This window comes from Porites lutea, chromosome 6 (genome assembly GCF_958299795.1).
Source record: "Porites lutea chromosome 6, jaPorLute2.1, whole genome shotgun sequence".
In the NCBI taxonomy this organism is placed as follows: domain Eukaryota; kingdom Metazoa; phylum Cnidaria; class Anthozoa; order Scleractinia; family Poritidae; genus Porites; species Porites lutea.
The window spans coordinates 33,322,315-33,393,989 of NC_133206.1; the positions used below are offsets into that span (position 1 = coordinate 33,322,315).

General features: G+C 38.6%; 4 protein-coding genes across 6 annotated transcripts in view; 3 read left to right on the forward strand and 1 right to left on the reverse strand.

Annotated features, from left to right (window-relative positions):
- Positions 1-1,722: 1,722 nt before the first annotated feature.
- LOC140941563 (leucine-rich repeat-containing protein 56-like) lies at positions 1,723-15,293 on the reverse strand. The gene is made up of 16 exons (XM_073390587.1): positions 15,117-15,293; positions 13,406-13,586; positions 12,750-12,837; positions 12,596-12,656; positions 11,971-12,067; positions 10,232-10,314; positions 9,538-9,655; positions 8,393-8,621; positions 7,543-7,686; positions 6,924-6,986; positions 6,768-6,823; positions 4,944-5,098; positions 4,213-4,272; positions 3,179-3,385; positions 2,743-2,937; positions 1,723-2,110 (listed from the first exon to the last, which is right to left on the reverse strand). Exons 1-16 carry the CDS (start codon positions 15,155-15,157, stop codon positions 1,993-1,995), a joined length of 1,896 nt encoding a protein of 631 aa, XP_073246688.1. The 5' UTR covers positions 15,158-15,293; the 3' UTR covers positions 1,723-1,992.
- Positions 15,294-19,493: 4,200 nt separating this feature from the next.
- On the forward strand, positions 19,494-20,642 carry LOC140942201 (uncharacterized). Its single transcript, XM_073391167.1, has one exon. The coding sequence runs from the start codon at positions 19,494-19,496 to the stop codon at positions 20,640-20,642; it is 1,149 nt and encodes a 382-aa protein (XP_073247268.1).
- Positions 20,643-24,570: 3,928 nt separating this feature from the next.
- LOC140940562 (sugar phosphate exchanger 3-like) lies at positions 24,571-46,419 on the forward strand. 2 transcript variants are annotated; one of them, XM_073389552.1, is made up of 25 exons: positions 24,571-24,607; positions 26,401-26,500; positions 29,340-29,372; positions 30,333-30,392; positions 30,663-30,694; positions 31,832-31,883; positions 32,594-32,672; positions 33,291-33,357; positions 34,115-34,181; positions 35,088-35,117; positions 35,640-35,724; positions 36,348-36,398; positions 36,788-36,861; positions 37,380-37,469; positions 38,274-38,349; positions 39,423-39,488; positions 39,804-39,829; positions 40,904-40,979; positions 41,311-41,358; positions 42,194-42,258; positions 42,508-42,594; positions 43,814-43,879; positions 44,589-44,641; positions 45,448-45,548; positions 46,303-46,419. In XM_073389552.1, exons 2-24 carry the CDS (start codon positions 26,453-26,455, stop codon positions 45,503-45,505), a joined length of 1,389 nt encoding a protein of 462 aa, XP_073245653.1. In that variant the 5' UTR covers positions 24,571-24,607; positions 26,401-26,452; the 3' UTR covers positions 45,506-45,548; positions 46,303-46,419. The 2 variants fall into 2 exon arrangements, with proteins under 2 accessions (XP_073245653.1, XP_073245652.1); XM_073389551.1 differs by lacking the exon at positions 24,571-24,607 and adding an exon at positions 25,082-25,209.
- Positions 46,420-55,430: 9,011 nt separating this feature from the next.
- The window catches only part of LOC140940271 (follicle-stimulating hormone receptor-like), a 28,074-nt gene continuing 11,829 nt past the window's right edge, over positions 55,431-71,675 (forward strand). Inside the window, exons 1-5 of one of the 2 annotated variants that reach the window (XM_073389194.1) lie at positions 55,431-55,701; positions 56,882-56,953; positions 70,182-70,250; positions 71,343-71,405; positions 71,479-71,550. In XM_073389194.1, coding sequence (XP_073245295.1) covers positions 55,499-55,701; positions 56,882-56,953; positions 70,182-70,250; positions 71,343-71,405; positions 71,479-71,550 — 479 coding nt within the window. In that variant the 5' untranslated portion in view covers positions 55,431-55,498. The remainder of the gene's footprint in view (positions 55,702-56,881; positions 56,954-70,181; positions 70,251-71,342; positions 71,406-71,478; positions 71,551-71,675) is intronic. The other variant, XM_073389193.1, reaches the window with a different exon arrangement.

Genomic DNA, 71,675 nt, shown 5'->3' on the forward strand with positions numbered 1-71,675 from the left:
GCTATGGAACTCCACATACACCACCCTAGAAAGGGTCAAATACTTGGTAGGGTGTCGATTTCTTGTTGGGTACCGACCAGGTTTTATGACCTTTTATGAGCCCGTGAGACTGAGCACCCGACCAAAACCCTTCAAAACCGCTGGACGTAGCCTCCCCGCAGACGTCCTTTGGGGTTCGTTTGTCACGCATTCATTTCTCCCAGAAATGAATGCGTGACAAACGAACCCCAAAGGACGTCTGCTGGGAGGCTACGCTGGACGCCAACCGGGTTGAGGTGATTAGTGACCTTAAGATACAACGTTTCAGCCTACGGGTACGGGTAAGCGAAAATGTTCTATAGTTCTATAGTTCTATAAAAGGCAACCATTATTTATCAGATGTCATAATGCCGTAACCATTCTACCTAGTAGCCTGCCCGTTTCCCCCGGGTAAGAGGCAATTTACCCGTATTTACGGCTACGTGTACGGCTAATTTACCCGTACCCGTACCCGTACCCGCACACGCAAACGGTGTATCTTAAGGTCTCTATTGTTATCTAAGGTCTTCCCCCAAATATGGCATTTGTTTCAAGAGCAAAACTTGGTATACCATTCGGGAGGTAAAACCAACTTGTTACTGAATCTTGGCCTTATACTTTATTGGTGAAGGTTGATTTTTTTCTTAAGTTCACGGATACTTTTACAAACCGACTAATGCTCAAAAATTAATTAGTTATGTAGGAACAATCATTTACGCATATGGCAGGGCCACGTATAATGGTACAAGAAGAGCAATTAGGCAACAACTTGCCATGCGCATGCCATCAAACAAGCTTTGATTTTTCCCTTTTCCTTTTTGGTGTCGTCAATCGCATTCCTGTTTAAGGCAATCGAAAGGCGAAGAAGCGTTTATCTCCTTTCCGTCAAGTTGAGAACTTCCAACTTCCTTCCGCTTTTTAGATTTTCGTGCAAATTTCTGGAGAAGATAACGAGTCTCCTTATCATGAGGCACTTGGCACACATTACGATATAGCTAATCCTCTGTGGCTTTCAAGTTGGCGTTCTATTTACAGTTTGAAGCCAGATTATTCAGTATTGGGAATTGGATACTGGATTTAGCGATACGATTGAGATAATGAGGAAGATGAGGTTAATTTCGGTCCCGCTACCACTGTCTTCCCTGTTCAGAGCTAACATAGAGTCTTGTGTGAAAGAACTGTTGTAGTTGTTTTTTGTCGTCAAAGTGGTGCTGTGTACAAGTATGAATATAGGCCTCATATAAAGTCTAAGCGTATTATTTCAGCTCTTCTATTTTCCAATACTGCTACAGTTTTAATTGCGCAGTGCCTGGAGATTGTATTTTTCTATGACGATATATAGATAAGACATTCTCGTGCTAGAAAATCTATCATCATATTTCTGATATATCTTAGCCGGAAACGATAAGTACCTTTATCTAAGAGGACAGCTATAGCATGCTGATTATAAAAACCTACTAGAAAGATGGGCAGGTTGTTTACCTTATGACTGGCAAGGCCCGGCAGCGCTAAAGTTGAACCGAAGAATCTCGAAGATGATCCGAAGTATTTCAAAGATTTCAAACTGACCCGGAGGTTTCCAAAATTCTTAAGACGTTTCTGCTTTCAAAAAAGTCAGTTAACTATTATCACTCGAGGTAGTTAGATTTCCTCATTACAAACAGGGTCGCTGAAGACAAATTCCACAGTACAAAATTCCATACATAAAGTTATAAATAGAGTTTTATTTACACTTTACATAACACGTGCACAGAAAACTTATATTTATACACATTCAACCAGCAGAAATCACGTTCCACTTGTTTTAACATTCCTCCATTTTGCAGTCACTCTTATTAAATACCACCAAATCGAGCTACTACGCAAACCTTAATGACAGGCCGAGAGCATCACTCTGCGCACCAAACACATAGTAGGCAACAGCGTCACGTAGGCTCTACATGTGTCTATGTACATGTATCTCGGATGTCAAGTCTACGGCCTCAGTTTTCTTTTTTGTAGGGCAGCGGCTGCTGTACCTGGTCTCTGTGCCAGTAACGCTGGGTCGGGGAGTTTGTGAGGGGGCCTGGTGCCATCTTTTGTGGGCGTTTCCCTGTAAAGCAACGATTACTAAACTGTTCAAAAATACGCCATTTCCGAGTTCCTCCGGGCCTCAGTACCAAAACGAGGTTAAGTGCTCAGCCTTTGATATGGAAATGTTTTTTAATTCTCACTCCCCTTTTGACGCCTTCCACGAAGGCTAATATCAACGACGATATAGTCATGTCAAATCAAGTTTGTTTTTGATTCCAAAATCCAGGTACCAAAAAATAATACAGCTACAATTAAAAAAGAAACTAAGACTGGCTCACCCAAAAAGAAAGAGCTAACAAACACATAAAAATACTAGAAAAAACATTTCAGAGAGAAATGTCAAAACTGCAAGTTGACAATCCCAGAAATAAAGGAGATGCTGGTTTGACGAATAGTTAACAAAAGGCCATGAGGGCGAGAGGAATAATTGTTTTAGCAAAATCCAACTAGTTGGTCCAAAATATCGAGAATGAAAAAATTTACCTAGTTAAAGCTAGACTTTAATCCTTTTTTGCCACCAAAAAGCCCGCGCTTTTCGCTACTAGTGGGCTATAACATATAGCCTAGTAGTTGCTCAACCAATGGGAACGCAGCATTGATAATAGACCACTAGTTGGATTTCACTAATATGTTTTATCTACTTCAACTGACCTCGTTTGTCGGCCTAGTCGCACGGGCGCGGAGGAAGAGCGAGGTTCCGAGTCCTCTTCGACCGATAAAGCGGGAGAAGGTCTGGAATCCAGACAAGGCGTGGACGTATTTTTGTCTACGTCATAACTCTCATCTGCACGCATAGCTCGAAGCTTTAACTGATTCACACTGGTCTCGCCAGAAAGTTGACGGAATCTATAACACAAATATTCCTGTTAACATGTTTATTGTACTTGAAGGTTAATTCAGGGTTCTCCAGAAAATTTGTCTACTCAAAACAAACAAATAAAACGTCTCAGAATAAAGATAAGACATTCTAGAGAATTAATGGATTACTGTAGCTTGTTCCATTTATAAAAGGATTACATAGAGTCTCTGTCTGTTTGAAAAATGGAGAAAAAAAACACAACACTGCGACGCACATGTAACTACTAACCTTCGCATCCTAAAGTCCGCAGCGGTATTGGGTCTGGTCATTACCTCTCTACCCACTAGTGGAGGGGTAGGGAGTGAGCGACGCACTGCTGAAGGACTTCCTGGACGACGAGAGGTTTTCGAAGGAGGGGACGGTGAGTAGGCGGGTGGCGTGGGTGAAAGTCGCGGGGCTCCCGTATCTTGTTCGGGGGTGGATGGTGGTAATTCACTGCAAGAGGATGTTCAGTTTAAGGTTTTACACAGGTTTTACCCAGTATACACCCTAATAAAGCCACTAAGGACCTGTTTACATGGAGGTGAGGTAACCCCGGCGCTTAGGTAGGGTAACCAGTCTCTCCATATAATCGGCTCTCATTTTAATTAAATCACGTTTACATGATAGGTGGGGTGACCACATGAGAGATTATATGAACAGGCGGGTCACCTCACTTACCTTGGGTCCCCCACCTACATGTAAACAGGCCCTAAAACTGTTTATACACAAACTGTAATGCGCGTACGTCACCTGCACGTCATAGAAGGTTCAGGTACATTCCGTTCATGGGCAAGAACATTTTCTTTTCTCAAGGTTATCCAGATATATAATAACTCAACTATTATCAGAGGTATCTAGGTAATAACGGTTCTAAAGAAATTCCAAAATATTAGAGAGATATAGAGTTACGTTTACTGCAAACTTGTACCACTTGACCAAGTTTTCCCATTGTTTGTCGTTTACTGTTCATTGTAACTACATGAAAATCAGTAGATTCACACCAGTTTTATCCATAATGATAGTTTTGGGATGTTTTTGTTTGATCATTTTCTATATTGAGAAATTCAAAACGTGAATCTCACGTTTGTAGTTTGCCCTATGCGTCACTCTAAATCTCTTTATTAAGTAGCTTGACCATACTTGCTTTTTTTCATTTTTCTGGTTGCCGTCATCTGAAGAGAAGAGGGCGTCTTATTCAGTTGAACTGAAGTGCACCCTTTTTGCAATTTCAGTCACCTAGTGTGAAATAGAAACAAGCAACAACAACAAAATCACCTTACCTGGATTTGTCACCATTCTCATCAGTATTAGTTGTTGTACTCCTTTCATTACTTAATATCCTGAAATTATAATAAGCAAATTAACGGAAAATATAAAGTATCGTAATGGGGGAGTAACAGTCGGTGATCCAGACCTTCAGGGTAGTGGGACGGGGCGGTCATCCAGACCCATGAGATAAGGCGGGGGCTCGGTCTCCCAAAACATTTTTTCCCGCCCTTTGGGGCTCAGTTTCGTCTAAAAATATTCACAAAAAATAAAACTTAAAATGAGAAGTATGACGCAAGGTGTCAATTAAAATCGATAAACTTATATTTAGGCTTGAGGGAGAAGTAACAATCCCAGGTAAGTAAACAATGTCGATTATTGCAGAGTTATTATATGGTGGCGAGTAGACTTCTTGGTGGCGATTTCGTTGGTGGCGAGATGACCGTAAACCCTATTGGTTTTTACTTATTTCTAATTTTACTGCAATACCGAGCAGGAGCCTGAGCGGAGAAGAGATATCAAGGAGGAATACTGAGGAGTTGCGTTCCTTTAAGGGCCTGTTTACATGAAGGTGGGGGACCCCAGGTAGGTGAGGTAACCCGCTTAGGTGGGGTAACCTGCCTGTCCATATAATCTCTCATTTTAATTTGACCACGTTAACATAAGTGGAGTGACCCGCCCCATGTTAGCTCACCTATCTGGGGTCCCCTACCTCCATGTAAACATGCCCTAAGTTGAACCTTACTTTGAATATTCCTTTCTCCAAGCTTTCAGTTCTTCGAGAATATCACTGGCACTCGCTGATGTTTCTGTTTCTTCCTCGAAGCTTTTTTCAGGTATAAACAGACGGGGACTCTCAAGGCGGAAAGTCACCACTGGCATCTTAGGTTGTTTTAAAGCCTAAGAACGAGAACACGGTCACAGGACAGCCCATAACAGGGAGTTTAAGATACCACGACGACGACAGCCACGAAAACGTCGCTTACAAAGTGAATTTGCGCTCTTTCAATCTCTATCGCAATTACTCACCTAAGTCATTTATTTTTTTCAATGCAAGCGAACTCTCTTTGAGCCAAATTCCTAAGACTCACATTCAAGTTCAGAAAGAGAAAGAAAATTTAGCCGTCGCTTGTTTACGTCCTCCAAAAAACGTGAAATTAGGCATTTTCCCGTCGTAGTCGTGCAGTGACGGCAAAGAAATGTACAAAAAAGCGTGATGCACGTGCAGAGTTGTTGTTTTGCCTATTCAACCTACTGCTTTTTTGACGTTCTCGTTGTCGTCGCCGTCGTGGCATCTTAAAGTCCCGAACGATTCAAGATTTTCAACCACTAGAGTTTAACACTACAGCGCTAGTAGGGACAAGAACTGATCTAATTTATCCTTTTGATTACTACTGATGCATACGACAAAATGATCATGAGGAAAAACAGTCACCAACTCCTGTCTTAATTTTTCAACAAATTCTTCTAATTAAGGTCAATTAAGTCCCATAAGAAACGTATGGACGACAGTGCTGGGATTATGCTTGCTGATATTATGGTTCAGAACTACATGTGTGCTTGATGGAGCCCCCGGGGTGTACCCCCTTGTATGGCCAGGGCCGTAGCATGGGGAGGGGCCAGGGGGGCGTGCCACCCTCAGTTTTTTGCCGCCAAAAAGTCAAAACATGCACGCATAAAAGTTGAAAATAAAAATTCATCTCCAAGAGTATTGAAACAATGATGTCTCTGCAGCTAGGTAAAACATTTTCTGGTTTTAAGATACAGAGACCAGTCTAATGGGACGTCCGGACTGAAAACCCTCTGCTTTTCAACTACAATGAGCTAACTAAAATCTCTGTGCCCCCAAGTTTCTAAAGGCTTGCTACGGCCCTGCATTGGCCTATACGAAGATGTGCCGGTATGGTTTTTGAGCCTTTCTGTCCTAAGCAACGGAGGTGGAGCAATATGAGAGTATTCTCACAATCCCCTCTGCATGGGATGCTAGTAGCTTAGAAACAAACACAGTTTCCATGAAATAATAATATAGTTACAGAAGTCATGATAAAGTTTATTGTTTGGGGTCCTAGTATTTTCCATTTTTATTTTTTTAACGTATGCAACATAGTTTTAAACACCAAAAGAAATTCCTACTGTAAAAATCAAATCTGCAAAAATCAACTCCACTATCAAAATAATAAATTACATACTTTCACAAACATGGGTTTTTTAAAATGTCTGGGGCTAGTTGCATCACTGGAAAAGAGAGTGACTCTGGAGATGGGGAAAAATACTAACTAACCACACGATACAACATAGTACAATAATTATTATTGTACTTCCTTACAATGACAACAGCAATTCATTTTTAGACGATGCCTTGTCTGTATTTTTGCTCAAATAAAAGCTAGTGCATTTGCTAAAGAAAGCAAAAATTAATTCCCAGTCAGGAAGACCAGACTGAACCTATCAAAACATGGAAATAAAGTGCCAGATGCTAGAGTAGTGCTTCAAAGAGGAGCAAACAAGAAAATCCAAATAGAGAACACTGGAAGATGAATTTGTTCAGAAGATAAGAATTTGACCAAACCTTCTGCCTTGACTTCAAAGCTCTTGATATATTGCCACAGATGACTTGGCTGGAACCTGATTAAAGCAAGAGGATATCAAGGAACTGTAACTAAACAGCTGTACTCTAAAATAACTCAAAACTTTGTAAGGAACTAGATCATAAAATGAAGCTTACCATGAGTGAGATCACTACTGTCATCTTGTTGAAAAACTCCAGGTCCAACAGGTTCAGGGTTCCCTGAGGTACAACATTAAAAGATAAATAACCATATAACTACAAGGAAACAGGAATCTTAAGTTTACTTAAGGAATCACAGATGTACAAGTAAATGTACCAATGTATGTTTCACAATAGGATATGTTTTCTATTTTACATATTTCAATGCTGCCTTAAAAAAGACACTGTGCACCTCATTGTTTTTCTCCACCCAGGAGTCGGTTTAAATGGACTCCTGGACAAAAAACCCTAACGAAAACAACAGTTCATCCCACTGTATACATAACACCAAGTCATTGTGGAAAGCCATTGAAGTCTCAACACTCCCAAAGTCATGAATAGCGATCCTCCAACCCCTGTTTTAACCAGAATAAGATGTTAATCTGTTTTATCAATCCCTAATTTTATTTTCTGAAATACTGAAAATTGATTAATACCTTTGTAAAGGACTGTAAAAGACATGCACATGTCAAACTCATTAGTTATACCTTTAACATAAACATAATAATCATGGTATTATAATTATTGATTATAGGAATTAAACGGTTGAGAGCAAAAGTTGTAGAATGACACCTACCTCCAGCAGAGCCAGGACGTTGTCCCCTAGCACTTGAAGGTCTTTTCCCCGATGCTGTTACAGGTCGCTGCCTTTTTGACATGGCACTGGAAGGTCTTTCTTGTCTCGATACAGAGGAAGCTGAGCCTGGTCTCACTACATCAACTGTTCAAGCACAACCAGTTTAAAGTAGTCAAAGAGAGAATCGAAGATAAATTTTTTTCAAAGGTTAAAAATGTAGAAATAAACCCATGATCATAGAACTAATCAGAAAGATTAAAAAACGAACGCAAACATTTTTTGATATTGCTTGAGTTGTGGCTTAATTCACTAAAACTGAACAAAGAAATAATTATTTGTAACTATCCAAAATATTGGGTTGTAGAGTGTATGGCTAAGCAGCAAACAGGAGGTCAAAACAGCATTACAAAATACCGAAAAATTCTGGAAATAAGCCCCTCCACGTATAAGCCCCTCCAAATATAAGCCCCTAACGGGTAATGCAAAAAATCCTCCGCTAAATTGCCCCTCCAAATATAAGCCCCCCAGGGGCTTGTACTTGGAAAATTGCCCACAAATACAAAGTAAAACAAAGCAAAAACGGTAAATTTACTTCCAACTATAAGGCTAGCCCAATCGATTTTGAAACGCAAATTTCCCTCCGTAAATAAGCCCCTCCGAATATAAGCCCCTCCAAAAATAAGCCCCTCAAAAAGGGTCTTTGAAAAATATAAGTCCCGGGGTTTATTTTCAGAATTTTACAGTATGTCCTGTGTAGTGGTAGTAACTTGGCCAAAACACATATAATAATTTTAATGTCCCAGGCAACTGGGCACACTATGGCATAAATACTGTCCAAAAAGACACCTACATGCACTGTCTTCCTGTTCATCAATGTTAATTGCCTTGATCCCTTCACTGACAAGTTGCCAGTCAGTCCTGAGATGATCTGGCACCTTCTTAGCTCTGTGTGATTCTGGGGGATCTCGAATCACCAACTGGCCACCTACTTTTTCCACCAAAAAGGCTTCATCATCCAGTATTCTAACATTTGGAACAGCCTTATGGATTGCAGCACGATAATGATACTGTCTTATTTCCTGCAAAGTGGAAACAGGCCATTAACCCTTTAGGTCCCAAGAGTGACCAACATCAATTTTCTCCTGACAACATCAGCAGATCATCAAGAGTAAAGGATATGGGAATTACTAAATTGATAACCAAAGGGAGAATGCTTTGATCTTAAACCAAATTCTCTCAGCCATTCTTAAAACAACTGTATGGAGATCTGTCTGGAGAATTTGTATGTGGATCTTGGGGCTTAAATTAAGGGTTAAGCAAAAGAGAGCCACTAAAGGATTCCTATTAACTTTTATCTTACTTATACTTTTTTCACAGTGTGATGTAGCTTCACTGATCTTATAAGAGTTTTTAGTGAATAGGAGATAGGTCATGAGTCTACTATGAACTTTGTATGACATACATACTAAACCTGTAAAAAAGTGCCGTAACCTAAAACAGCTGTTACAGCTGAGCTCACTTTATGTCATGGGTGATCAAAGTGGACAGCTAAAGATGCATGACACCATCAATTTTTTGTGAGATGTTATGGATGAACAGTCATTCACTATGGCTGCTTCAAACTTAACTACAGCCCCGCATACACAATAAAAAAATCATCTTAGGGCGGTGCATGGCTAGGAATTTTCCAGAACTACACACGGGTTTCCAAATCCAGCATGCACAAGTTACTGGTATAACCGTACATCTCTGAATCATTCCAGTGGAGAATGTTGACTATGACCCTTGGACTTGTGAAATTTTTTTAGGCACAGCTTATCAATATATATGTTGTAGTTAATTTTTTATCTCAGTTAATTTTTATTTTTCCTTTGTTTTTGGGTTTGGTAATGTATGCTAATTAAGTTGAAACAAAGGAAAAATAAAAATCACCTGAGATATAAAATTAACTACAACATATACTCTTTCCACAGTGCGCTGAGAAAATAAGCTCACCTCCTGTGAAGCCTCTGGGTGTGGAGCTGAACAAATTGGATTACCCTCTAATGTCAGCATATTCAGTGATGAACACAGGCACAAGAACTCCACCTGTGCTATGTCACTCACATTATTCCTACATAGGGCAGAATTATTTTGATATTAATTTTAGTTGGTGATAGGGTTAACTGGAGAAAGTACTTGGTCTTCTCATCAAAGAGGTCAAGGTTAGAATCTTTACTAGACCTAAAAGTTTTTAAGTCTGAGGTAAGCTAATTAAAAAATCATAACTTAAAGGAGGAAATTCTTCTAATCAACAGCCTTTCATATCAGAGTTAGGGTTTGGGAGATTTTACAAAAGGAGACTAGTTAGGATGAAGTATCGATATAATTAGAGAACTCTACAATTTATACTTTGTAACAATATTATACAGTACATTGTACATTTACTGGTTGCGGCCTTTACAATGTAACTATGATAATGCATAAATTTATTCTGTCTTAAGAATACTACATGCTGCAGTTGCGGGCAAACAGAGAAGCCCAAGATCCCAATCTCTAGATTACTATTATTATGCACACATGGCATGTATGCAGCCAGCATTTTGTTTGGACTTTGACTAGGAATTAATGGGATGCAAAGATCCTTCAACCTCGCCTACCCTCCCTAACCTTTGCCTACTACTAATATTAGTATAAGTATTTTTCTTACCCTTCTAAGTCTAAAATCTCCAGCTGATCCAGCATGCTAAGGGGGCTGACATCTTCTATGTCGTTAAAGGCCAAATACAACTCCTACAAAATGGAATGTAGAGTTGGTACCAATTTAAACTGAGCAAGGGATTAGATCCAACTTCCAACTTTATTTAAATTTGCAACTAAACTACTATCCTAAAATTAATTTAATGTACAAATTTCAAAACTCAGAGCCAAATTTATTAACAAAATTGAATATTTCATGCGAATCACTCCAACTCCATCAGCAATTGTAACAGAAAGGTCGTTACGTATTCCCAGGAGAGGACTGTACGGCTGGGAGGGAATACCTAACTTCCTTTCTCTTACGTACCTGACATTTGACATTGCTGATCAAGTTCAAGAGTTTCGGCAAAATATTTGATTTTTTTTTAAATTTAGCTCAGAAGTTTGAAATTTATCAACTTAAATAATGTATTTGCCAGAGAAAATAAAAGACCTTTTTGGTAATTATCATACATGTATTTTACAGGGCTGGGAAAAGTCCAGTGCAATGATCAGGACAAGTAGATTTTCTTGCTGGGTAACTAACTTTTTAAGGTGATTCCCAAGTTTTGCACTGCGCATCTCTTACTGCGTATAACAAGATGGCCACCGTAAAAAAGAGCATGTGAAGTAATATTATTAAAATGAAGTTGACTGAAGAGAAACGCTATTGGAATTTTTGCTTGCTGTTGTTTCTTGCCGAGGTGAGACTCAATGTGTTGGGAATGTGCATAACGTAAGCAGTACGCGTGTTGCTGAGTTCGACCTCCTCTCAGAGAATCTCGATAGTGGATGTTTAACTTGTGCTTACTCACTTTGATTTTCATTTAAACACTTTCTTTATCACATTGTGTCCTAAATGTGATATCTCGATGTAAATTCTGTAAAAACGGATTTTCTAATACTTTCTTCCCCCTTTCACATACATTCTATTTTGAAACTCGCCCCAGTTCTCTCTCAAAAATCGGAGAAAATGCGTTTGGTGCACACTTTCTGCAGCTCTACTACAAAAACGAGTATGGTGACCCCCATTTTTTATTTCATGATTTTAATAAGGACAGTGCTTCTTTTCGATGAGAAAAAAATTGGCACAAATCTATGTTCAGTTTTTTGGTAATTTTACTAAATTGTACGGATTGAGCAACACGGGTCGAAAAGCGAGCGTCCAATTTAATTCTACTTTGGAGTGTAAAGTAAAAACAAGGGCATTAAAAGGCATTTTTCTGGTACGTAAGTGGATAAACAATACATTAAAGTCAAGTTCTGTGTGATGTCACATGCATCATCGAAAAAATCTCTCCTTTTTGTCTAGTTTTGCGCTGCCCGCGGTTTTTGTAAAAGGGTCCTAAATAGCCGTATTTGTCAGCATTGTGACGTCAAAACGAGCACGGTGACCCCCACTTTTTATTACTTTTTTTATCATCTTCTTGACCTGTTACATCAGTGTACCAAGTTTTAGCTAAAATCTATGTTAGGTTCTTTTACTATGGAATCACCTTAAGCTCACTTTCCCAACAGGGATTAGGGTCCAGGACCCAGTTGTTCAAAAGGTAGATAATACTATCCACAGGACAAATCTCTATCCAGTGGATATGCAATTGGTTTCCCTAATACTTATCTGCTGAATAGTTATTTATCCATTGGATAGCGTTATCTGATGTTTGAACAACCGGGGCCCGGCAAGTACCTGAGTGATATTCATGTATTTACCTTCAATGAGGAGACTGAACTGATACCATCCAATTCAATCAGACCACACCTGGACATCCAAAGAGTCCTTAGACTTGTCAAAGAGGTACCAAGGTCTCTAATTAATCAAATAAACCAGCATGTAAGTAACTCTCTTGATGCTGAATTGTTTGGCCTTAAAAGGTATTATTATACAACAGCAGGGCACAATAAGCAGTTCTCAATGTACATGACACCATAAAAACTGTACGCATAATACAGTGTACCTAAAAACTTTTACACAATTTCTATTCAAATTCCATAAATCATTATTAAATTTGTCTAAATAATAGCATGATTTGTAGTGATATTTAGCATTAATACTACCAGCAATATTTTGAAATTGTTATACGTAATTTCACGAGCCATTAGGCAAGTGAAATTTGAGACAATTTTGAAATATCACGAGTGGTATTCATGTCAAATATCACGTACAAATCATGCTATTATTTGTTTATACTGCTACTTGCAAAAGGTTTGTTTCTTTCACATGTAGGTATTTCAAATTAAGCTGAAATACCACTGCTCTGAGCCAATCAAATTGCAGAAATTTCTCAATATTCAGCTTGGTTCCACTAAATCTAATGCACGTTAGATATAGACTTACCTTATAGTAGCTATAATGCTGTTGGTCAACTTAAGCTCAACCAAGTTTGGCAGCAAAGCACCTGCAGGAAACAAGTCAAGAAGGTAAAAGATTATTTTGCACAACCTGGGCACAAAGTTCCGTTGCATAAACCACAGAAATTAGTAATTCTTACCAAAATTTCCAAGACTGTTATCTCTTGTATCAACTTTCATTTCAAGATATTTAACCTCATCTAGATTCTTCATGCCGGTCAGAAATCTCTTTAAAAGATGAAAAGTACAAATAACAAAACAATAATAAAATAACCATATTAGTCAACAGTGCAGTTTGTAAATGTTACTCACCTTATGGTGATACAAGACCAGTTTATACCTGTAAGCGATTTTAATTGGCAAAATGTTTCTTATAACTGAACAGATGGTAGAAATCAGCAAAATTACCAAAAAAGGTAAAGCAACCATATTTTACGTCTGCTCGATATATAACTTGTGGTGGTAGTTGAGGCCTTTTAGGGTAAAATTCCGACAGGTGATATGGCCTTGAAACAGTGACATAAGACAGATGAAATGGCAACAAGCGACATGAAGATAAGGTTGACACTGCAACAGTAACAGGGAAAATCACAAAAAGTAGTAAAATACTGAAAGGGACATGGTTCCCTCCTCAATATGCGAAACAACTGCTTTTGAAATTCAGACTATGGACATACCTACCCTCTCTAAGGCCTCATAATATGTGATAAACAAATTACTGATGGAGTTTTAAAAAAAAATTTTAAAAAACCAGTCCAGTTCTTAAAACTTCTGCGGTTATTCATCACACACTTACCAGTTTTGCTGGCGAGAGAAATTCTTCCAGCAAATGATCTGCCTCGTCATCCTGTGCAATTGGCTCAGGGTTAGCAGTACTTTCATCAAATTCCCGAATTCTTACTGATGATAATTCCCTAGGGATTGTAGGAATGTGTTCAACCTGTTCAAGGGTCAGTGGAGTCTCTTCCATACCTAGACTTAAAGAGACAAGTACAGATAGAGTTAAATGGGTTAACAAAGTTCTCTGTATTTTTGTTCATTTGCATAATGCTTTTGTTAAAGTTACATGGCTGTTGTAGCTTTAAATTGGCAAAGTATGGGTTAAACCTGCAAAAGAGACCAAACTGGACATGGTACAAGCTTCATTTGACCCCAAAAAGATATAATGGATAAATAATCCAAACAGCCATGGCCTTTGGAGCACTTATTTCCCCCCAATGGGAAGGGGGCATTGAACATATTTGGTCCCAAATAAGGAGAAAAAAGAAAACGGTAATCTACCTGCCTACTCTTAAGTATAGCCCTCTGCTGTGGCCTTGAGCCACCCCCAGTTGATCGGGTATAAATTTCCCCTACGGGGACTGTGCTCAATGGCCGACAAATATCACCTTCAATTCTGGCACCTCTTCCCCTGGGAGGTTGATTAAGTTTGCTCGGAAACCGGTCATTTCAATACAAAGTCGTTTTGATACGACCTCAAACAACGAGATTACCCAAGAATTTGGACCACTTTGACATGTATAGTTTGTGCCTCAGCTAGAAAAACATTTGGAGTGATTATTCTTTGTTCTTCAAGCTGTCTCGACTCATTTTACAGACCAGTGTACTGTTTTTTATTGCGAATTGAAGAAGGACTCTTATTTTAAGGAACTTGATTTTAGCGCACAGTCGGTCCAGCCACTACCCAGGCACTGCCAAGATTTTGAATGTTTTTAACTATTTTATGTTTTAAATGCTGTAGTCAATTTACTTAGACATAACTAATGTAAATTCATTTTAACCTTGTATTTTTCTTTTGTTAGAATCTTACTGTACATTTTTAGAGTTTTATTGTAGTTGTATTTTGTAAGTAATGTTATTCTTATTTTTTATATAGTTTTAACCATTTGTAATTACTTTTAACACGACCCCACAAGCTTCGAGCTTTAAATCATATCGTGTTTAAATAAAGGATATGTACGTAAGTATTTGAAACTATTTACACCTTGACTGAATTAACTTGTATCACAACAGCTTTGAATTGAAATGTCTGGTAACCAGTTTGCTTTTACTCCCCATATGCTAAGGCTTCAGTAGCCCTTTGTTTGAGACTAAAAGCAAATCCCTGGGGTTGTACTAGGGTCTAGCCCCGCAAAATGACAATGATAAGTCCATAAATATAATAATATTGACAATCACAAGATTTTGGCTTGGAGTATTGATTATGTTGATTTAAAGTGACCTGTGGAAACACAACGTATTAGATACTTTAGACCTAAATCAAACAAGCTAAATAATAGAAGTCGAACTACAGCAGTTTTACGGTCGATGAAGCTGCATAGGACTTCTAAATCTATCAACCACAGGTTTACTGTTGCCATAAGTAAAAAGAAATAGGTCATAAATTGCTACCAAAAACACAAAACAACCTCTTTTGTTTGCTGTTCAAAACAAATTTAACAATAAAGATTAAAAATCAGCTTAACTACAGCGTTTGTCTGCGTTGCCATCGTTTCATCAAGCACTACCTCTTTCTTGGATACGCAAACTTATCCTCCATCAAAGCCATCGAAAAAATATTTTCTGAAGTCGTCTGTCTCCTGGTTGCTGTAAAAATCTTTTAAAATAATATGTCATGGCAGAAATGATGGTAAAAATCCCACATAAGTCATGTTCTCCTTCTTTAACACAAGCCCGCCATTTTGTCCATGCGATGAAGAAGTGCACTATGGGATTTGTGTTGATATGGTGATGAGTGGGGAGGGGAGGGTTAGGGGCGTGGCGCTAGGGACCTGCCCTTTGTTTACTTTAGCCTTGGTAACGAGCCTGCAAGATTGGCCTTAATTCAGTCAGTGAAAACTTGTAATTTGCATTTCTTCTAACAGTACGAACTTGTGGAAAGTTTGGCATGGGTTGCACATATGGAGGGGGGTGGGGGAACAACTCCCTTATTTAAGCTATAAGGGTATGTTCAACATTAAAAGGGTTATGGTTTTTGTCCCCCTTTGGTCTAAAGTTGGGAAAAGAAGTGCAAGTAATGCACCCCACCCCCACCTCATTTCTATAATCCTAGAGGTTGCTAACCCTCAGTGTTCTTTTAAGTTTCTTTTGTACCTGATGTTACTGTGTAGCACAACAGAAAAAGATTCCGTCATCACTGGTTTCTTTTTAATGTCAGAGACGGATAATTCTCTTTTGTAATGACTAAATTTAAAACACTGGACTTCCTGCAAGAGTTATTGATCGCATCTGAGCCACAAGGAATGTATTTGGGAAATCATTATTGACACAGTGATTGTATTTTTATGATTTATATAATTCTTAATGTTGTATAGTGCTTAATTCTTACCTCAAATATTTCTGTAAATTACGTACATAGTTTTAAAGCTGAATAAAAGTATTTTTTTGTTATCACCAAGAGCCGATTAGGTAATTGGCTCCTGTTATCATGTAGGGTATTTAATTTTTAAAAACACCCACCACTCTGGAATTTCAGTTCAGAGTTAGCCTCACTTCCCATATACAGCTATTCCGAGAAAGGTAGTCGGAAAAAATGTGCACACAACAATCCCGAAAGGTAATATGGGATGTAATCAATACACCCTGTTCCTGACACTGTAGCTGTCGAACCTAATTTTGTTGCTTTCTTTTAGCACTTGCAAACATACGTTCATGGCCTCTCGTGTCATTCTTTCAAACTTCTTTGAAGAACGGTGAACTCAAAACCACCCACAATACCTTTCAGGATAGTTGTGTGCACTTTTTCCGACTATCTTTCTTGAAATAGCTCTATACATTAGCTTAAGATGAACCCCTTGGGACAATCTCCTAAAACGTTGCTGAAAGCCAATAGGGTTATTCCTGAAACTCAGTGAACTCAGCACTTGTCATTTTACAAACATTAAGATGGGATCCATCAGGAAATTGAGTAATTTTAATTTTCAGTGGACAAAAACCTTGTACCAGAATAATAAAAATTAATTAAACATATTGCAAATAGGCTTTAATAATAATAATAATTATCAGATATTTATTCAGGATAACCCTTATCAACAGAATCCTGCTGACTAAGAATTTAAAAACTAATAAACAAGAATTACAAAAAATTAACATATAGAATAAAATACATATTAGAAAGCAAACATGCAGTAAATTACAAACAGTTTTAAACGAAAATAGAAATTACAAGTAAAAAAAGTCCAAGGCTTTCCTAAAAAACCTCTAAAATTAATGTTTCCTAAACTTAAAGGCAATAAATTAAAAGAAAATCAAGGCTCCTAAAAAAATAAGAACTATGGTGTACAAAATCCACTTTGACCTTTGCCCTTTAATGAAAACAGATATTGTGTAACATTTGTGATCACGGGATAAAACATTAAGACAGAATCCATCAGGAAATTGAGTAATGTCAATTTGCAGTGGACAGAAACCTTGTATCAGAATAATTTAATCAATATCGCATTCTTTTTTACATTTTTCAAGGGCTATAAATATAATTAGTTATCTGTAATAACACCAAGGACTATTTCCCATGGGAGCCCGAGAAAATAAATATCAAATTTCACAAGAATTGTGAAAACACAAGTAAAATTCTGCAAATTCCATGTGTAAGATGTCATTTTGTGAAATTTGACATTTTTATTTTATTTTCTTGCACTCTCATAAGAAATTTTCTTTGGTGTTATTACAGATAACTAATTACACCGATAGCCCTTGAAAAGTATAAAAATGCTGCTATTCTGTCAACTCAGTGGTTATCAAAGTATAGTATTCACTAGACTTTGAAGAAGGGAGGTACTGTTATTGTGAGGTTTATTGATCAGTATCAATAAAAACTTTATAGGTTATTCTTAAGTCTCTTCAGAATGTCAAATGACATAAAAAGTGCTCTTAACCAATGCAGCAGAAGTTCAAGTTTATAAGTCTTGCATGGTTATCTAAGGACAGTTAATAATTTTGCTTGCAACAACATAACTGTAAATTTTAAAAGCATTACCTTCTGAGCATTTTTACTATTAAGTACATCAAAGAAGAAGCACCATCAGCTTTTTTCACTTTCAGACCTGACTTGCACATTGCTGGTTCCAGTAGTATTACGTAGAAGTAGTTTAATAATAATAAGTTATTGGTAAATTATTATTGACTACATCCCACACATGAGTAAAGTTAAGTACTAAATAAATACAACATTATTTAGAGCTCAGAGAAAGTATAAAGTAACTTGTGTCAAATTCAAAAATCCATGGTTTGCTAGTCATCATCTTCAGGTGAAAAAATATCATTTTCCTCCAGCCAGGCTGCTCCCTCACGGGAGATAATACCACCAACATACAAGAACGGAATTACAATCAAAGTTACTTTTGTTAAACCAAAACGTGTCTTCTCGGGCTTAGAGAGAACTGCACCAGTTGAACATGTGGATGAATGCCTCAGAAAGGAATGTCTAGAGTGAAGAAGTGGTTGGGCTGGACGAATGCACATCCTCAACAATGAAGCAGACATCTTTTTGTTCTACGTACTTCACTTCGTTCCCTGTTGATGTCAATAATGTCTCTGAAATAAGAGAAAGGAGCAATTCAGAATACCCAGCCATATAGAAGCTGTTCTACTACCTTAACACTGTGGTCCTTTACGCCCAGTTCAAATGTTGGACTTCACCTGCACTGAACTTAACACAGTAGAAGCTCTCCTAACGAACACTCTCATATAAGCTTACAGCTCTACTTACTGCCACCTTCACAAAACCCTGTTTTTCTCAACTCCCTACAAACTCTGTTTTTTTAAATTCCCGTAAGCAGCCAGCTCCAGTTACAGACTCCTTTTTTGCATCCCAAGAGTGTCCACTGATGAGGGCATCCACTGTAGCTATTTGGTTTGACCCAAATGATAAAAGTACGATGGTTGATTCAGATGCTGAAGTAAATTACTCAGATAATTTTTACGATGTACATGGTCTACAATGTTTAACAGTGAAAATAAATTAGTACAGTAGTTAATAAACTAGGATCGCCCAAAATAAACTAGGGCACTGAAAGCATAGCTTATCATGACTGACGCTGACTTGCTGGGATGAAAGTCTAGTCCTGATTTTGTCTTTCATGCTCCCTGGATTGGATGAAGTACGAAGGTCAAACAGTAGCTCTCTTTCTCCTTGCTGTTCCTTTAGAATTAAATCTCCTTCTCTTACTGATGTATAAAAAGGTTAACACTTATAGAGCTCATCTTTATTCCAGGTTCAAAAAACCTGACAAAGTCCACCACAAAGTGGAAGGGCAAAAACATAATGGTGATGCTTGTTAGTACGGTAGTTATAATTAACGCTGTGGCTAAATGGCCGGTAACCAGTCAAGGTTTTCAAAACACTAAATCACCGGCAGTCTAGTATTTTCAATAAATTTGACTTACACTGTATCTAAGAATCCCAACCACCCCAAACTATCATATGTCGATTAAGAAAAGTCAAGCGATCCTGAAATGCTTTATAGATCTCAAGTTTAGCGTTTGGTTTACACTGAGCTCAGAAAATGAAATCATGTTTCGTGACACTTAGAGAACTTTTTTCAGCTTCCTCTTTCCTTGTTCCACTTTCCTCTTTCCTCTTTCTCCTTTCTGGACTTATCTAGGAAAGATCGAAGCGACTCTGCTAGCAGGGTAGACTGCCAGTCATTTAGTGTTTTGACAATCTTGACCGGCAGTCAACCTGGAAGAAGTTCTTAGTGTCATAAAACATGGTTTCGTTTTCTGAGCGCAGCGTTAACCAAACGTTAAACTTGAGATCTACAAAGTGTGGTGTTTTTGGCCAGCGGCCAATACACTTTGAGCATGCGCACTTATGCGCCATTCCGGAACGTAGTCCGTTCGAATCAAAGACATGACAGTGGCGACGAGGTAAAATTCAAGTAATTATGACCACTATTGGGAAGATAGAGAGTTTTGATGACACAAAAGAGAACTGGGAAACCTATGTGGAACGAGTAGAACAGTTTTTCTTGGCGAACGACATTGATGATGACCATAAAGTGCCAACTTTGTTGAGCTTGATCGGCGGGAAAACCTACACTCTGCTGAGGGATCTTCTTGCACCGGAGAAGCCAGCTACAAAGTCCTTTCAACAGATAGTTACCACTCTACAGGAGCATTTGAACCCAAAGCCCTTGGAAATTGCGGAAAGATTTCGTTTCTACAAGAGAAACCAACATGAAGGAGAAAGCATTTTGTCTTACGTGGCCGAACTAAGGAAGCTTGCGACACACTGCAATTTTGGCGGGAATCTGAACGAAGCGCTACGAGATAGACTGGTCTGTGGACTTCGAAATATGCAGATCCAAAGGCGATTACTGTCAGAAGCCAAACTGAAGTATTCCAAAGCTGTGGAGATTGCTGTAGCAATGGAAACTGCCATCCGCGATGCTTCAGAATTACAAAGTGAGCTCAACCCCAACCCAGTTCCTCACGTTGACAAGTTGACTGAACACAACAAACCAACCCCAGCGAAACCGGCGACCACCCCCCCTTGCTACCGCTGTGGTGGGAACACACATTTGACACACAACTGTTTTTACAAGGACCAGATCTGCCACCACTGTGGAAAACAGGGCCATATCCAGCGAGTTTGTCGTTCCAAACAGCAAGGCAAGCCTAAGCCAGCAACCAAAACCCCAGAGGTACATGCTGTTGAGGTTGATGTTAATGTTGATGCATATGAAGACATATTAGCCACCTTCGAGGTACACAATGTGCGGAAACAGAGCAATGATATTATCTGGGTTGATTTGGATGTTGATGGTAAACCACTTAAGATGGAACTGGACACAGGTTCGGCTGTGTCTATCATCTCATTTGACCTCTACCAGCAGAAATTTAACAGGCTTCCCCTGCACAAAACTGGACTGTCCTTGAAAACCTACACCGGGGAAAACATTATGCCAGTAGGAGTGCTCAAGGTACCCGTGGATTACCAAAACCAAAAAGAGGTGCTGGACCTGTATGTCGTCAAGAATAAGGGTCCTGTTCTAATGGGACGAGATTGGCTACGTACCATACACCTTGACTGATGTTCTATCAAGTCGCTGCAGGCTTCCCTAGCTACCTCAAGTCCTAAAGAGCGTTTGGACGTTATGCTAGACAAGTTCTCTGATGTTTTTGAAAATAAACTGGGCACCTTTACATCAGCCAAAGCGAAGTTAACTCTTAAAGACGACAGCCAAGCACGCTTTCTCAAGGCCAGACCGATGCCATATGCATTAAAGCCGAAGGTGGAGGAGGAACTGCGGAGACTCCAGAATGAAGGCATTCTCACTAAAGTGGAGTGGAGTGAATGGGCCACACCGATTGTGCCTGTCCCCAAGAAAGATGGTTCCGTCAGACTTTGTGGTGATTACAAGATCACAGTGAATCCAGAACTACAAGCAGAGCAGTACCCTCTTCCTCGCATTGAAGACATCTTTGCAAACCTTGCTGGTGGGCAGAAATTCTCAAAGATCGACCTCCGCCAAGCATATCACCAAATAGAGATGGAAGACGATTCAAAGAAATACCTCACAATTAACACCCATATGGGACTGTTCCAGTACAACCGACTAGTGTTTGGTATCACCTCTGCACCTGCTATCTGGCAGCGCACCATTGATCAAGTGTTAGAAGGGACGTCTGGAACAAGCTGTATCCTTGATGATATGATCATCACTGGAAAGAATGATGATGAGCACCTTGCTAACCTAGAAGAAGTTTTACGTCGCTTACAGGCTCATGGTTTAAGAGCAAACAAGACAAAGTGCGAGTTTTTCAAAGAGAAGATAACCTTCTGTGGACATGATATTGACAGTCATGGTCTCCACAAGTCACCAGAGAAAGTGGAAGCAGTTTTGAAAGCGCCTCGCCCAAGCAATGTAGCTGAACTGAGGTCGTTCCTGGGGTTAGTTAATTACTACAACAGATTCTTACCCAATCTGTCCACAGTGGTACACCCTTTGAACCAGTTGTTAGAGAACAACCATCAATGGAAATGGACGGAACAATGCGAAACCGCATTCTACAACGTGAAAGAAATGATCACCTCAGAGCAAGTATTAACACACTATGATCCTAGTCTGCCACTGAGGCTTGCTTGTGATGCATCCCCTGTGGGAATTGGTGCCGTGCTATCCCACGTGATGAATGATGGGACTGAGCGACCCATTGCTTTTGCTTCCAGGACACTAACAAAAACTGAGCAAGGGTACGCACAAATTGACAAAGAAGCTTTGGCAATAATCTGGGGAGTCAAGAAATTCCATGTGTATTTGTTTGGCCGATCTTTCACCCTGTATACTGATCATCAGCCGTTAACATCCATCTTCCACCCACACAAAAGCATTCCAGTGGTTACGGCAGCCCGGCTTCAGCGCTATGCATTATTCTTGGCTGGATATGACTACCAAATCGAGTACAAGAACACTAAAGTGCATAGCAATGCAGATGGCCTTTCCCGGTTGCCACTTAAAACCGAAGAGAGAGCAGAAGAAGTTGTGGATCCAGTAAATGTTTTCAATATGATGCAGTTTGAGCCGTTACCCATCACAGTTGACAATGTCCGAAGAGAAACCCAAAGGGACCCTGTCTTGAGTCAAGTCTATGAGATGGTGACTAAAGGATGGCTAAGCAGCCATGTTCCTGTACTGGACCCCTTCTACGCTCGCAGGGATGAGATAACAGTACACTCAGGCTGTTTGATGTGGGGAATCAGAGTCATAGTACCTCCAAAACTTCATCCACAAGTGCTTGAAGAACTCCATCAAGGACATCTTGGAGTGGTGAAGATGAAGGCCCTAGCGCGAAGCTACATCTGGTGGCCAGGGATCGACAAGGAAATTGAGGAAACCGCGAAGACTTGCTCGGGTTGCCAGCTAATGCAGGCTGAACCTAGTACCGCACCTGTACATCCTTGGGAATGGCCATCGTCCCCCTGGCAGCGAATCCATATTGATTTTGCCGGACCTTTCCTCGGCTGCATGTTTTTAATTGTCGTGGATGCCCATTCTAGATGGTTGGAAATAGAGAAAATGGACACCACGACCTCAACCAAAACCATCGAGAAACTGCAAAGCTTATTTGCTAGATATGGTGTGCCATCCCAGTTAGTGAGTGACAATGGGCCACAGTTCAAATCTGAAGAGTTTCAGATGTTCCTCAAGAGAAATGGAATCAAACATCTGACATCTGCTCCATACCACCCTGCCACCAATGGTCTAGCCGAACGCTGTGTGCAGAGTTTCAAATCAGCCATGAAAAGTGAAACGGAAGTAAAACCTCTGAGCATTAAGCTGGCAACGTTCTTGCTAGCTTACAGAAATACCCCCCATTCAACCACTGGAGAAGCGCCATCTCAGCTATTTTTGGGAAGACGATTACGCACTCGACTGGACTTGCTGAAACCAGATCTCCGCTTGAAGATAAGCAACCGTCAGATAGACCAAACCGTCACGAAGGGTGGTGCTGTAACCAGAGAATTCTCCATCGGTCAGACAGTGATAGCACGAAATTACACTGGTAGTACAAAGTGGGTACCTGGCATCATCCGCACACAACTTGGCCCCCTTTCTTACGAAGTAGAAGTCAAACCTGGCTTAGTGTGGCGTCGACACACAGACCAACTGAGGGATACCAGCATTCCAGTAACACCCAGCAGCAACCCTGTTACCCAGACCTCAGAACTTCCAATCCAGGTTGAGAGTCGTGAGGACCCAGTGTCTGTAGCCAGTGAGCAGCCAGCGAAATGGAGACTGATGTTCTGCCACCAAGTCCAGTGGCTGACCCTGCAGCCAGCAGTCCACCAAATTTGAGTGAACCTGTTCCTGTTAGACGATACCCGGTCCGAGTGCGGAAGCCCCCAGCTAGGCTGGATTTATGAACTTTGAAGTGACATTAAGACTGTGCTTATTTCAATAGGCGTGTTGTGTTTGACTTAACGTTTCAGTTCCTTATTAGTTACCATATTGCATGCACTAGCTAGTGGGGAGGAGTTGTGGTGTTTTTGGCCAGCGGCCAATACACTTTGAGCATGCGCACTTATGCGCCATTCCGGAACGTAGTCCGTTCGAATCAAAGACATGACACAAAGTGTTTCAGGATCGCTTGAGTTTCTTAATCGACATATGATAGTTTAGATTAGATGGATTTTTTCGATTTGTCAAATTTATTGAGAATATAGGACTACCGGTCATTTAGTGTTTTACAAACCTTGACCGGCAGTCCTGTCGACCTGAAAAAAGTTCTTAGTGTCACAAAACATGGTTTCGTTTTCTGAGCCCATCGAAACCAAACGCTAGACTTGAGATCTATAAAGCATTTCAGGATCTCTTGAACTTTTCTTAATTGACATATGATTGGATTGGTTGGGATTCTTAGATAAGTCAAATTTATTGAAAATACCGGACTGCCGGTCATTTAGTGTTTTGAAAACCTTGACCGGTTACCGGCCATATAGCCACAGCGTATAATTAATGTCCGTCCTCTTTCAGATCAGTTTCTGAAGAATCCTTGATGACAACAAAACACATATCGCAAAAAAATAAACAACAACAACAATAACAGATCGTAAAATTGCAAAACTATAAAACGAACTAAAATGATGGAAAAAACTTACCAAAGGATACCGAGGTCCAAATGACGAGGGAAAGACGTCAACAAAGTTATGCAAATGACTGTAGCAACAAAAGCAACAAATGATGGAATGTATTAGTGCGCATGCTGCTACCGCAACTGACAAATGATACAATGCGGGCTCCCGAGCGCTTAAATGATTTTACTATTTTACTCGAAATTTTCATGCCACTTAAAAAGATTGCCTAATGAAAGGCATGAAAATATTACCTGTGGGTTTTGAGCCAAAAGTGTTGAAAATATATTCTAAACAACCTCTTAAGAAACTACCCACTCCACCCTAGCGGATCGAGTGCTCGTGCCAGTTCTTCTCTGCATCACACGCGCAACCTGAACCTCTTAGCGGCTGTTGATCGCCACAACAAAGTTATTGAAAAAGGTAAGTTTATGTTTTATTCATCGTTCATTATCATAATACACGATTTTCCTCGGCTGACAATTTCTGTATTAAGCACTCGAGAAAGGTCCATCCTTTTCAAGAATTGGTGCAAACATATGGAATAGTATTCCCGAGAGTGATCGTGCTGTACCTGAATATAAATTTAAGAATACCCTACAGTGTTGGCTACTGAATATTTTGATGCAGGAGGATACCTATGTTGACGTGTGTACTTTAGTTGACATATTCGGTAAATATTCAAGTTTCAGTTTAATTTCATGCACACCTTGTTTCATTTACCTATTTTGAAACTAGATATGTAAATGTTAATTCAATTTGTCGATGTTCGTGTACCTGTTTCAACCCGATTATTGTATTTTTTTTTACTTTTCCTTCCCGCCTCGATAAGCTATAGGCTACTTTGCGGGAAAGGAGTAATTATGGCATGTATCCAAAGTGTTTTTAGTAATAAACATGTACTTGAACTATTGTCTCATTCTAATATATGGGCGCCATTCTAAATCATGTGATTCTATAACAATGGCGAATAACGAGAAATGGACATTGCACCATTTAGTCGTGTTTTCCCTGACTTTTTTGAGGTGGGTATATCTAATCCAGTGTTCATTGCACATACAAAAAATTGTTTACCTTTAACCTCAGACCACGAGTTTGGAGACAAAGGAGTTTACTGTCAGACTGCAATTCAGCTGAGATACAAAACGAGGATTTGACAATATATAACTCCAACACTATAAGGGTGGGATGGAAATAGGGTAGTGAAATGAGCTTGACCGCAGTTCAACTTGAATAACTTGACTAATTCTCTATTTTCCAATTCCCCATAATACACTCTGTTTGCCCCCCAAATTTTGCATAAACCATTGTTTTTAAATGCTCCTGGGAGTATTGCATTTTCCCAAGAGCATTTTAAGACAATAAGTTATGCAAAATTTGGGGGGCAGACAGAGTGTATTATGGGGAATTGGAAAATAGTCAATGCTTGATGAACACAACCCTCTTATTTACAATGCTTGCATCATTATCACAATATTGCGCTTTCCACTATTACTAAAAATAGGTTTTATCACCTTAGACCCCCCGCATGACTCAGACAAACTTCGCATTCTACTCCAAAGCTTTGTATGGAAACATGTGTTTCCCACATGAAAATTGTTCATAAAATTGGCATTGAGCATTTTTAAAATGTTTTTTGAGCTTAATTCCAATAAATAAAAGGCACTACTGCTATAGGGAGCAAAACCTGGTCCAGTAACTCAAATAAATGGTTAAAAACAGAAAATAAAGTGACTCGATCAAAGAAGGCTACTGAAATCGGATCCCTAGCTCTGTGTCTTAGGCAGAAAGCACTGCTATGCACTGAAACATGACACAACATTATTGGCTGTGTAATGTACTCCAAAACCGAAATTGCTAAAGAGAAAATGGAGAGAAGACATTTAATACCCAAAGTTACACTGTGAACTAAGATTTTAATGCATGGTGTCTCTGTTAACCATAGAAAAATCATAGAACCATTAAATAATCTTCATGCAATAGAAACACTCAAAACTGCTCTTTTTCTGTCCATGACTTTTCTATTCATCATTAAAAAGAAGAGGATTGGTCAAACTTAGAATGGGGTGTGGGTGTGGAAAATAAGAAGATGGTATAGATGTTGCAGTTAATTTTTTTATTTCAGTTTATTCTTGTTTTTCCTTGTTTCAAATTCATTAGCATATATACCATAGCGCAAAAACAAGTCTTATTGATGTTTCTTTTTTTTGTTGCAGCTTCTCTTGTGTCCATGTCGCAAGGAAAGCTTTCAGCAATGTTAAACATTTCATGCAGAAGGAATGGACAAACAGTTCTGTTACCTTGGATCCTCCACAGGTTAATTAATTTAAGTTAAATTTTGTGTCTTGTGCAAACCAGTAAAGAGAGCAAAAACAAAAATGTGTTTGTAAATGCTGACAGTGCTGTATTAAGATGTACTGACTGGTGTGACAAGCAAAAACATTTACGAAAGTACTCACTGAATGCAAATGAGGTAACAACAGTTGTGCAGGAATCTTTCAGTTTGATATAAACGCTGCATTTCAAAATACTGGTGGTCTTTACACTAGAGCCTAAATAAGCTAACAAATATTTCAAGACAAGTAAATTTTAAATTCTTCAAGTAAAAGAAAGCTTCACACACAACCTATCCTTTTTACTTCAGTTTTTCCCATGCAACGTAATTAAGATTGATTGACATGCTTCGCCTTTCTGAAAGCTTGGAAACCGCAAGTTTGCTAAGTTGGTTTTAATGAGATGCAAAGCAAAGTTACTTGAGATTTTGCTTAGGCCTTCGCACGCGCAATTTTGGTTAAGTAAAACTTAGCAGCTCTTAAGTCTTACTTAACAGCCTAGTGTAAAGACAACCACTTTCCACACGAAAACTAAAGACGCTTTTCCAAAAATACAAGCTTGACGAGCTTACAACAGGTATTTACGCTTGCATCGATCACGCCTTCTTAAATATATGCCGCGACAGCTAACAACCATGAAAACGTGGCATGGAGAGTGAACTCACATTTTTTCAGTCTCTATCGTGATTAGACTATTCCAACTCACTTACTTTGTTTAAGATGCAAGCGTAATCTTCTGGAATTAAATTTCTATCAACCATATCCAAGTTCATAAAGAGAAAGAAAATTTTGTCATTGCTTGTTTACGTCCTTCACAAAACGTGTGAAATTAGGCATTTTCATGTGGTAGTCGTGCAGTGACGGCAAAGAAATATATGCAAAAAGGGTGATGCACGTACAAAGTTGTTGTGTTGCCTTGTCAAGCTATTGCTTTTTTTACTTTCTCGTCACCGCTTCATCTTGAACTTCCTAATATTTACGATACATTGTGATCCGTCAGAAACAGAATTTTCTCAGTGCAAATCGGCTCCTGCTGATAGTATCCGAAACGTTTTTCGACTCATCGGTAGTTCCTTTTTTTCTGGTCATAGGAGAGCGTGGTGAACGAACCGGGCAACTGTGGCGAAATAATAGCCGTCGTGTACGAACTCACGAAAAGAACTCAGGAGATGCTGTTCGCTGATTGGGCACAATAATACAAAGCATTTTTTGTGCCCAATCAGGAGCCAGCATTCGCTTGACCGTTTGGAAATGGTCTGGTGAGAGTCGGTACCCAGAGGCTTTTCCGCCTGTACTTGAAAACTTTTGTCGCGCTATTTCTCCCGGCCCGACTGACCGCTCCTGGGTCTCCGAGGATGAGAAAAGTTCAGAAGTTGATTTTATCACGGAGATTCGGTGACCTATACCCTCGGGGGAGTATTCCCTTATATAAGCCATGTAGGTATGTGCGGCCCCAACAGGTAGGGTTTTTGCACCTTTTTGGTCTAAAAACGGGTATAGATTTTGCTTATTTTGGTTTAGAATTGGGTATGGTTTTCTAAGGAACTGCGGGAGTGTATGATCGCATTTATCGTTTCAATTCTAAATGAGTAAGAAAGAAAGAGAAATGGATTTGAAGAATTTTTTTTTGCGCTCTAATCTAAGTAATGATGACGTAATTTCTGCCTAAAGGCCAAGTCTGAAAATTGGTGTGGATTTTAAAGTTCCGGTCTGGTAAGAATTCCCAGGAGCACCCCCCCCTCCCCTTCTCCGTGGGCCCATATTGTTGCTGTATCAGGGTGACTCCTGGATAATCAGGGAGGGTTTGCATATATGCAAATAGTGATGTTAACTTTTGCAGTGCAGATAACACTCTTTTCTGCTGAACCATTGATTGCATTAATTTATTGTGATAACTGGTACCCTATTGCCTTCCCACCAAGAGTAAGTTGAGCCAAATGAACTATGACCCATACTTTGGACTTTCCTGTGAATCATATTTACATAACACTGGTGTGTCAGTTATTAGCTAGCCTTATTTATTAACACATTTTTTTGGCAAGGGGGAGGGGGGGCATTACTTTTGGGAATGGTTACTTAAGAACTAATCTCTCAGTCAAGTTATGAGGGGGAAACTCATTATACATTGTATATTTTAACCCATTCGCTCCTGGAGATTTTGCCGAAAAACGCGTTTTGAAGCTAGTCGAGTGCTTTTCTGGTCACTGTCGTGCTATAAAGGGCTAAAACTTACCACAAACCGGTTTACAGGTCGTACACTTGGCGGCCTTCTGATCCAGATGCAAAATATCAGCTTGCGAAGTTCGGGCATGCGCAGAAAGCAAAATTTCGAGATAGTTTTTGGGTTTAAAAGTGACACAGCAGTCTTGACTTTTACTTTTCGCTCTTTCTCCTCCCTTCTTTTTTCGCTTTTCTTGCCTCATTTTTTTTTCTCTTGCTGGGCATTTAGTAGGCTTCATTTTGGTGGGAAGAGTTTTTAGGAAAGCTTTTAGGATCTTAGGATTAGGTGAAAGGAAAGGTAGGTGGGTAATGGAACAAGATTTTCATGGTGATTTTCAGGTCAATGTCACGTGGTTTTTTGCTTCTTTCTCCGGTGTCTTTAACTGAATTGTGCTCATTCTGGTATGGTTTGAAAGATCTCTTCACTCTACACAAGTTAGCGAAGAAAGTTGTCCTTGACCGTTAAAACTGATGACGTCACAAAGGGTAGAAAGGACCTGGATCCGCACGGGCGGTTACGGGCAGTTCAGGGGCGAATGGGTTAAGAAAGATTTTGTTTTGTTGATTCAGCATGAAGATTTTTTTTTTTGGTTTTTTTGTAGGTGTGGGAGAACAGTCACTTTTTCACTGATGAGGTGATTGTCTTATAATTTATTTGATTGATTGACTTATTAAATATTTTAAAACAGATTGCTATCTTTTTAGTTCATTGGTATTTAGTTGCAGTTTTAAGGCCCTTGCATGAAATAGTGTATTGACAAGTTGTATGATAATGAATTACATGCAGAGAAATACATAAAATAGGTTTATTTTGAAACTTAAATAGCTTGTAATAACATAGACATGCTTTGTTGTGCTGGTTAGCAGGTTGCATTAAGCTAAGCATCATGGGAAGTTTTAATTTTACCAAACTGGTTCAGTCAAAACAATTTATGAAATAACACATAAGATAGTACTGATTGACCAAAAGGGGGGGTTGGCATGAGAGTATGTAAACATAGTTGTGGCATCAAAGTGTTTTGCTTTTTGCTCACTAATCATGCAAGTACAAATTTGAGAAAAGTTTTTGAGTTAAAAACTTGACACATTTACTTTGTTTAACCATTCCCTTGTTAGCTGAAACTGAAAATCTTTGGAAACCTGCCGTGCCAATTCTTAAGCTGACATTTTAAGTGAGAAAAACCCGCAAATGGCAAAAAATTGCAAAACAAGATCTGATTACGCCTATACAAGCTTCAGGTACAAGAGTTTGAAACTTGTAAGAATTTCTCTTTTAATCAGTTCCCTAAACAAAGAGTTTTGCTTCTTTCTTGCAAAATTTATTTTAAAAAAGCAATAGAAAACTTTTTTCCTCTGTTTGCTTAGGCTGATATAAACACTCAAGGGGTTGGTTAAGAATTCTCAACTTTATGCAAACCCTCGACTTTGTCTTGATTTTGCATAACGGTCTCGAGTTCTCCCAACCCCTCTCGTCTTTATATCAGGCTGTGCAAACATGGAAAACGTTTTTTATTTCTTAAATATTGGGTAGACACTAGTAAATTTATCACTTCGTAACATATATTGCTAACACAATGGCTGTTATTTTAACATAGCACCATGCTCAGGTTTTCCTTGGTGCAATGGATACTACCTTCCTCTTAGCCTATGCTGTGGTAAGAATTTTCAACAAATAATGTCTGTGTTTTTGTTAGAATATTGTGTCATTTCAGAAGAGCTCTCCTCACCGAGGTTTATAGCTTTAAAACCCCCTGCCCCTCCCCTCTGGAAATTCAAAGTTAGGTTTATGTTAGTATCTGTTTCACGGTTCAAGTAAAACCCTCTAGTTGTATTGTCTTTATCCTCCTTATAAATGCCATAAATTGATAAATTTATGTAGATTTGAAAATGGCAAGTTTACTAGAAATGTGTTTGTTTTTGCACAGGGTCTCTTCATAAGTGGAATTTTTGGAGACAGGTATGGTATTTTTTTATCACTCCTATGTAATGTAATAGATTGGTCCTGTGGATATTAATACATGTAACAATGTGCTCCTCAGAAGATGGCTAGCTATAAGCTAAGTATTATTTGCCTGATAAAAGTTCCTGTATTCTTTTGATGCATAAATTATCTCCCCTCTCTCTATTTGCCAACTCCAAAAAAAAAAAACATGCAGAACAGGCAGATTTCTAAAAACTGTTCAATTTTGCATGAAAAGGCTTTCCTAGATGAAATTGGTTGTGCAGATGAAAATGTAAGAAATTAACGAAGGAATTTTTAGAAGAATATGAAGTTTTTGGTCTACATTGTACAGCAGTGGGGCATATATGGGAGAAGAGTGTGAGGAATGAGGTTTTCAAGGGTGAAGTTTATAGATGATTACACCAATTATCACTGCATGAAATATCACCTTTGCTACTCTCAACTACCAAAGGCTGCTTTACTTTACTAATGCCTTTTCCAAATTCAGGAGCATCGAATGACAGTTTTCTGCAAAATATCTGTTTGAAGGAGCAAAATAGAAATTTCTATACCACAAGAAAAGCTAAAAATTTTTGGAATACCTTTCCATTCATCTAAGATACCAGAATTTTTTTCTATTAGCTCCCCTACGATTTTCACGTTTTAAATTTTTCACATTTTTTTCCCAAGATCTGGCGATTATTGGTACAAAAAGGTCACCTAAATTATTTGATATAAAGAAAAGTCGTCCCCTAAAATTTTCTGTTGAAAATATGGTCACTCTAAACTTTCAAGACGGCAAAAGTTACCCTAAAACATCCGAACAGAGAGATAGTTTTTAGGGCAGTCTGAGGCAACTTCAAATTAACAAAACAGACTTTATACTTAAAAGCATAAAGAAATCCATTTTAGACATTTATGACTTGTCTAGAAAGATACGGTCATTGGGTGCTCTTGGAAATTGTCTCAGGTGGTGAAGGTTCGATTCTCTTTATTGCTAGCACTTTTGATTACCTGTATCATGCATTCCTGTTGTAGTCCAACTTGGTCACACATTTATTGAGAGTCAAAAGTCAGATCAAAGGCAACATTTCTCCCTAGCCTGTGTGTATTGTAAAATAATGTAATAATGTTTCCTTTTTTGTTCATCAGGTTTAACCTGACACGAATCCTAGCATTTGGAATGTGTTCATCAGCTGTTGCGGTGAGATAAAAATGAGATATATGATTTTAAACTCAACTAGTTGGATGAACTAAAGCATGATAATTTTAGAAAATTAGTCCACAATGCATACAATTATGTTCTACTGTAACTCGGTGACTTCTGAAACACCTGTAGAAACTGTCCCTACCCCCTCTTCCAAGGGCTATGGAATACACTTAATTGTAACATCATCAGTCTAAGTAATGCTCAAAGATAACATTGATTCTCTACTTGTGAAGGAGGAAAAGACCTTCAATCGAAAAAGAGGAAGAAGCAAAAACTTCAAGTCAGAAGTTTATTGTGTCACATTGCTAATGCCAAAATGTTTTGCATGGCATGAAAATTAAAAGTCTCATTATATACCATCTAATTTTATCTTTTGCTTGGGAGTACAGTTGAAACCCGCGTAATACAGACACCTCATTATTACAGACAGTTTGCATTGTCCCTAGAAAGCTTTTCCCATTTTTTTCTAAATTTAATATGGACACCCTGTTAGTACAGACACTTTCTATGGCCCCCTCAGTGTCCGTGCTAACAGGGTTTGACTGTATTGTGTTTACTCTTGACATACTCAGAGCATTTAAGTTCTGACTATCTATGTACTCAGTAGAATAGGAAGGTAGCACACTGTCAGTAATATATCACACAAGTTATTGTGTTACTGTCTATCAATGAGGTGTAAGACTGTAATCTTTGATGTTTGATAGGTATTTATGTTTGGAACTGCCAGCAAGTGGATTGGAATTTATAACATTTGGTATTATGGAGTGTTAATGGCACTGAATGGTAATGAAGCAATTATTACTTCTCATTATATTTGTTATTCATCCTTTAACTGAAGATTGTCTGAGACAACTTGAATGAAACGAAGCCATGCTTTCTCTACTTTAATCACACTAGGACTCCTGGGAAGACTCCAAAAACTACTTCATGTAACAATATTCTGTTAAAGGAAAAAAAACCAATCATGAATTTGCACCTTAAGGTCATTCATTTGTGAGAAATTGAAGAGACATTGAAAAAAATTTTCTTGCAATTGAAAGTTTGAGGGAGGGGATGAACTTTCAATCCCCAGATATTGTTTTGAGTTGAGTTGAATGCTGATCACTTTACTTAATTTTTGTTTGTTAAACCCGGTTCAGGACAAGTTGACATACAAAATTAAGTAGGTACCCAGTTTCCAAAAGAGAGGCTGATGATAAACCATACACAGGGGCATGACCCTTTATATGCTAACTGAGGATTAACCTTCGAGCAAACTTTCCAGGGAATACTGTATGGGAGGGGCCCAATTGAGGATTGATGTGGAAGTCCAATTCATTGGCCTTAATTTATGAGCCTTACAGTAGATGCCAAATTTATGCTGCAAGTGGACAGCAATTTCTTGTACTTGCTTATTTTCAGGGTTATTTCAATCCACTTGTTGGCCTTGTTTAGTGGCAGTCATGGGAAATTGGTTTGGAAAGTCAAGGTGAGTAGTGTAGTTTAACTGATAGTACACACTTGTATGCAGTGTCTTCTTGCAAGGCCATTGTACGTGGTTGTTGCAAAAGGTCGGGGGCATCATAAAGTTGCTCCTAAAATACCTGTTCTGCTGTGGAAATTCTGCCAATAAAGCCAATAAGCAAACAGAGGCTCCATTTTGTGCTAAAATGTCTCTGGTTGGAGTTGTTAATCCTGTTTGTTTCTTACTATTTAAAAAATGAAGGTTTGGCTGCTACCATTTATTAGGGATTAAACCCATCACAAATAGACGAGCTTGGGAACTGGTGCCTTAAAGGTTAGCAGGTTGCCAGATGCCATAGCTGCAGGCAACTCAACTCCATGGCAACTCTGAAATGTGGGAACCACCCAAACGAGCCTCTGCTAACCGGCACCATCACACTGAAAAAAATCAGTGGATTACGTGAAAGGATACTTACCCAGGTAACCAAATTCAAAAGAGGGAGGGAGGAGAGGGTGCAAGAATCTGCAATGATTCACAATCGCTAAGCTTTTGATCCGCAAAGATCAGCTGATAACACTGCAAATGTAAAGCAATAAACCTTGAAACCCTGCAAAACCCTGAAGGCCACCCCAAAGGTCACATACTGCAGATGAGGAAGACCGCTCAGGCAGGCAGCATTTGCTTGCATTTAACTTTGCCTAAACGATATTTAGCCACATCAACAGTAATTGTGTTGTATGCATACATTATTGCACATTAAATGTTGATGTTGTTATTTTAGGCGAGGAATTATGTTTGGATTGTGGAGTGCTAATGCCTCTCTGGGAAACATTCTAGGAGCTTTGCTAGTAAGCTTGTAAAATACTTCTTGAAGATATAATTTTGTTGCAAAGTTTATTGTACTTGATTCTAGGTTTGACTCACTATGATTGGTCAATTATGAATTGTCACAATAAATAATTATTTAACAATAAATTAGTCGCCAAAGGCAACATGAATATTGGTGAATAGTCACCAAGACGAAGTTGAGGTGTCTAATTGCTGATATTCACTTCGCCTGAGGTGACTAATTGTTTTAGTATAATTACATTGATGATTATTCAAGAAAATAAAATAAAGAAGAGACATATTTTTGCAAGATTTTGGGGCTTTAAGATGTCTGTCGAGGGCGGCTCTGATCGACATTAAGCTGGTTTTCTTATAATAGCTGTCGTCAGTTTTCCTCACCGAAATGTAAAGTTTTGCCAGACATTTATTTAATTCATCGAATTCCATGTTTCCTATTTCATTTGTGAACTCTTGCTGTTGTTGAATCCATTCTGTCGAACAAAATATTTTGCAAAAGTTACTAAAAGTTGCTGGCACTTTGAAGCAAAAAAATGTAAACAAACATACCAGTTTCAGTAAATTGTGTCACTTGCAAAAGAGAAATTTTATCAACCTATACCTCTGAATAGCTTGACTACAAATTTTGTAGCATCTTTTGTTTTTTGAGGAACGGCATTTTCTTTAAATTGATCGATTTTCGACTCTGAAACATCAACAAATCTGGCTGCCATTTTGAAAACTGCTAGCCTTCATTGTTATAATCACCGTGCAGTGATTATGGCGGGACGAAGCGAAGCTCCTAGCCAATCATAGCACTCAATTTTCGATAATCATCAATGTAATAATGTTAATTTTCATCCTGAACTATTATTACACTAAACTGCTGAAGGTCATTTTTCATTAATTTTTGTAAATCTTTCTTTCAGGTGGCGGCTCTTTTAGATTATGGTTATGAGGTCAGTATAATGATTTATATTGTTCTGTCTATATTGTACTTAAGACAGCTGGCTTTACTCTTCAATTCCAGTTGCAATAATTATAATAATAAATATTTATTATTATTAGTTAATGGAACTACCCTCCCAATATTTTATATTTAAATTAACCTTACTGTCAGTTTTAAGCTGCAATGTGGGGGCACCACTAGTGATTGGTTGAAAATTTCTCTGGGTATATATCTCTTGCACCCAAAAACTTTACAGATCTAAACCTTGGCAGCACCGAGTTTCCACATTATTTCATCTCTTTTCATCTCTCAAATTTTTTACTTTACTTGTTGAGGACATCTAGTTGTCCAGCATTTTTGACCAAGAAATCTGTTTTTAAGGGTGTGCAAACAACCTTTTTCAGTAATAGACAAAATATGTGCTCCCTAAATTTTACATCAGATGTTAACAATGTATTCCATGTATTACAGTCATTCAGCTTTTTACAAAATTAATGTGTCATACAGTATGTGTGTTTTTGCATGATTGCAGTATGCCATGCTTGTACCTGCTGCAGTGCTATTTGCATTTGGTGTTGTGGTATTCTTCTGTTTGATCCCCTCGCCAGATCAGATTGGTAAGTCTAATAAGAAAAGGCTATGTTCAGCATAGCTGTCCTATGTCGATATATAATAATAGTAATATTATTGGAGGGGAAAAAATATGTTGAAATAGACAAAGTGTTACCTGTATGATAGTGAACTCAGTGAACTCAGTCAAATCTGCTCAGTATTTTTCAGTAGTCAATGCAAGCATTAATAATGCCAGGGAAAGTTTAAGAAAAATCTTATGAAGAATGTTGGAAACATTCTGTCCCTAACTACCTTGAAATTCAAATTGAGCAAGCTCTCTCCGACAGCTCGTTTTACTTGGCCAAGAGAACTTGGTTGCAGGATAAAAAAATTAGGGACCTTTGCAGGCTTTGAAGTTTTTCAAAAGTTACTAATCATTTGAGAATTATCTACATCTAAAACTCGGAAGTAGTGATTTGTCTGTCATTGTGATGTTTAAAAAAAAATTCCTGGTTGAACCTCATTTTTTTGTTCCACCTTTTTGCCAAAGTTTGGATATTGATGAGACACACTCTCATGTGTTTGTTGTAACTACTTCTCAATTTCTCTGGAGTGTAATCCAGTACATAGATGCACAATTCTGCACTCATAAAGTAAATGTTAGTTTTGGTTGCTTATTTTCCGTCAGGGCTGCCAATGCCAGAAGAAGGAACTCAACCTTCTCCAGTAACGAACTATGGTAAACTACCAGTATATTTTGCAGGATTCTTTCAAAGAAACCATGGTTGTTTTACTTACATGAACAACAAGATATGTTTCAGTTTTTCCTCAACAGTGTTTACTTTCAAATTAACAATGAATTAAAATCTGATTAAGTATTTATTGTTGAAGGATGTGTTAGTTTAGGTTATGTTCTCCAGATGTCAAATACAAGGTGCCATGCTGAAATAAATTACTTAATTGAAAGTTTAAACTAAGGCTGTAACACAAAATTATTCAATGTGTTACAACTGGATGTCAACTGTGTGTGGAGTATTTGTTGATCATCTTGATTGGTGTTGTTTCAATTTTTTTAAAATTCTTTAACAGTAATTGTTAATATATGTATTATAATATTATTTATTGTAGGAGCATTGTCATCTACTGACCCCTCAGTTTTTGACCAGGAGTCGTTGCCTGCTGCTCAAGAAGCCCTTTCTACAGTAAGTACTTCAGGAATGTAGAAATGCTTAGTAGGAAAAATAATGCAAAACACCCCCCCCCCCAACCCTTTCCCACCCCCCTGGAAGGATGAGGTAGCTGGGGGAAAGGGAAATATCAGTCAAAGGCTAATCTCCAGTAAGCAAAAAATTTAGAAACCTTAGAATAGATAAAGACAGCTCAGGCTAACTAAGGTTTATAATATAAGTTAATGTGTCTTAAACACATTGTTTTGAAAAGTAGGTAAAGACATAAGTGCTGCTGGGTAAGGAGATCCACTGTCTATAATGGATCCAGGGAAGAATACACATTTTTATGAGGGCCACGCTACTTAAACATTTTCATTAGACAGCAATCACTTGGTGAATAACATGCTTTTTAACATGGAATATTATTGAAGCAAAAAATCAGTGAAATTTAGATTTGGTTTTAACAAGCAGTCTACTTTAAAATTCGACAATTGAAATTAACCAAGAATATAAATTTTTGCGGGAATTTTAATTGTTGAAATGTTCTGTAGTCATCTTCAGCGCCATCAAATTCAGTGAGGCCACAACCCAAGAAAGCCATTACTTTTTGTCAAGCTGTTATCCTTCCTGGAGTTATTCCTGTAAGTATCCTTTTGTGATGTTTGACACTCAAGATTTTGCCTTTTCATACTACTGGGTCAACATTCGTCTGAAGTTAGGAAGTCAATCAGTATGAATTATCAGGATTTATTGTCTTATTAACCATTTGCGAGTTGCCCCAAGCCTCTGTTCTAAAGCGAGGCTAAGTGCAAAGCCATTGATCTGAAAGTAGTATTTATTCTCATGCAAATAAAACTCCCTTTCACAAGAAAGGTTTGGCACTTGGCCCCGTTTTGAAGATAAGGGCTTTTGGAACTCATAAATGGCCCATTTGTAAGTTATACAAGTCATAATGGATTACAAGTTGCATGGTACATATTGTGAAAGGTTTGAACCCAGGAGTCATTTCAAAAGTAGGTTGATTTTGATCGTTCGTGTGAACGTAGTCCTGAATAGGACTGTTGTTGTTGACAGTGACTGACGTTTCGACCACCTGCGCGGTAGTCGTCTTCAGAGTCAAAGTGAGTTGTATCGCGTCAGTTAATGGTATTATACTCTGGTTATTGATCTGATTGGTCAATTACATTGTGATGTTATTGGTCGTCTGTCAGTTAAGCCGTGATGTTATTGGCTATGAAGACTCGTAATCAGTAATTGGTGCGTTTCGATCCGTCTATTGTCACAGTTAAACAGTCGTCTATTGTTACTCACATTTTTATGGTACATATTGTTGTTAAACGTGTTAGTGAAAAACAGAGTAGGGTTTGACTCAAAACAAGAGAGAATGAGCTCAAAATTGTTCCTCCTGCCAGTTAATGCTCTCTTTTGATCATTTTTTCCCACAGTATTCACTGTCTTATGCTTGTCTGAAAGTTGTACACAACTCTTTCTTTTTCTGGCTGCCTTTTTATTTGTCAGACAGTAAGTATTCATCCACCATAAATGATCTAATACCTAAATAGACGCCCGGGGCGTTTATTCAATTTTAAGGGTCCAAGTGGGGGCGTTTGATTGATGGGAGGCGTTAAAAGAGAGAGGCGTTTATTCTCATAACTGAAACAAGCTCAACAAAACTAATATGCTTTGGGGAGAAAATATCAAAAGAGTATATAAATAGCAGATATCCAGTCGATCCATTGATAGGTCTTGGCCGTCAAGAGATGCAAATCACTTTTTCAAATCTCAAAGAAGTAACTCCTTTGTCAGAGTCCCTGGTCAAGGCCACTAAGTTGTCATCACTAGCCCATCCTTACTTGGAACTTGACATTGTAAAAAAAAAAAAAAATCTTTATTGAGGATATCAATTTCACTGATAAGTGATTTACAAAAGAGTCCTCAAAAATTAAAAAAGAACAAAAAGGAAAAATTAAGACTAATATATGAATATATAAAAATTAAACTAAAAACTATTTACATTTCTTAACACTCTTTTAAAACTAGCTAATGATGCGCTTTGTCTGATTGAAAGGGCTAATTTATTCCAATCGTTTGAGGCAAAGTTTGTCGAGGTCCAATGGCCCCAGTTCTTACGGATATTGTTTTTACATCTAGTATTATAATCATGTTTATCCTTATTGAATTCAATATTAAAACGATGTGAAAATAAGTGATTTAAACATTTATAAATAAAAGTTGCCCTATGCTCGGCCCTACGTCTTGCGAGAGTTTTCCAATTCAGTTTATTCAGGGCCTCACTAGCAGATGATCCAATCGAAGTTGAACAAGATAAAATGTACAAACCCTTGTTAATGAAGCAAGAAACTGAACAACTTGAATGATTTTAATCCTTTTCCCTATTTGATGGTATTTTAGATTAATTGCCATGGAGGGCGTCTGTTAGACAGGTGACGTTTATTACAGAGGGGCGTCTAATACACACATCGTAGGCGGGGCGTCTTTTAGACAGGGGGTGTTTATTACAGAGGGGTGTCTAATACAATCTTTACATCGTAGGAGGGGCGTTTATTATTAACTCGCTGATTATCTGTTCTTAGATTTTGACTGGAAAGACACTGTGGCTGACAAATTTTCAACATTTTATGACGTTGGGGGAATTGCAGGTTGGTGCTTAATACTTCAAATTAAAGTTCGTTCATATAATCGTGACACTGTTAAACTGCTTCGTAATATTACTTAACAAAAAATGATATTTGCTGTGCGCCTTCCCCCGTCGCGCGTGTTTCACGCTCCTCGCTCGCTTCGCGCTCGCCTTCTCGCGCCTGGAAAACGCATGGAGAATTATCCATGAAAAACGTGATTCGGGCTCGACCTGTAAAAGAATAGGAGCATCACAAATAATGGAGGTCACAACATGACCAGATATACCGGAATAGCCTTTCTGTGCACCAGACTGAAATCCAGTTATTTTCTTTCAGGTGGAATTACAGGCGGATTGATTAGTGTGGGTATTATAATAACGTTCATTTTTATCAAAACCTGCAGTTTCTCTTCCTTGTGTCTCACTCAGCCGTTTTTGTCTCTTCACTGAATGCTTCTCCCCTGCTAAAGTAGGATTACAACAGCAGGCTGAGTTCTGTTTTGATACAAAAAATTATATACAATAACAATGCACTGATTTAAGAGGCGTGAAGACCTCAGTCCACTTCCTTGATTGACAACTGGGTGATTATTGCCTCGATCAAAAAAGTATCGACCAGCCTCCCAAGCAGTACCCTGTTCCAGGCTACGAGATAGTCGGGTCCGCGAAATTGAGAAAGCGTGAACTCGAAAATAAAACGGGAGGAAACTTTTTCCTGCCACCGCTCCCTTTTCCCAGATCACGCGCTCATGTTTTCGAGTGCCTTTGACTTACGCATCATCCCTACTATCTGAGAGCCTGGAGCAGGCTACCCAAGCAGACGTTCTTAGGGCTTCATCACGCGTCCCTCCCCCATGAACGTTTACCTGACGCGTGACGAAGCCCGAAGAACGTCTGCGCGGAGCTGCGCGGGAGGCTAAGTGCGCTTTCCAAAAGTCACAACTGGCTGGTCGGACCATGGCCGGACCAGTCATTTTGACAAATAACTAGACTTTTTCCAAGAGATTTGGCTGAAAAACTATCTCCTCTTGCATACTATGTAAGATTTGACTGATCTGGCCGGATAGTTTTAATTAAATTGAAATTCTCAATACGACGGGAATGGTGTGGCCGCTCAGTTCTGACAAATGGAAAGCGACCTAAGTATCAACTGACAAGACGACCAAAGCCTCTTACGTGAGCAAAAATATTTACGGCCTTGAATTTATAATAGACAAATACTTGTAGTCAGAAATGAATGAAAGAAGCCTTCACAATTCTACAAAACAATTGAAAATTTAGTGGTAAAAAATGCAGCTTTATGTGCCCGACCCATGCAGCTGCTCAGTACAAAATGTTTTCGTCATAATAAGGTGTGATGGGAGCAGATTTCAGTTAAATTCAAGGAAGGTTTAACTTAAGGTTTATATTGATATACTGATTATTTTATATTTTTAGGATTTGCTAGGAAGACGCAAACCTTTAGTTGTAGTGATGCTGATGGTTGCAGTACCTGTGCTTTTTGTATATGGAAGTAAGGAACGTCTTCCTCTAGAGCACCTCAAAATCTTTACTTTTCTTATGACGTAAATTCCTTCCATAGCCGGAAAAAGTATGAGCATCAAAGTGACAAATTTTTTACCACCTTAACAAAGCTTGCCTATCTATTAGTGTGCACTGTGCAACTCAATCATACACTGGGCCAGCTGTTTTTGAAGTTCCTGTCTTAACCATCAGTGAATCTATAAGCGGGAAAGATGAAACGAATCCTGTGTTCACCCCGGGGCGAGGACTTCTCTATGTTGGGCAAGTGTAAGTACACAATATCATTACTCACAAATGTTAATGGTTTTTATCTCCATCAGATACAGGAGGAAGTTATACGATAAACGTTGCTCTAATGTGTGTCACTGGTTAGTACCATCTTTGTACAAGTTCTGTGCGTTTTCATTTCAGCTCGCTCATACTCGTCAGTAGCTGCAGTCACATTTTTCTTACAAATTCAGCACAACAGTTGCAAGGTAGTTTAGGTCGACCTCACGAGCCTCGCAGCCGAAAAAGGGAGCAAAAGCGGAACAAAAACCTGCCTCACTGTCAACAAAAACTTAGTAACTTAGGTTTACCGACAATTGTAAAGGAAGGAAGTTTACAGTAATGCTTTATAACATAAGATAGATTGAAGCCTATTGTTAAGCATTTCTGACAATACTAAAAACGTGTCTCTAATGTCGCTAAAACTACTGGTTTCTAAATTAGTCTTTCTTCCCATAGTTTGATATTATTTTGGCTTCTGTTATGTAGAAGAAAATGGTGTAAGCTAACATAACAATTGCTGGTAATGAATTTTAGAACAGGATCCTCTCACCACAGGGTAGATCGACGTCGATGTAATGTGCTAAACCCTAAACTGTTCAGATCACCACTCTAATAGCTATGACGGTGATGAACACGACGATGATAATGTGCAAGGCTCTTTTCTAGTGGGTCCATTAAATACCGTAAAATTCCGAAAATAAGCCCCGGGGCTTATATTTTTCAAAGGCCATTTTTGAGGGGCTTATATTCGGAGGGGCTTATCTACGGAGGGACATTTGCGTTTCAAAATCGATTGGGCTAGCCTTATAGTTGGAAGGAAATTTACCGTTTTTGCTTTGTTTTGCTTTGCTTTATATTCGGAGGGGTGATTTAACGGAGGGTTTTTTGCGTTACACTTTTTTGACTGAAGCGCATCTTGGTATTCCCTTACAGGGTTTTTCGTTGGTGGTCCTGCAAATTTGATCGGTTCTGCTATATCTGCCGATCTTGGAAGACAAGTATGTTGTGTATTCTGCGGAATACCTTATTTTTCAATTTTTTTTTTACTAGAAAGGGCGTTATGTTTTCGCGTATTTCAGGCGAGTGAAGGCAAGCGCGAAGTGAGCGTGAAGCGCGCGTCGAGGAAGGCGTGTCTCGCGTTCCTCGCTCGCTTCGCGCTTGCCTCTGCTCGCCCGAAAAGCGTGAAAAAAAGTAAAAAGGGTTGCTCTGCGGGCTATACCGTCAGCTGTATTACTTGTGTTCGGCAGGGTACTCTCAGAGCAGACAGAGAAGCGCTAGCTACAGTAACAGGGATTGTAGATGGTACCGGAAGTGTTGGTGCTGCCATAGGACAGGTATATTTTGACACCACTCGCCTCTTTAGAAACGAGAACTGGGCCGAGTTAACTTTCGCTAAGACTTCTAGGACTGTTACTGGAGACAGGGAAAAAATTGGCCAATAGCTGAATAGCGCATCTCCAATAACAATCCCAGAAGTCTTTACGAAAGCTAACTCGGCCCAGTCTCGTTCTCGTTGCTAAAGTGGTCGTATTTCAAAACTCTCTATCCTCGTCTCCTACAAACACGATCTACTTTAAATGTACGCAGTACGATTATTCCCTTTTTTTGTCTGCAGTTAGGTTTTTAAATTGTTTTCCTGAGGTATGTCCAAGTCTTAATCTTTGAAGCGTTATTCGTCATTTGGCCTTAAACTTGCAGTGTGACTCCAATGCACCTTCGCTATATGCCGCCGTCCTAGTAATGTAATGTCAAGTGCATTATCAGGAGCATTGCCAAACGCCCTACATATTTTCGCAATACGGGATACGGCCTTTCCACTCACGTGGCCAGCAGCGTGATGCTATTGTATTGGAACAAAAGACTGGTTTGGGTCACCAAAATGGTAACCGTTTTGTTATCGTAGGTTGTCTTGGGACACCAATATGGCGGAAGTTTTGAAAACGCTTTTTAGCGAAGGCTCTTTCCACTTGAAAAAGGCCAAGTATACGCCACGACAGCATCGTGTTACATATTCAACACAACTATTTCACGAAACATGAAAAATAGAAGTTTCCAATAGCAGTCTTTTGTAAAGTGCAAGACGCCAGTTTTCAGTGGAGAATATTAAATTGGGTAAACGTTGGTGGCCACATTGTTAATCAATACATATTTGCCACAACAGATTTGCATCATATTTGTACAAATTTGTTTTTACGACCAAGAGGCCTTAGAGAAAACACTAGGCTCATAAAAGAGTTCACGTCGAATATCCTGCGTGCATTAAATAGACAGCTGTACAGGGCTGAATTTCGACAAAGTGTTGTCTAAAAATATTGACCAGAAAAGTTTTTGATATAAAATACTTTAGACTACGACTAGTCCCCCATTTTTCCTCAGGGATAGTAGAGCGAGCGAAACGCAACCGGGCGTGAAAATCACCCCACGCGAGAAAAGGCGACACGCGGCGGGGAGAGAGAAAAATGACTCATCTTTAGTTAAGGATTTTTTCGGAAAGACGCACCTCATATGCTGTTTTGCATATAACATCGATTCTGTGTTGCCTGTTTTATTCAGATTCTTATTCCCGAGATCAATACCCACAGTGGATGGAAGCCTGTTTTTCACTTATTGATGGCAATGGTGAGAACTGTACTCCTTCCTTTTGTGTAACTTACTGTCACCAATAGGTCCCAATAGGCTCCTGCTATCGTATTGACTCTACTAAGCGTTGCCCCCCCCCCCCCCTCCGGCAACAATGCAGCGCTTTCTAATTTTCAGTACTTTTTACATTTCTTAATGTTGATATGCCTGACTCAGTGGGAAATAAGCACGCTTCTTTCAGTGTTCTTATAATTTTTGAACGAAGCAAAAGAAAAGAAAGAAATAATGTGTAGTGCCGTGATATTAGCGAATGAGAACACTTGCATGATTAAGTTCCCCCTGTCAATTAACAGCCGCACCAAGAAGTCGAAAAAATGTATTAAGCACCGCGGCACTTATTCGAGTAATCGAGACGGGCGTATTATTGTTTTCAAAGAAAGCCCTTTCTTGATGCACCTTTATGTCTGGTACAGTGTTACTTTTCTCCCCTTTTTTTTCAATTTGCATTGCATTGTTAGACTACGAGTAGTCCCCATTTTCCCCAGGGATAGTAGAGCGAGGAAACGCGAGCGCGCGTAAAAATCACCCCTCGCCTTTCTCGCGTGGGGTGATTTTCACGCGCGCTCGCGTTTCGCTCGCTCTCCTATCTCTGGGGAAAAATGGGGACTACGCGTAGTCTATTGCACTCTTTGCTTTCCCTTTATATGCTGATTCGTCCACCATAGGTTTTATTACCTTTTTTTTTCAGGCCTCCATGAGTTTTGTTTGTCTTCTTATACCACCTTTTATCAAGTTTTTACGGTAAGACCACCTTGATCCCTTCATGTAGCCGTAATGATTCTCTATTTAACTATTTTCTAGCTCAACGGGCCAGTAGCGAGACCCGCGGGTTTTAAGAACGTAAACTGTATTCACTAAATCAAAGATCCTCTAGTGCCAAGAATGCAGCACTCGTAACCCTTTTCCTCACTAGCTTCCTGAGCAAGGAGATATACATCTATGTAAAAATGGGTTTCTGATAGGTCTTAAAGATCTGGTTCTGTTGTAGTCATCTGAAACTTTTGGTCCTGGAAAATATCCAGGGGATCTGACAAGTTAATCATTTATCTTTCAGTCTTTAGTCAAAATTATAGATACTCGCTAGTCTGCGTGACCAGAACGAGGTTTTGCGTTTTCGTATTTGCCTAAGGCAGGAGCGTAGCCAAATTTTGAATATAAGCCCCTGGGCTTGGACTTGTATTCGAAGCGCTTGTATTCTAAGACTGAGGGTCTTATTATGCGGGGGGGGGGGGGGGGAGGTGGGGGGGTTAGTTTCATAATCTGCTGGGCTTATCACTGGAGGAAAATTTTTGCCGGTTCGTTTTAGTATTTGGGGATAATTCCCAAATATGAGCTATGTGTTGTAAAGGGCTTAATTACTATATGGGAGCTTTTGAGCATTTCGAATCTAGGGGGAAAGCATTACTGCGTATTGCATTGTTATATTATTGATATTATTATCATCGTAATCATCTACATCATTATCATCATCACCTTCATCATTTACTATTATTACTATTATTGTTATCATTAGCGTGATGATGATGATGATTGTATTTCATATTCAGGGAAAAATTAAGTGGTGATGATCAGCCTGTTTATCGTCAAGTGATTGCCAATGATTGATCGGAGTACTCAGCAGCAGGGCCTGCCAACATCACCTCAGCAAGTAAGTAAAACTAGGATGGTCCCGACTCTCAGAAATCAAATAAAACCATCCTTGAATATTAGTCATGTGGCTGCATTCCTTGGCAACGAGATGTACTGAAAATAAACCTAAGTGAAATATTTCCCGCAAAAAATGGTGTTCATTATGGTTTGTGTAACTACATGTGATTTTTTCCTCTTGCTATGTCATTAACAACGTTCACGCGTACGCTAGTGTGCGCAAGAGTGATAGACAAAAGTTTGCAGTTACAGCCTTTTAAGAGTTTTTATAGAGTTAACCTCCTGGGGCCTGGGTTCAAACCGCGGCCGGAACACCAACTTGAGTCTTAAAAAGAAACTGGTAAGATTATACTGACTGTGTTTAAGATGATTTCTCAGGTCAGGTGATGGCATCAATGGGCGATTACGTTAAGCTGGTTGCTAGTCTCCTTCATCCTTCCTTTATTACCGAACTTTGAAGGGCAGGGGACATAAAAGAACCGGAGAACTCACACTACTGTTCGAAAAGAGTAGGGAAAGTTGCCCCATTTGTGTTGTCAACCACTACCACTGTTGTAATTTCACTTATTACACGTATCAAGCTCATAAATGGACTGATAGCGGCAACCAGTAGCGCCACTGTATGCTGACGTCCGAGCTTATAGGACAGATATAATGTCCTCTGTCGTCTCGTTTGCGACATTATCTACGTTATAAAGACAATTTTCTATTTTGATTTCATGTTTCACATTTGTTTGTTTGGTTCTTCGTTGCAGGTTCCTGAAAAAGTCTTAGCCTGTAAAAACAGCCGACATTTCGCGACGCCACCAACGGCTTCTCTAAGAAATGACGTCTGAAGAACGAGCGAAGAATTTCCATACTGATGACGTGTCACGACCCAGGTCTGGGCACTGCCTCTGATTGGCTGAAAATTTCGTTCAACGAAACAGAAGCACTGCCCATATCTGGGTAGTGATACGTCATCAGTATGGAATTTCTACACTCGTTCATCAGACGTCATTTCGCGGGGAAAAACTGAACATTAGATTTAATATATACACAATATCCAAGCATGATAAAAAGTAATTATGAAAAGTTAACAAATTTATAAACTTAAAGCGCGTTTTAAAATGTTTGTCTTGAGAAAGTTTTTCCCGTTGTGTCCACTTTCCTACGCAACAAAACTATTTCCAAAACGACGCCTTTGCGGAAAGAAAACCCCTTCCGTCAATTCAATGTTGCTTCCTGCAAACGCCCAGGGATCAGGCTTTCTTTTGAATACACAACAACATTGCTTTCAGGGGAAGGGGGAGAGGGGTACAATGTTTAGAAAAATGCTCCCCAAGTATACAATTTTCCCAACAGTTTTGTCCAAGATTGTAGATAGAGAATCGGGGCTAATCATGCCTGATGATGGCAGGTTGGTCCAGAGATGTAGGGAATGTCCTCGCTCTAACAGCTGCTTAGGTGCAGTGACTCTATTAGGTACCCTATCAAGGGACCAATATGCCACAAATTATTACCTATCCAAGGGGTCCTTTTATTCGCTAGTATCAATCATTAAGTCCCGGCAGTAACAAATACCTGATGTAGGTGTCCTGATAATGGCTCTCAACAGTAGGTGTAGGTGTCGTCAAACAAAAACGAACCTCAACTTCGAGCTAACTTTGACGTTCCGTCGGCGTCCGGAATAACTTACAAGGTACTTTACTTACTTATGAAACCGTACCGGCATTAATTACAATCGCTTTAAACTGTCACCTGGAAAAGTAGCTGTTTGTTGATCATCGAAGAAGAAATGCTGGAAACATCGTTGCTCGCCACCTAAGCGCGACAAACTAGAAACTAATTATAAAGATAGTAAGTAAGCGACAAAAAGTGTTTTAATCTGAGCGCAGTGGCGGCTTGTCGTTAAATCAGCGTTAAAATCCAAAATTTGTTTCCAGCGAAATCCATAGAAAATTGTAATTAGAAGAACATTCATAACCTTGGTTGTTTTTCATTTTATTCCGCTACTTTAAAGTTGATACAATAACCACAATTTTGGCTGTTGGCATGGACTGGGGGTAGATTTTGCTTTTCTATAAATATTTCCGATTTACAACAGACTTTTGTAATGAATAACCTAAACGTCTAAGGCATTTTGAGAGCTCGAACAGAAAGCCGATGTGATTGATTGCTTTTAAGCATGGATATGTGTTGTTGAGTTAAGACGATTTTCGTCTGCATTTTATCATCTTGTTGTTGTTTTACTGTTTTTAAGCTTCTATAATTTCTTGCTAACTGTGCGCTCACGCTAACCTTTTAAAATTTCCTCGTCCCTTTCCAACACCAATTCAATTCATATTTAAAATGAATTAACTTAAAATTTCCTGGATTTCTCCCTTTGGTTACGATGAGTTCAAATTAAATGGAGTAAATGCTCGACCAAGAATTCTAAGATACCCAGAATTTTGTTTTATGGAATTTCTAATCTGATTAACAAGAAGAGATCGCCCAATATCGGTACTTCAAAGCTGTCCTCCTCTCATTGATTGATAGCGGGAATTAGCGCGCGGATATGATAATCCTAAAGATTAGAATCGATCATTTGTGTAACTTAGCACGACTTCCTACCTCTCATACTGTTCTGACGATGCCTTTTATCATGACTTCAGGAAAAATACACTGGTTATACTGTTAAAATATTAAGGCAAACTGGGACAAAGTCTCGTTTCAAAGTACGTTAGTAAAGAATGCAAAGCAGGTGACATTCTCTAGAATGCCGAGCCCTAGAATTTCTGTTGTTGCTTTCTCTCTTCGAAATTTTTTCAGTTTCTTATTTGTTTGTTTTTTCAAATACAACTATTCAGTATGGTAATTTGCAAGTATCGAAACTTCTTTGTGGGTAGTTGCGACAGACCACCATCGCCGAGTTCTCTTTTTCACTTTTGCATGTGCTTGAAAGTGATCATGTGCTCTCTGATCGGATTTATATGAATTAGGATGGTTAAACCGAGATATTCGATTAGAGAATTGCCATATCAGAAACCTCATGCAAGTTGTTCCCTCACTGACGAAGGTGGGTGGCTGCTCAGTCCTGCAAGCTCCTAGGCGAAGCAGCACTCTAATCTTTTAGCCTGTGTACAGCCGCCCCCTCCCCTGAGAAAATATTTTTTCTCAGGGGAGGGGGCGGCTGTACACAGGCTATAATCTTTGGGTGCTCCTGCCAATATATATATATATATGCTTGTCTCGATGATTTTGGGAAAGTATGTCCAGCGGTGTCATCATAATTTCAAATTGTATTTTTTTAAAAAACACCCTTATTGCGTCATTCTAACTGCGCTAAGTTTCGGGCTCCTGGTTTCACTCATTGTGGCGCACGCAAAGAGTTTGAAATTATTTTTCGTGTGGCTAATTTGGCCACGTGAGCGGTGAAGCCGGGAGGAGATTGGGGCGGGAGCCGCTCACTGGGAACTGTAAAGAACTGAGAAAAACAGCCAACATTTCGCGACACCGTGAAATGTCGGCCGTTTTCCCACGCTACTAAACTGTTAGCTTCGCAGGCTAGACGCCGCTCGGTTCTCCCTCTCTTTTGCACACACCAGTGTATGTTTTCCGCCCTTTTCCTCACTAATATTATTTAGCAAAGTTCTAACGAAGGGATCAATGCGATATCTCAGCAAAATGTTGCTGGTATGCATTTATATGCTAAATTTTAGATCAGAGAAAATCAATGCAGCAATGTCTCTTGTTTAAGAAAAAAATATGATACCACAAGCAATATGTTTTTAGTACCGATTCTCTTTTCGACAGCTGGGTGGCTAAAAGAAGAAGAATGGTGCCGATCCCCCTCTCTCTCAGCCGGTGGCTTAATTACAGAGGAGTCAGAGGGTGAGGTCGCACGTCGGCGCATTTTGCCGCCGCTTCTGTGTTTGTTTGGTTTCGCGCACGTCAAACCAACTGTGGCACATTATGATATAAATTTCTTAACTTTTGTTGATTTGGTGAGCAATACGTCTAGCGCATTGATAAATGCTCAACCTCGGGACGGATTTAACTGCAGGTGATTCAAGATCGAAATTAAAGTTTTATTGTGGTGAAGCCCCTATAAATGGAACCATTGACGGCTGAAGTCTCCAATAGCAAATTTAATTAGTAAATTAGGATTAAGGCCCAGCTGGTCTGTACTAAATTTAAATCTAAATTCATCACTGATTGTCAGTTTTTGAAAATCCAATTTATTCTTAATATCTTAAAATATCTTTTTTTTGAGTGATTTCTGGTAGGGGGCTACTGAAAGCGCAAGATTTCAACCAATGATCTTCAATCCCCAATCTCTGAATAGCGAGTAGAATTTAAGTTCTTCTCAGTAACTTCAGTATATTATGAAGCTGTTTAATTCTCTCATTGGAAAATTAATAAAATTTTTAGTGGAAAGAGTGAAAGAATTCACATTACCAAAAATAGAAGTCTTCAGTATTATACATATTCTTCTCATTGACACTTTAACAAAAAATGTCTGGAGAACAGTGTATTAAAAAATATGAATATTGATGTTAAGGTTTTAGGTTACAAAGAACTCCTTCTAAACCTGATACAAGCAAGAAACAGCGTTATCAGGTCAGCTTTCTTTAAGACTACTTTTGCAAAGGGGTCTACGTGCTTTTATTATTTCTATTGAAGGCTATTCCAGTAGTCAAATGAATGTCTAAATTAAATAAATATTAATGGACACTTTTTTGGGGAGATTCCTTTTCAATACTGCACCTTAAAAGTTTACCAAAGCAGGCATAATTTGGCAGACCGCTTCAAATCCACCCTTAGATATGAAAGTTGAACTTTTTTATCGTCTTGCTAATAACCAGAAACAAAATATTATGACTAGAGTTGCTATTATTCATATTTTCATGCCGTTCTAGCGTGCTTCGCAGCACGTGACTGGTCTGGGAAGTGTAGTTTTTTTTAAAATTGACTTATTAACTTAATGAAAGGTTCCTAGACATTTCCTAAACAAGCCCTCAGTTGAGCTGCCAAAGCTATTTTCTGCTTACTGTCTAGACAACATCGAGAAAAGCTGTCCAAAATTTTATGTCAAATAAAATAATGAAGCTTTGTTTGCAAATTCATCCTTTTTTTGAGCCATAACAATGAAGCTAAAGAAATAGATCAAAGTCCTTAAAGACTAGCTAATTATAGAAAAAAACTTATCTAGTAAGCAGCAGAAACTACAACACTGACAGTTAATCATAGTAATATTCAATTTATCATTAGCTCTTATAATTAATTACTTTTTTCTCACACTTCGTATACGTGATATCTTATTTTTTGTTATAATTTTAGTTCAAGTTTAGTACTATTCTAACTATTCAGTGCTGCCCTCTTTCATTAAATTGTATATTATCGGCATTATTATTATTATTACTTTCTTCTTTAACTTTATACCATAATACAACATAATAGCCAAGCCCATTATTCTTAGGCAAAAATGGAGACATGAATAACAAAACAGCAAAGAGAAAAGCGACTTGAGTTTTCCCGATCTTTCGGACGGACAAGCCGTCCTTCTTCGGGGGATTTAATGAAGAATCGGAAAGTCGTTACAAGGTCTTACAATTCAAATATTCTTAGGGCCCAGAAGCAAGGGAGGATAGAGCTTCATCCTCTCTTGGGTAGAAGTCTATTTGAGTGTCTTTCTTCGGATCGATGTAAGTAGTGTGATCTTCTTTTTATGTTACCCGTGATCTGTTGGATATATTTCTCCAATCCTTTCTTTATTAGTCCCCTATCACTACTGGAATTGTTGTAGCTTTCATTCCCTACATTCGTTCAATCACTAGTTCGAGGTCTTTATATTTTGACAGTTTTTCAGTTACGTTATTATTATTATTATTATTATTATTATTATTATTGTTATAAAGGAGCCCATGGGTAAGAAAAGCTAGCTTCATTGGCAGCATATCGATATTCATGGTGCTAACGAGAAAACTGGATATGGTAATATCTAAACGTCCTCTTCTGGTTATTTTGGCAACAAAAGAAAAAAACTATTCGATACACGTAAAGCTATTATTTACAAATAAAAACGTTATGATATAGTCAGATAAAACTGAACCAACAGTATTCCTGGAATAAGCACCCGGGCGCTTATTTAAAATTTTGGCTGAAAGGATGAGCGCGGCGTATCTTAGTCTCATTATACAGTTTCACACAGAGTTATCAATAAAGTAGCAATAAAAGAGGTTTTCTTTGTATCCCGACTATTTAAGAGAGTGATGGGGAAAGTCAAGGGAGTGCTTATTCGATGCGCTTGTTTCACGCCTTGGGGGGTGGGCTGTAATTCGGGGAAGGGCGCTTATTCGAGGAATACGGTATCTTTAATTGCATGGAGCTTATGGATATCCCTTCTAATTATTTGGCTGCCCCACCGTCAATCTTATTTTGTTGCATCCACTCATTCAGTTCCGATATAGGCTCTCGCAGATTCTGATTAGCAGACAAATAAAAAATGCAGGAGTAAAACTATAAAATTCAAGAACCAGATACAGTACGCACAGGGGAAGTGTTCAGGAGAAAGTTTTGGTGCACAGTGATTCACTAGCGTTCTCCGTAGAGGCTCCTGGTGGCAGAAAGATGCCGCAAATCCCAATTTCCAGGCTTGAAAAGCTTTTGTTAGACCTCAGCATCCGAATTAAAATGCCATTTTCCGGAGGAAACATTCATGGTCAAATCCGAGTTCCATTGACTCAACAAAATTCCAATTATATTCTATTTTACCCCTTAAGCCGATTAGGAACATCTGAAAGAAAAGAGCTTTCTTGGAAGATGGCTGAATTGGCTGATATATTGATGAACTTTAAGCACCGTCTTTCCTCCATCAAAATGCTCTTTCACAGTGTTGTGGTTCACAATGCCTTGTGCTTTTGTTGTTTCAGTGAGCATTTCGTACTTTGTGTCGATTGTTTTTTAACAAAGCTAGCTAAAAACAACAAATTTGTTTCTTAAAAACAGTTTTAAAGTACGCAGGGCATGATACCGGGAACCAGTGCGCGCAAGCTTCCTACCTTTATTTCGTTAACGCATCAGATCTCTTGGGAAGGAAATAAGAACCCATTTTTTTCTGGACCAATTTTAGGCATCCAATCTTCCCTTTTTAAAACCACAGTTCCCCAAGAGACTCGGACGAAAATATGCCCAGCTGCATGGATCGCTGTTTCCGGCCAAACAGGTTTGCGTTCAGACAAAAATAGACTCAGCCAGGCTTTAAGTATCTTATTTACTCGGAGGCAAAGCCGTGGCGGATCCAGAGGAGGGGCCCGGGGGGCCCGCCCCCCCTTATTTTTACACCAAACTAGGGCCCGAAGGGCTGAAAAAAGTTTTTTGGAGACCGCCGGCCCGCCCCCCCCCCCCCCCCCTCCCCTTATTTGAATGTCTAGATCCGTTACTGCACAGGTGCCAATTTCGAGACTTGTTAACCTCACATGGGCAGTCTTACTAAACCTGGTGGAACATCAGTGCCCCCGATCAGTGTTACATTCGAAGAGATGGTTTTACTAGAAGAAGTTACTGAAAGGTTAGGGACATCTGTCATTTTGTTCTGTAAAGAAAAATAAAAGGGCCAACAGATGCATTGTATGGTTCTGAAAAAGTCAAAAAAACTTCCTGGTTTAGTGACTTATTCAAGAACAGTGCATTTACAGCAGTTAAAAGCGACTAGCGTTCACGAAGTTTGTGAATGGGATAAATGGTCACAAAATGGTAAGGGTTGGACTTGCCCCAGGGTATTTCATAGTTAAAATAGACTACGTGTAGTTCGTAGAACCATAACAACCGTTGAGTCACTGTTCAGCTTATTTACTACAGGGGGTACAAGGGGTACCTATTCTGTTAAAAATGGTCTCCAAATGGTAAGGAGTGGACTTTGAGGCGGAACCTTCCCATATATATAAAACTCGTTTCGCTTGCTCTACTATCCCCGAGGAAAAATGGGGACTATTCGTAGTCTAACTTCCCAAGGGTATTGCATAGTTCGGTAGATGTAGTTCGAACGAAGAACCATAAAAACCGTTAAGTCACCGTTCAGCTTCGCCGTTATCGCAGACGAGGAAATCCACTCATCGAAATACCGAAATTTGAGTCGGTGGAAAATACTTTCGTTGGTGAGTTCTACCAGTGCAGTGTCAGGTTCTAATCTGAGCAGTCGTCATTCGCCAGTAAGAAATATAACGGCCGGAGTAATCTAAGTAATCGGAGCAATCAACATCTGTAAACCTGAAGAAGCGGCTGGTATGGCCAGCCGAAATATTGTTATGAAAAAACAATACCCGTTGTTCTGATGAGCTTTGCAGTAGTCTTTGGACTTCTCGTTTTTGGTTCTTAATATTTTGGCTGATTCGATCTCTTTTGTAGATGTCCAACGTTTATAACCAGCAGGATCTTCGTCCACTGTTTTTGTAGTTATTTTAATTCCTTTATTACGGAGTAATCTAGCTCTTTACCTCAACAATTGTAAGACAATGTAGGATAGGAAGTTGAGTATAAAAATAACGAATCAACGAACTCATTTCCTTTAAAACACGTGAATACCCGATAGAGTCAAGATCAGATATTTGAAAGTTTTTGCGTATTTCAATCTTTTCAGTAATGTATCGTTTAAAACTTAACGGCTTTTGAATAAATAACTTAACAACAAAACGTGAATAAAATCGGGCCTGATCGAAGCTAATGCAGATAGATAAGATAAGATCATGAGCGGTATCATTTACTGTGGTCATATGAAATCATATGAAAGGCTTTAGTCGTTGCACGTTCGGGCAAAAAGGGTTCCTTGTTTTGGAGACCATTTTCCTTAGGGCGGTTTACAGAACTCCTCTAAGCCAACGTATCACACTACTCAAGACTGGAAAAGAAAAAGAATAAGCTGCTCTTCGTCAAGAATAAATCAACAAAATGCTTTTACTTAAAGTTCTCAGAAGGCTATTAATAGCGAAGAATATGCTATAATTGTCAAACTGCTGGTTTGACACTCATCAAATATGTCACCCACCCTGGATGATACCATGCATTATGTCGCCACAAACGTTATTTTTAGTTCATTTTGTTTATACTACTAAATATTGACTTATTTGTCCAACAATAAGATAAACAATTACGAATACATTTCCTTGGATATATCAACAGCGTTGAACTCTTTTTTAATGGTCATATATCGAATTGCCTTGAATACACTATAAGAAACCTTCATTAATGATACGATTTGATTAATTTGATTAATAGAGGGATTTTCAATAAGTATGTCAAAAACGAGTTTGCGTGTCCACTATAATTATAAAAGACTCCTCTTGTAAGGGGGTACTCTTCCGCAATACTTTTCTTAATCAGACGGCAGGCAAATTTCTTTACTCAAAAATCAATCACTTAAATTGAGGCATTATTATTATTATCCAACCAGGTCACAAAAAAATCTTGTTTTGTAAAATCAGTTTTTCGTACCAAAACAATACCCATTCTCTTTTGGCCGTGTTTGTACACTGCTCATAACGCAGTCTCCTATATCCCCCCTACCCCCTACCCCCTTCCCCCCTCCCCCGAGGTATTGTGTTTTTCCAGTCAGTAATAAAAATAAGGAGTGGTCTGTGGTGTCTGTGGTTATTAAAATAGTGATATTTTTAGATAATGATTTCCAGGCAGTAATCAGTACTGCATATGCATTCAGCCTCCTAAAGGAGCTTACACAATGATAAGAATTTGAAAGCTGACGAAAAATCTCAGAAAGAAATAGTCTGGCATCTTCCTTGGCCGTAATTACGTTTAACGCAGAAATAACAGATGCTGCCAGCCGCAGTCATCCGGATGACTTTGGCAATTCATCTCTCGCTCTGTCTCTAAATATAGCAGTTGTTTTGATTGGCATAAGAAACTTGACACATCAAGAATAGTATCAAGTGGCAATAAACCCAGTCATGAGAGAATAGCGAGTACAGTTTGAGCATGGCTATGTTGTGGACATTAATCGCAGTATATTTTGCGCTTATAATCAACATAGAGAGAACGCAGTGCTGGGGATTTTCTCCTATACACGGCAAGTGCGGACCATGTGTGTGCTGGCGAACCAAAAGCGAGGTGAAAGCCAATTGTGCAAGACGCAATCTAACCGCTATCCCAGATGAAATTCCCGACAATGTTACTGACTTGTAAGTTGTATTTCCTTTTCTAAGTTGGTTATTATATTGCTGGGAATAGCTAGACATTGAATAATAATAAGATTGCTTGGCGTAAATGGCGTTATTTTTACGAAGTTTGTTTGAAAGGCTATCGTCTCTCAATCAAAATTCGGAGGTGTCAAGGACAGTTAAAAATAGCTAGATTTCTTCCTTTGATCACGTACTCAATGTGATTTACTTCTGGATCGTCTTTGCACCCTTGGTTTAAAAGCAAAATGCTGTAGAACTTGCTATAACTCTTAACTCTTCCTTCCCTTCAAACATTCAACCGTGCGATTGAAACCTTAATCGAACGCGGTCAGTGAGTTCAAACTGGAGAGCAAGCCTTTTCACAGTTATCTCTCAAAAGATGGTTGGGTGTCTATCAGAGATCTAATCGTTTTCAAGTGTTTCCCTCAATCTTCACAGTAGCTCAGTTTTGCTGTTGATTTTTAAAATCAATTAGACGCAATACCATCTAAATTGTTCTAAGTCGGGCCTAACTCTTTTATCCAAGGATATCTGGTGCTAAGGGTAGCTAGTCATGATGACTAGGACAGTCCTAAATGCTTTGATGTTTCAAGCTTGGAGCTGTGTTCAGTTTACTTTGGTATTTCTATAAAACATGGAGTTCGCCTTTATCTCCAACCTCTGTGGGTAAAAAATAAAAAACGAAAACAAAATCGAAAATTATACAACGGCGCAGACTATATTGCTATATGGATGAGATAGCTGGTCTCCATATTAAAGAACCAATGGCTTCGGGACTGTATCATTGTGTTTAAAAAACTACGAAAGTTGTTTGATATATGGTGTATAGGACGTCTGGATTTGAAGAGCCTTGCCAACGGCTAGTGGTTTCAGAAGTCAAACATTGTTCTTGGAACAACAAAGGTCGGAAGAAACATTTTGGAGGATATTTTTTGCTGGTAGGGGGCCGAAATGTATCGCAGAAAAAAGGAAAAGAATTTTTCGTTGTAGATCCATTAAATTACAAACGTTTTTGCCTAAAATCGTGTGGAATATCAACAGTTAGGAGCTAAAATGGGTTAAGGTCATCACTTCATTTGTCTTGGTATGTAATAAATTTACTCTACGCTCACTTTAGCTTGTCACAGTGCAATACTACCTGTTTATTCTGCTAATCCTTACTGCATATTATCCATTTCAGGGATTTGAGTGACAACATGATAGATGAACTTACGGAATCTGCATTTGCTAACTTTACCAGTCTTACTACACTGTAAGTGCGCAAGCTCTGTTTATCATAGCTTTATTAAGAGGATCTGTGCAATTGTTTCTAAGATGTATATTGCAACCGAAGTGCTTTATTGCTTTCGCGGGGCAAATGGCAGTATTTCCCACGTGTTCCGTGATAACCCGTTTGTACAAGAAAATTGTGCGATCTATGTAAACAATCATCCAATTTAGATTTTATTCTTTTGTTTATATTAGCACTCCCAAAACGCCATGGATCATTTGTGCCATTTTTGTGTTCGGTATTCAAATCTTTTTTGTGTGTTGCCGCAATTTTCCTAGTATTTCCTTTCTTCAGTGTTGAAGATATAAATTTCAGGATATCTTGCTGAGCCCAGAGTGAAACAGGATAGCTCTGGGGTCAAGCGAACTGCAAAAATTGTTGGAGTTTTCTGATGCTAAATAAATGGCTAAAGCTTGACGACTCCAACATCTGGTACTACAAACATCACATAGAAAACCAACAAAGAGTCCTTCTACGATTCGGTCTCTAAGGGATTATCCTCAAAAAGCCATGACCTTCACAAAGACACGTTGTCTTCAGTTAATACCTGTTTAATTTTAGATTCCTGATGTTGTTTTTAGAGCTTAAAATTTGTTTGCGTCTCGAGCACTGTTTTAATTGGACACTGCTTTGAGAAAACCAAACAGAAACAGCCCAAGAGAAAACAAATTGTTCCCCTTAAATATCCGTTATCCTCTGTTTAAGTTTGTACGAGTTTATTGTGCTTATCCATAGTTTTGCTTGGCCTTTTAATCTGTCAGACCCAAATTAAATGAAGTTCATTGAGGTTATTCAGTGAATTTAATACTTCATGCAAACTGGCACCCTTCATTTTGTTTATCAGTTATAAGTATAAGTCGGGGGTAAGGTTAAAACAGAAAGGAAACGTGTAGATAGGTCACTTTATATCGAAACTCGGAGACAGAACAACGTTTTCTTTGACAGGTTCATTTTACAGTGTTGTACGGACGATTTCGTAGCTTAACCTTAGTTTTACGAAAATCGAGGACAGATCTTTGGCAATGATGAAAGCAAGGGTGATTAATGAATTTAACGATTTCCTTTTCATAGACCTAGGGAAACTAGTTTAGTAAACACCTTGTTTTCTTTTCAAGGGCTGCCTTAGATACTAACATGTGTTAAAAATTTCTTTTTCAAAAGAGCATTGGTTCATTTTGTTATCTTTTTGTAGTAACTAACAATTCCTATCTTGGATTCACAAGCAGACACTGTGGCTGCAATAAATGACACCGGTTTTTTCAATATGTCCCAAAATGGGATAAGCTCTTTGAAAGATAGCACCAAACATTTTTGTTCCTCACGTCCTCAGGAAATAGATCAACCCACATATCACCTAACTTTTTGGCTGTTTAACCCGGCACCTTTCAGCTCAGTTTCCTATTATATACTAAGAACTCAGGCACTTAACTTAAAAGGCAAATTAGCACTAGCCTGGATCCCCCTGTTCAGGCGGCATCATAGTAAAAAACACTTCTCTGCGTTTTGATGAACAAACCTGAAGTATTCAACAGACAGACTCGATTCAAAGGGCCAAGATTTTATCCATAGTCGTAATCATAGATATAAACAGCCTGACAGATAAATATACTAACACCAGGAAAGCGTTGGTGGGCAGTTTTTATTTGGACCTCCCTTTATAACGGCAGCTCAGGACACAGAAAATAAATATATGTCCACACTCTAATACTCTCTTAGAAAATACAGCATACAGTATTTTTGTGTTAGTCAGTTTTAGATGTGACCACCGCTCGACACATCTTAGCTTTTTTGTTCGCAAAAGGCGTACTGTAATTTTTTTTTTTTTTTCGTGCGCGAGTTTAGTGGTCAAATTCGAACAAATCTATGTGTCTTCAAATGCCTTATCATTCCCTTCCATTTTATAGACAAACAGAGAAAGAGTTACTAGGTTGAGGTTTTACTGAAATAACTGTTGTAAACTCTTCACAACAGCACCACCGCCAGCGAATGTTTTGTAAAAGGTGGACTTTTTGAAGATCATTTAAGAGCTCTGTGCCGCTATCACTCGAGTCAAAAGTCAGCGCTTTTCAGTGAATGGACGAGTCTGATAGTCCGGGGGAGATCAGAAGATGATCATTGGATTCGAAATGGGTTGTACCACAGGAAAAAGCTTCTAACGGGCTTTCATCTGTTCATTGCAATAGCCACACCTCGTGATATCATACAGGGTCAAAAAGTAGGCTGAAAAGACCAACACAGGAAGGAAGGGGTACACCGCGCACATATTCTAAAATAAGTGACACAGAGATAATGTTTTTTCTTTTGTGCTTTTCAAACCGCAAAAACTCCCATGACTCAAAGGCCGAAGTTTAATTTTGCGCGCGTAATTGTTGTAAAGTTTGTGGTTTGTAATCCGGAAACATAAACTCCCTTTTTGTCTCTGTTTTGATTGCAATAAGCATATACAAGAAAGTCTACCGTAACATCAATTATAACCACGAAACTATTCAGGTTCTTTTTGTAAGGGTGTTTTAACACTGTAAGATACCACTGAAAACGCTTTTCAGTTTTTTTTTTTTTGCAGTTCTGGAGTTTTTCATCTGGTAAATTTACTTAAGTACTTGAAGATAATAAGCCTAATATTTTGCTCATTGAAATATATAGAAACACATAAAAGAAGTGCTTATGCCTAACAGATTTCAGTATTAGGGTTGGAATTTTTTTACCGATTTCTGTTTAATTGTTCTGGGATGTCATTTCCTTTATCGCCCGGCCCCAAACCAAACGTACCCTATTTTTGCTAAACGCTTTAAGGTTAATCTGCTGTCGTTCTTATAGCTTGTAGCGTATACAAAAACAAGTTCTTCCAAAGATTTCGCACGCAATCCGCGTCAACCATGGGGGTCGAGGGACCAGAAGCTTCGCTGGACTTTTCTGATGTCAATTGTCAGAAATTACGAGGTCGCTTCCTGTTAAACAAAACAAGCCTAAGGTCTTAGAAGATTATTTAAACGGAACTCCAACACGAAAACACACTGGGACAATTGCTAGTTAAGGTTAAAGACTCCGACCTTGATATTTATCGGCGTAGTTTGTGGTCTCGCGGCATTAAAAGTTCTTCTTTTTCAAACCTCGCCAGTTATCAAAAAATCCTGCGTTTTTTAGAAGAAAAAGAAAGAAATGAAAAATGAAATGAAATGAAAAAAAGAAAAAATACGTAGATGGCATTGGAAAAATATCTTGCTAAAAGAAAATTTATGCACGACTTTTAGTCTCTAAAAAGAATCTGGCATGCTGAAAATAGTCTTCCAACTTTTTTAAAATAAAAAATGATATTTTCCATTCCTCACGAAACACAGATCTGTAAGGCAAACAATCTACGGAAATCAGAGCTTTGTCCATTCAATAACTTCTGTTGAAAGAGATAATCTTGTTACGTGAAGTCATCAGCTTTTATCATTGAGTCATTTCATATGACTAAAGCTGTAAGAGGAAAGATTCTCAATCATAACAGAAAAAGTGTTTGTTTGAAAATTCCTCGGTAGCTGATTGAAGGAAAAAATTTTAGTCTAGACTTCGTTTTGAAGACATGAAAAATATTCACAGTTTTTGGGTGTGGTTCGTTAAGAAAGTACTAGAACTGAAAATTTTTACTAATTCTAAATCAATCTGTGATTAACAAATTGTCCTAAAACTTGCCAGGGAAGGCAATTGATTAAAAATAATCAAGCCAATAAAAACTGACAACAAGAATGACTAGGCAAATTAGGCGCCTGTCTTAATAAGATCAGATCGGTTAAAATTGATGCGTAAAGTTATCACACGGTGATACAAAAATATTGTTTGCCCGGACGTGCGCTTGGCGCGACAAACACGACTTATATTTTTAATCTAAATTTATGATCGCAGTTGGAAATAAATAAGCATTTTTTGTGCCAAACCTTAAAAATTTTTGTCACTCCGAAATAGGTAATTAAAACACTTTACATAGTTTTTATGTTGAAAGTTGCTTAGATGGTTTAATTAAAAGAAATGGGCATATGTGAATTTAGGCCCATTGCTTTGTACTTTCTGAGAAGGTAGTAGTCGCTATGGGCATTGGCTGACGAGACTTAACAGAAGATTGTAGTTTTTAAAAATAATAATGGGATAACAGATATATCTAGAAGAGTAACAATGTTTAGTGGACAAGCTCCGCTTAGCGTGTTCAAACGAGAAGAAACTGACTAGAGAGATATTTAATTTCATCTGCACTTTTATTCACTCGAACGTTCACTAAAATCCCCTTTCAAATAACAGTTTTAAAAGTGTAACTTAAAGGTGATAAACTTTCCAGGGAAAATGAGAGATCTAATTTCAAATGCGAGCGTGATATTCTGTAGCTGATATAAGAGAGATCACGGATAAGACTCAGGCGGGTCAAACAATCCGTAAAATTATCGCACGGTTACTTATTCAGTTGTTTAAAATTCCACACTTGATGACCGATTACGCTACAAGTACCTGAATAACATGTAAGCTATTGAGTGGTACTTGTTTTAATTACTTGTTTCTCTAGTTTACATGGTTTTGACGTGTTCTTCAATGGCTAACAATATTATCCTTTCACTTGGACAAGAGGCTATAACCAAGGAGCATTTCCCAAAATATCCAGAAATTTACCACAAAAATCACAGAACCGCTCAATCTATCCAAACACATGGTATGTGATTGAAGGTTCGAGTGTAAGATTCAAATGGTTAATGTTTGAAGCTTGACAAGCTTAAACAAGGATGTGAAAAAGTCAGAGAACACACAAAGCTATTAGTTCAAAGTTAGTCATCATTTCTGGTTCAACTTCTTGCGTATACTGACTAGCTGTTACATTCAAGTGCTAAATGCCACATACATTGTTTGCTCAATAGTGCAGTGATAGCCAGCTAAGAAATGATTCTACAATTTTAGCTAATTGAATAAAAACTTTTTAATTGTTTCCAGTTATTTTAAAATGAGCGGAATACTCAATAGGATTGGTAAAGAGAAAGTAAACATATTGACACAGGCAGAATTCATGTCGGGTGCTGTCTTTTCACATAACCTTTCTAGATTGATTTTTTAAACACACTTCACATATACTTCTCTTAATTAAAAATTTTAAACTGGAGAAGTTTTCTTTTTCACCGTAGTCTGTAGGGGCTTATTTGGGGGGTCTTAGTTGATCGAGATCGCTTTTTTTACCTGCGCAAAGTATCAGCAAAGAATATAAATGAAAATTGCAATTTGTCACAAAGTACCTTGGCAAAATGGCAAACCTATTGAGAAATTTCAGGAACCAAGAACCAATATGTTGGAAAAAGTTGCAATACCGAATCGGCTTGGAATTATTAATTTTTTCAGTTTATGAACTATCACAGCCGTTAAAAGTTATTATCATGCTCCTTTAATTGACAAACACTTGATGATTTCTAGATCTTATCCATAATAAATTAATTAATTAGTAACATCCTTGCAGGTTGCAATATTGCTCGCGGTGGAATTGTTTTGGTATAATGCTATTTCCTTTTTCGCCTTACAATTTAATGTTTTTCAGTTCAGCAACTTACTCTTAATACTTGGATGTTTTTCGGAGTGGCCGGTGTTGCTCTTGACATTCGCGAAATTTCACTTTTTAGCGGCACATTTTGCATTTCACCAAACATTTGAGGTATTAATGTAACGTATGATACTTATGAAGACCCCCAAAGATAAAGAAAACTAACTGACTGATTGCTTCCGCTATTCGAATATTATTAACAAAGCGATGAGTGAAGAGTGCGTTGGAAAACATCAGCATATAAAACTAGTCTATTAATAGCCGTAGAATTAATTCTGGCAAGTTCGTAGTCATGCAACTTATGAAAACGGGGTACTATGTGCCGATCTTGCTGTTCCTATTGAGACTTAAGATGAACGTTTGCTAAACGTAATTTTACCCTGAATTCCACTGGTTTTGGGGGGTGTCTCGTAACTTCCAGCATCAACGCAAGATGGAGATGGGTTTTAACCCCTTTCCATAGTAGGGTCGTAGGCTTTGAGCGCGGCAGCGGTCCTAATCTGTGAGTCTACAAACGAAAATTCGGATCGATCGGAGAATCACCGTCTTACCAAAGAGCCGCAGTAAATAGTCCTGTGGCGCTGCGTCAATTAAACGAAAAAAAAGAGAGAAGAAAAAAAAGAAGGATTTGGGTTGTAGAAGGTGATTATATTGTGTTAATTGTATCGAATTCAATATCAATCTGCTTGGTTTTCATCTCAAATTTAGTGCAGGGAGTTGAATGCTGTAAACAAAACTTTGTTAACTGATGAACGGAAAATGCTTCTTATTTGAGAAAGCAGCAGAGAGAGGCTGAAAGACCATTCAGTAGCGTGAAAATGTAAAGTTGACTTAAATGTTTTGGATCATCAGTGCTAGCTATATTTCTATACGACAAAGTACTTACTCCTTAAGAAAACAATGTTGAGCCGTAGGTGTTAAGTTAATTTTGGAAAAGGTAAATGGTATCACTGAAGTAAGTGATATCCTCCCTTTTTTCTAGAAACATTCGTAAAGATGTAATATACCTTAATTGTCTCTAATTGATGTGTTGTAAGTCAAATGGATTTCCACTCTGCCTTTCATATAATAATGATATACTATTTTTAAATTGTAAATTGTAGCTATTGGACAAACTATAATCCACAGCCCCAGAAAAAAAAAAAGATGGTACTTTGTTATATGTTCCTTTCAGTGTTTGTATGTGGCTTAATCAGGGACAGAACTAAGAAAAAGATTGAAATCTCTGCTTGTGTACATACTTAACCCTTTTAAGCCCCAAGATCTACATACAAGTTCTCCAAACTGATCTCCATACTTTTCCATAAAGAATAAGTTGAGAGAATTTGTTCAAAGATCAAAGCATTTTTTCTTATGTGATCATTTTGTCGATTCTCATAATTTTCCCCCTCTCATGATGAATTGATACAGTTGGGAGGGAATTGACTTTAGTCACTCTTGCGACTTAAAGGATGAACACCTTTCCCCTAGGGCGCGTTTCCATGGCTTTGGAGGTGGGGCGGCCTGCCCCACCTCCAAAGCCATGGAAAGGCGCCCTGGGGACGAGGTTGTCTTTTGTAGAGCCCGTTTACCATCCCAAAACAAAGTGAACCTCTTCGAGTTTTCAATTTACAGCCACTTTTTCTACATTCTAAAACCTTTTATAGACAGTTAAAAGTAATCGGTTGCTCATGGTTTTCCCGATATGTCATATATGTACTAAAACTTTTCAGAGTGAGCGACAATAAATTAACGATAAGTTCGTATTTTCGGTGACTCTCTTTGTCTTTAAGATAACAAGTCGTCTAACTTTTAATGTCTCAATCGTTATACGGCGAGAAGGGAAGAGTTTATATGATTATATTCAATACCAGAAAGAAGCAAGTAGACTAGAACTCGTAGTTTTTCTTTAAAGTACTTCTTAGAGATAACATGCATTGAAGATGTAGGGACTATAATGAGGCTTCATATTTACCAGTTGAGTTTGTTATTATTGCAACAGGTAAAGCGTTACTTTAGGGTTCAACTCGGCAAGAACGTTTGTGTCCCGATAACCTGCTATCAGGTGTTCTTTTTCTTTGTTTTTTTTTTCGGGGGAGCGTAAAAATCGGCGGACGCGTCCCAAACAAAAAGGGAAGAAGGGCCGCCTGATCGTAGGGTACTGTGTAACAAAGTACTGTGGTATACCATGGGATGTAACGATGTTGAAGTTCAGTTGACTAGGTTAAATTACCTTCTCATTGTATTTTTAGTAACAGTATAAACATTCAATGCACACTCTTCAGCGTCATTACGTTTAATACATTTGTAAAGCTATTGTAGAGGAATGAGACTTTTGGGTCATGCATGGCTATGATGCTTAAATGACGGTTTTTAAAAATTGGGACTACGTACAAATCTAATGTTTTGGTTTGATGTCTGACATGAAATGTGGTCCGTCAACTTTTTCTCCTTCCTTAAAAATTCAGTTAAAGATACTCATGCGCAAAAGGAGTATCGAAATGTAATTTTAGAACACCTTTGACCAAAAAAGAAATAATTCCTTTGACAATGCCCACTATATTTCCCCTATTTTAATTTGGACACTCCATTATTGTGTTAATTTAATAACGCAATTGCACAAGGGTTAACTTTGGTCTGGGTGTTGTTATTGTTGTTGAATGTCGCTTCGATTCCTTTGTTGTAGGCGAAAGGGCAAATGCTCTGTTCATCATAAGGTTTCCACTAACTAATTAGATAAAGGTGATCAACGTGTAGTAAGCAACAGTAATTTTTTCACGCCATTTCATTGGGTAGTGAGCCACATAGATAATTGGAAATGAGGAAATGACCATCCATTGTGAATTAACCAAGGGAGATATCGATATTCAGACAACTCATTCACTTCCGAGGAGATAAGAAATGGCAAATGTGCAAGAACGAGAATTTGTTAGTGCAGGAGTCAGCTTAACAGAACTTTGTCATGGTCGATAATAGCATGAATTTATAATGTTATTTCCAAGAAAAATTCCAAGAACATGTCATGATTTTCTCTGACCACATGCTAGTAAACCGTTGTAAGAAGTTCCCATGTGCTTATTTAAATTGTCAGAAGTAGCCTGTTAAGAATTTGCGTTTACGAAGCAGACTACAGTCAAATAAGAACACTGTTCATGTTGAGTTAGTGAGGAGAATCTCAAAGATATATTGTTACTGTTAAGAGGTAAAGTTCGATGGAATTTACTTTTGCATTCAATAAGCACACCGGTCGGAAGAAAATTCTTAGGATAGTGTTATTAATTTGTAAATTGGTCCTAAAGCTTGCTTGATTTATCGATGGTAGACACAGAAGAAGCCGATTTGAAATGTTGTAATGGAAGTGTGAAGAAATGGTTTGTCTATCTGCAAAATAGAATGGCGGCATTTTTGAAGGATTTGCTTTTGTTGATGGAGGAAGTCGTTAGGTTATTGCAAAAAAGAAAACAATAAGAGAAAAAACAAAACAAAACCAACAAATTAACTAACTAAAACAAGGCATATGGTTTCCACTGCTATTTAAAGGGGCAAAGTTGAACGGGATTTGCATACTCACGTAATGACCACCTTGGGTGAAAGAAGGTTCCAGTTCATAGCTGGCCTTTGCCATAAATTATTTGCAAATTGGTTGATGTACTAGACATCACGCACAGTATTGGTGAAATAGAAACAAAACAGAGGATTAGAAAAGAAGTTACTGATAGGGCTATGGTTCAAGTTTAGGTTTTTTGGCACTGTTGCTTCTATAAAGAGTGAAGTCTTTGACCCTTTATAATGGCTGTATACAGCTTTCTATTTTCTTAATAACTTGATTTACGCGGGGGAAGATCTACCTTTCCGATTGTTGCGTCAAGAAATTTAAAGCTAGGAATTTTTTAATTTATATTTTGTAATTGCAAGAAATGTTTACGTAACACCCAGAACCTTAAAAATATCTCACCGTCGAAAAAGCAAAAACAATGTATACGGTTTCCATCGCTTGTGAGAAACATCAATCGCAGCAGCTTCTGATTCAGAGCGATAAAGCTAGTTCATAAGAAATCATATCCGCTAAACGAATTCAGGTTAACATTTTGGTTGACACCTGTGTTATTAAGATTTGCCGCGGTACATTATCGCGATTATGAGTGAAATTACTTGTGAACAGATGATGGCCAAATGTGGCGAAATCTCTCGAAAAAAAGGTCTTGTTTGCATATGTAGGGTCACAATTTGATTTTCAAACAAAATTTAAAAAAATGAAAGTTAAAGATTTACGATTTCAAAGAATTGCAGACATGACAAGGCCACACGCCAAATAAACAACTTCTGTGGCTCGAACGTTTCATTTTGTCACTGGCAAACAGCATGCTTGTCGTGCGCGAAGCCCTAACTGGAGGAACATTAGTGTGTTTCTGAAATTCTTTGCTATTCTTAGCAATTCCAATACCAGTTGAATAACTTGTCAACGATCCCTATATTGTTTAACGTTGGCTCAATATTGCTGCAACCATTCCATGCCAAACGATCATCATTTTCTTGACAAATGTTTAATGATGCACTGCGCATACACATGTTCAAAGTTAAGAGAGCGCGTCAAACAGCTTGAATTTTGAGAGCTAAAGAAATGTCTTCACCATGTCTAGACAAAGGAGCTTGAACTCTCCTCAACGCGCCATTCTTTATATCGTGTCAGCGTGGGGACCGTTTGACTTCATTGAGGTACTTTTCTATATAAATGAGTGCGAGACAGGGAAAACGTTGAAAAATCACGAACTCACCGCTAAAAGAACCAGAATCTCTTTTTGAGGGCGTGGATCAAAATTCATTTTCATCCCAGAGTTACAGGTACCAAATATAAAGGAATAAATTAACTGATACTAACAATTTGCGATTTCAATAAAGACGATTTAGTTGACCAGCAAGTAGTTCCTAGCATTTTTCGGTTAAGAACAGAAAACAGCTCTTGAAAAGAAAAAAACAAGTAACAGCGAACATTTTAGGTTTCCCGAAAGGTACGAAGAGCACCCTCGTCATTTTTTACAGCGGAGTGTCCCCACCCCCCAAAGGTTTGACCGGTCGAATGTCCGGTCTTGGTGATAGAAAGAGTACCAATATTTTCTTTCCTGAAAGTCCTCTTTTGTCCCCACCATGAAGGAGATTTATGGGCAACTGGAATGTCGTAACTTAATTTAGTCATAAAGTTAAGTCATACACTTTACAATTGATTGTTTTCATGTTCCTGTCGATTAACAATGTCCAGCAAATTAGTTCAAGGGTGTGTGGAGAAGGTATAAAGTCTGCACAATACATTTTCTTTCTCTCTTAAATACAGTCACTTAATCACAAAAGCGGAAGAGTTAATCCCATGGAATTTTAAATTTCGCACGTAGTATTAAACAGCCCACTCATGTAAGACAATCGGGGACTAGATAATAAGCTTGTGTTCCAAGAAAGCGATTTATTTATTACAAAAATAGATTATAGCCCCGCCGGAAGGAAATACTAACGGGATGAAGTTCGGCCGTGTAAAAATCATTATTTGATAGTTTAAAGATCTGGTTTTTCAATAGTTTTGGCCGGACATTACACCAATGAAAAATATACGTTGCATGTTGCTTGCGTGTCTATACTTTAAGGACGACTTGCAAAGCTGTTGGTAATGATTAATTTTCTTCCTTATTAAATATGATCAGGGTAAAAGTAGAGTTGAGCAGATTAGGAACAGTATAGTGCGTACAGTTCTTTACTTTCCTGTGCGGTACCTGAAAGTGCAGTTTTTTTAAGTGCAGCACAGTGGAACGGGGTAGGTTCTTAAATATGAAGACCACACAAAGTTAAGCTTCACCAGGTTATTGTACAGAAATGTTAAGAGAGCGAGCCACAGACAACACCTAAGAACTATACGCATTGCTTTTTTCTTTGAAGCAAAGACTTAACTAGTCCGGCTTTTTCTGAACTCCGCTTTGAGGTGTAACTGGAACTAAACAGACTAGCGTTTCCGGATAAAACACTTGCATTGTCCCCATTTTCATTACCCCAAAGTTAATTTGACATTATTAGTCTTAGCAAGAAACAGTCTGTTTAGTAGCGTGATTTAAGCGCCCGTAATTAATGCAAAGGCTATAAAGGTGCAACCGGTTTGCAGAGAAAAAAAGAAAGAAAGACGGGACGGCTTTAGATGGGTTCTGCTCAAAAACTGTTGATGTCACTCCAAATGTTAAGGCTGGAATTTCATCCTCACATACTCAAAAAGTCTTTTTAGCGTATCTGATTTTTTTTTTCCAGCTATAGCTTTGACTCTTTCCCGCTCATAGTCAGTTACATGCAAGGTAGCTCTACTTTTGAGTCTGTGAAAAAAACCCTTCTATTTTCTATATTCTCAGTATTTTGCAAACTAAAAGTCGGAATTGATTTCAAAATTTGGATTTGGGCAATCTAGTATTAAAGTGGAAAGGTTAAGTCTTGGAATAAGAGGATTAAATCGTAGCGGCATTATTGAAATATTGTAGGTGCAAATAATCCATTTTTCCGCCCCTTTACACTTACCCCACCCGACGCCCTAGTTCATGTTCTTGTAATTGGGTAAAATGTAAAACCCTGCCACAGATGAAGTGATCGTATTCTTTAAAATGTAAGTTTTGTACGTTAGCTGTCGTAATTCGATGCAAAAAATGACAGCAGTCTTTCCTTCTACGTCATAGAATATCCTGAATTAAGGCTAGGTCAATAAATATTAGGTGACATAATAAGGCGTTAAAAGAAGAACATGTAGGATGATTGAATTTCTCCGTTTTATTACCACCATTGTGTTATCATTGTGGGGGTGAAGGGTGTGAAGGGTGTGAAGGGCCTTAAGGCCGATTTACACGCATGTGAGATGCTTGCTATAAGCTAACTAGCCTGCGTGGCAGACGTTTGAAAGGGAAGGGAAAGAGAGTTTCGAGAAAGGGAGTTTTAGACGCGAGAGAAACGCGAGGGGCGCGCCCTAATTCCCTTCCCCTTCCCTTTCGAACGCCTGCCACGCAGGCTATAAGCTAACTTAGAACGCGACTCTTAACGTGTGAATCAAACCTACCAAACTGGCTTGCAGGTTTAGACGTACATACTGTGAGCTGCACCGTGAAAACGGGCTTCTTGACATACATCTCTGTTTTGATATATTCAAAAATTGAGTAGCGCTGTTCGAGTGATTGTGAGTGAGTGCGTGTTGATAAAAACAACTGCGGTCTCCAATGGAAAGTCGGATTAATCTAGTGGATATCGATTACCTTCTTGCAACATCTAGGGCCCGGGAGTAGCTTATCGACTATTGTTGATTTTTGTTATTTCCGAGTTGTAGGTATTTTCCTAGATTTCACTGTAAGACCACCGACGATGATAAGAAACTGTATCATACCCTCTTCAAGTTTCAACTGAAGTTTCAATGACGTCTGTTTTTCACTCTTGTAAATCATAGTTCCTATTGAAGTGCATGTGCGTTAAACAAACAAATCCTCTTACAATTAGAACAAATAATAAAAAGAAATAGGCTGCACTAATTGCTGGCACGGAAAAGCACTAAATGCTTACTTTCAGTTCGAAATCCTTGGCGATGATTTTGCTTAATATTTTTTACAAATTCAGAAGAGCTGTACCGGTTTTCTTTTTACATTAAATTAAACTGTATGCGGGTTTTTTTTTCAGGTTCTTGGACCAGAACAAGCTTCAAAGTTTTCCATCAAAATTGAAAGGGTTGAAAAAACTTAAGATATTGTAAGTAAACTTTGCAGCATAAACTCAAGCGCAAGGTCGCGCACGCGCATTGTATTCTTCCTTTACCCCTTCCATTCGTCAATCTCGACCCAGAGCTCTTCTGTGCATGTAGAGAAGAGAGATCAAGAGCGCGCATTCCCAAACCCGTAAGGGCACTGGGGTCGAGAATGTTCCCTTCGTCTTCTTTGTCGGAATTAAAGTAGCCTGAGAAAACAGCCGACATTTGGCGACGCCACAACTGGTTTCCCCGCCAAATGACCCCTGAAAAACGAGCGCAGAAATTCCATACTGATGACGCGTCACTACCCAGATCTGGGTAGTGCTTCTGATTGGTTGAATCAAATTTCCCACGCGGCACGACCAATCAGAAGCACTACCCAGATCTGGGTAGTGACGCGTCATCAGTATGGTTTTTCTGCGCTCGTTTCTCAGACGCCATTTGGAGAGGAAACCAATGGTAGCGTCGCCAGATGTAGGCTGTTTTCTCAGGCTAGAATTAAAGGTGCTATAGCTCGTGTTCTGCTGTCCGGTTTAGAATGGTACCCACACAGTTTTCTAATTAATTATGGCTTTCAATCAAGCTTGGTCGAAGTACGCCTTGCAGAGTGGTCTCTTCTAACCAAAAGTTCGATCAATTTAGGTTTCTAGGAAACTGCCCACTTACCCCTCCCCTAAGCTAACATTAAACTTAGTTCTTACTTTGCGCAAAATGATGAGTTAGGGGAGGGCTAGGTGGACAGTTTCCCAGAAACCTAAATTAATCCCAAACGTTTATGTATTACTCGATGTACAAGCAAGACAGGATTAGTTAAATTTTACTTCTTAACGATGTAAGCCTGCGATCTCGCCTTCCTTATATCTTATTTTGTCTTAAGTGGGAAGGAAGTTTTTTTTTATCCTCTCTTCTCCAAAAAATTTGAATAAATGAATTAGATAAATTAATAAGAAATGCCTGATTGCAGGTTATAATTATGGGGACTTGCCTGAATATGTTTTAAACAAACAGGTCTATAATGAAGTAGGTGTGAACAAGATCATTAACGTGTATCGCGAGAGTGGGCTCATACAGTTATTGCTTTTGTTTTCTTCTAGATCTCTGAAAATGAACAACTTAAGAACTTGTCCAGTGTTGTCTTTGAAGTCTTTAAATGAGCTGTAAGTACCTTTTGTTTTGAGTTCCTAGTTTTAAGTTGAATTTCCCTTTTGTAACTCTGTTCCTTTTTTTCAGATATCTAACGGGAAACAAACTGCAAAGCGTTCCTGCCGATTCTTTTCGAAACGCGCGAAATATTAATCACCTGTAAGTTTGGAAAGGGTCACGTGCTTTCTGTTGCTCTAATTTTACTCTCCGCCTTCTTTTAGCTTCCTCTTTGCTGTTTTTGTTACTTGCAGTGTCTTTGACACTTTTATCATATTGTCTTTGTT

Excerpts from the sequence above, each read along its gene's own strand:
- LOC140941563 (XM_073390587.1), bottom strand. The coding sequence starts at position 15,157 with ATGGCTTTGATGGAGGATAAGTTTGCGTATCCAAGAAAGAG. Across the intron at positions 12,068-12,595 it reads AGCATTATAGCTACTATAAG|AGACCTTGGTACCTCTTTGA; the intron begins GTAAGTCTATAT and ends TTGATTAATTAG. Across the intron at positions 8,622-9,537 it reads ACCCAGAGGCTTCACAGGAG|GAAATAAGACAGTATCATTA; the intron begins GTGAGCTTATTT and ends TCCACTTTGCAG.
- LOC140940562 (XM_073389551.1), top strand. The coding sequence starts at position 25,082 with ATGTACTTGAACTATTGTCTCATTCTAATATATGGGCGCCATTCTAAA. Across the intron at positions 29,373-30,332 it reads GTCACTTTTTCACTGATGAG|CACCATGCTCAGGTTTTCCT; the intron begins GTGATTGTCTTA and ends ATTTTAACATAG. Across the intron at positions 30,695-31,831 it reads AGTGGAATTTTTGGAGACAG|GTTTAACCTGACACGAATCC; the intron begins GTATGGTATTTT and ends TTTGTTCATCAG.
- LOC140942201 (XM_073391167.1), top strand. The coding sequence starts at position 19,494 with ATGACCACTATTGGGAAGATAGAGAGTTTTGATGACACAAAAGAGAAC.